Source organism: Globicephala melas, chromosome 1 (genome assembly GCF_963455315.2).
Source record: "Globicephala melas chromosome 1, mGloMel1.2, whole genome shotgun sequence".
Classification (NCBI taxonomy): Eukaryota; Metazoa; Chordata; class Mammalia; order Artiodactyla; family Delphinidae; genus Globicephala; species Globicephala melas.
In genome coordinates this window covers 73577712-73649083 of record NC_083314.1, presented here as the reverse complement: position 1 = coordinate 73649083, position 71372 = coordinate 73577712, and the positions used below count along the sequence as shown (strand labels likewise).

General features: G+C 41.9%; 3 protein-coding genes and 1 long non-coding RNA gene across 6 annotated transcripts; 2 read left to right on the top strand and 2 right to left on the bottom strand.

Annotated features, from left to right (window-relative positions):
• Positions 1-7049: 7049 nt before the first annotated feature.
• Positions 7050-7393, bottom strand: SMIM42 (small integral membrane protein 42). Its single transcript, XM_060292031.1, is given in 2 exon segments — positions 7050-7270; positions 7384-7393. Coding segments are annotated over 2 exon segments (231 nt in total).
• Positions 7394-22181: 14788 nt separating this feature from the next.
• On the top strand, positions 22182-62635 carry LOC115844741 (T-cell surface glycoprotein CD1b-2). Of its 3 annotated transcripts, none has more exons than XM_060286452.1 (6): positions 22182-22435; positions 58727-58993; positions 59673-59951; positions 60172-60450; positions 60928-61021; positions 61924-62635. In XM_060286452.1, exons 1-6 carry the CDS (start codon positions 22288-22290, stop codon positions 61943-61945), a joined length of 1089 nt encoding a protein of 362 aa, XP_060142435.1. In that variant the 5' UTR covers positions 22182-22287; the 3' UTR covers positions 61946-62635. The 3 variants fall into 3 exon arrangements, with proteins under 3 accessions (XP_060142435.1, XP_030698017.1, XP_069902528.1); XM_030842157.2 differs by lacking the exon at positions 22182-22435 and adding an exon at positions 58355-58472; XM_070046427.1 differs by lacking the exon at positions 22182-22435 and adding an exon at positions 58448-58472 and having other exon boundaries at positions 58828-58993.
• On the top strand, positions 22953-35399 carry LOC132593636 (uncharacterized). Its single transcript, XR_009559364.1, has 4 exons — positions 22953-23021; positions 26791-26838; positions 27883-28095; positions 35327-35399. It is a non-coding gene; the product is annotated as an uncharacterized lncRNA (long non-coding RNA).
• Positions 62636-67022: 4387 nt separating the features above from the next.
• On the bottom strand, positions 67023-68581 carry LOC115844690 (E3 ubiquitin-protein ligase MSL2-like). The gene has a single exon (XM_030842038.3). The coding sequence runs from the start codon at positions 68564-68566 to the stop codon at positions 67259-67261; it is 1308 nt and encodes a 435-aa protein (XP_030697898.3). The 5' UTR covers positions 68567-68581; the 3' UTR covers positions 67023-67258.
• Between the last annotated feature and the right edge of the window lie 2791 nt (positions 68582-71372).

Here is a 71372-nt window from a genome sequence, read left to right as displayed (position 1 = left end):
AGACCTTGAGCAAATTACTTGACTTCTTTGTGCCTGTTTTGTCAACTGTGAAAGAAGACTAATGAGAGCATCTTCCTCTCTGTTCTCAGGAGGAGGTGGGGCGGTGGGGGGAGAATGTAAGGCAAAACTGCTTTGTAATCTCTAAAGTGTTTTATCGGTGTTAATTGTTATTAACGGGAAAGCACTCTTCTTCCCAGGTCATATTTGTATGGTTGTCTTCTAGAGCCAACTTATTTGAGATTTTTTTTTCTTTTTTTTTCTTTTTTTTTGTGGTACGCGGGCCTCTCACTGTTGTGGCCTCTCGCGTTGCGGAGCACAGGCTCCGGACGTGCAGGCTCAGCAGCCATGGCTCACGGGCCCAGCCGCTCCGCGGCATGTGGGATCTTCCCGGACCGGGGCACGAACCCGTGTCGCCTGCATCGGCAGGCGGACTCTCACCCACTGCGCCACCAGGGAAGCCCCTGAGATACATTATTAAAGGGCTTATAGCACCTCTGACTTCACAAAGATTCTTTGCATCTTTCTCCTTAGAACCTCGTAATCCTATGAGATGGGTATATTTTTTTCAACTTTACTGATGAGGAAACTGAGGTTCACTTATACAAGGATTTAGTGGCTGAGTGCATCCAGGAATCCATCTTATGACTCCTTCCAGCATTTGCTTTCATTGTAATTGAGACGGGCTCATTGGAGGGTGGAGACAGCAGTGATAAAAAGGGAGGTAATACAACGTTGAAATCCTTACTCGAAGGAGAACCGGTAACTGGCACTCTTCACGGTTGTTTCTCATGTTCTTGGTTTATCATCCTTGTGGCCAGGTCGGCTGCCCTTACTTACTCTTTGATGGGGAATGTCACGGAGGCTTCAGGGAGACACTCTCTAAAGTGACTTTTTCTGTTCTTGAAGCGCCAAGGTAATTTTTTTCTTGAGCTGGCAGTGCTGCTCTACTTGTGGGGGCATGCTGCCCTCAGGTGGTGACAGTCGTAAACTACAAGTGCACAAACGTTTCTGGGCCCTCACAGTGGCCCAAGGCGATGTAGTAGAATTGTCACTCTGTTTGGTGACCTTGATGCGGGGATCTGCCTCAGGCACAGATGGAGACTTTGAGCATGCAGACATTGGCTTCCAGCAGCAAAGCATCTTCATACTACACAATGCTTCATCCCCCCAGACCCCAGACTTTTGGCTCTCTGAGCCCCTAGAGAAAGCCAAGAACAGCCCTGAGGTGAGGCTGGAGAGGCCATTGTTCAAGAAACACAATACCGTGAAATCTTGAGCAGGCATTTTGCATTTTATCTGAAGTACCTTTTTTTTAAGTCTCAAACTATCCTGTGAGATGTTATATGCCCATTTTGCAGATAAGGAAATGGAGACCTAGAGAGTTTAAATCACTGTTTCTCAAACTTTTTAGTTTGACTATCCTGTTACACTCTTAAGAAGTATGGAGGGGACTTCCCTTGTGGTGCAGTGGCTAGGGCTCTGCTCTCCCAATGCAGGGGGCCCGGGTTTGATCCCTGGTCAAGGAACTAGATCCCACGTGCATGCCGCAATTAAGAGTTTGCATGCCACAACTAAGGAGCCAGCTTGCTGCAACTAAGGAGCCCATGTGCTGCAACTAAGGAGCCCTGGAGCCACAACTAAGGAGTCCGCCTACTACAACTAAGACCTGGTGCAACTAAATAAATAAATATTAAAAAAAAAAAAGTTTGGAGAACTCCAAGGAGCTTTTCTTTATGTGGGTTATATTATCCATGTTCACCATATTAGAAATTAACACTGAACTTTAAAAAGAACCTATTAATTCATAAAAATAACAATAATAAACTTATTTTTGAAAGAAGGAAGAATAGCATTGTTTCATATGTTTGCAAATCTCTTTAACACTTGACTTATTAGGAGACGTCATGTAACCTCTCAAAAATTCATGAGGGAATGAGAGTGAAAAAGGAAAATAATAATTTACTGTTTTTATGAAAATAGTTTCAATCTCGCGGATGCCCAGAAAGGGTCTTGGGGGATCCCCAGGGATCCCAGGACCATACTTTAAGAGTCACTGGCTTAAATAATTTGCCTGCGGGTGCATAACTAGTGTGAAGTGGCGCAGCTAGGATTTCACACCAGGCTTGTCTGATCTCACAGTACATCCTCTGGCCACTCTTTCACATTCTCTGCCTCCCTCATTTACCTCTGGGCATCAGGGGCCTCCTCTGTAAAAGAGAGTGGGATTCTGGATGGCTTAAGGCCCTTCTGGGGCTGACGCTTCATGATTCTGTCTGGACCGTGGCAGCTCTGGGCAGATCTGATTCCAAGGCTGCTGCCAGCTTAGGGAATCCACAGTGTTTGAGATTCAGTGGACTGGAACAGTTAGAGCATCTAAAGGAACAGAGAAAGACCCGTGGGGGATCTCCTCACATCCTCCTGAGAAGACAGCTCTGTGAGTCTAAACTTTTCCGAGGATACAGATGTCTCACCCCACTCTCAGCTTGTCGCATCATCCGTTTCAGCCCCTGACACAGTCACTCAGCCCTCAGGGCTGGGAGAATGGGAATGGGCAGAGGTCCCCATCCCTTTGGCCTGCTTTTAGACAAAAGTTTTGAGGATTCACTCCTCTGAATTCCACTCACCCTCCTTCTTCATACCCCGCCTTAAAAAACGATTGAGCAGAGAAAGGTTTACGAATGGACATTTCAAGTGGAAGGAATAGAATGGGCAAAGTCACAGAAACAGTAAAGTACCAGGAACTTTGGGAAGTTTGTTATTCAACTGGCATTTTAACTGGTCTTCTTACTCAGTCTCTCCCTTTTCCCATTTGTCTTACACATTGACTATACCCGATTCATCTAGTTTAATGTTTATTTCACTTGTCACTCCCCTCGTCAAAAACCTTCCCTGGGTCCCTCTTAGTTGAAATCCAACACCCTCATCTGGCATTCAAGGCCCTTTCCCATGGGCTAGTACTCTTTTCTTTGACCTGATTTCCCATTGTTTCCCTACATGCATCGTGTGGCTGACTCACTGTCCCTTATATCTGTCACGGTCTCCCTCCCACTCCTAAATCCAAGCCATACATTTTCCTAATATTTCCCTTGTTTCAGGAAGCAACCCCCCCGCATCGAGCTAGCACACAGGGGCTCCCCAGGTGTCAGAATGCTTAGAGCATTCCATTAGTACCCACCCTTGGCCTTTCTCAGAAACCACCTGGCACTGAGATTGGGGAAGCCCTCAGCCACATCTGGCCCAGAAGCTCCCTGAAAAAGGGAGCAGCGTCTTATCCTTTTCCACTGCCTTTTCCCTTTGGTCCCCATTACCCACTGGATGTGTTATGGTGGTTGGTACTTGTTGGTTTCATCCCTCCAAGTGCAGGACATGGAGCTGCAGACGGACCTCTCTGAAGGTTCTGGGGCGAAAACAGAAGAGGAGGCAACACAGGAGAATGCAGGGCACAATACGAACTCGGGCTAATGGCATTTTAGAGCAAAGAGACTTCTGATAGGGGAAGAAGAGCTGCCTCAAAGCAGGAGATGTCTTACTCCTCCGTGAACACAGGAGGCAGCAAGGGAGAGGAAAAATAAGCTGGCTTTTCTGTGAGACTTGATCAGACAGTCAGCCTCTCTGAGTCTCTGAGCCTCACTCAACTTCCCACCTGCGTGCATAATGTCCTTTTCATAGGGTAGTTAAGCAGAACAGAAATAATGTTAAGAGCCAGCGTATGACTAATGATCAAAAATGATGAAATTTGCAGCTCAGGAGATCTTCTGGATAAGAGCTTCCCATTATCGTGGATAACCTGATTATCGTCTGTTGGGAACGAACTCCCCAACTCTCAGAGTGTAAAGGAGAGAAGATCCCGCTGTCTAGTGGTTGCTGCAGGGACCAGGTTTGCTGACCCTCTGCTGCCATCAGGTGGCCATAGCTTACAATGCAGTCTGGCTGATTTGTTAGTAAGTTCCCAGTAAGGATAAAACTGAGGAGATTTGGGTGCACGAGGAGTTGGAGGAACAAGGAGATCCTGGAGGACAGAAGAAAATGGGAGGAGGGTAACTTAGAGTCCCTGGGTAGCAGGGACTGGCCCAGGAGTCTGGTAATCATGCACAAGGCTGTTAAATTAAGGAGCCGTAGAGGACTGCCCCCACTCCACGATCCCCACCCACTCCACAATCATCCCAATTAGTACTGCCCACTGGGGTGTTGTGAGATCCAGTCCCACAGACGTCTCCAGCTCTATATGGTTCCATTCTAGCGCTCCAGAACCACCATCTTTCTAGCCCATTAATACAACAGACTCCTCCCCTTACAGGGCTTTGCACACGCTGCTCTCTAGAACACGGGTCCTCAACCCCCGGGCCGTGGACCGGTACCAGTCTGTGGCCTGTTAGGAACCAGCCACACAGCAGGAGGTGAGCGGCGGGTGAGCGAGTGACGCTTCATCTGTATTTACAGCCGCTCCCCATGGCTCCCATTACCGCCTGAGTTCCGCCTCCTGTCAGATCAGCCGCGGCATTAGATTCTCATAGGAGCGCGAACCCTCCTGTGAACTGTGCATGTGATGGATCTAGGGATCTAGGTTGTGTGCTCTTTATGAGAATCTAATGCCTGATGATCTGAGGTGGAGCTGAGGCGGTGTTGCTAGCACTGGGGAGCGGCTGCAAATACAGATTTTCATTAGCAGAGAGGTTTGACTGCACAGAGACCATAATAAATCAATTGCAGACTCATATCAAAACCCTATCAGGGCTTCCCTGGTGGCGCAGTGGTTGAGAGTCCGCCTGCCGATGCAGGGGACACGGGTTCGTGCCCCGGCCCGGGAAGATCCCACATGCCGCGGAGCAGCTGGGCCCGTGAGCCATGGCTGCTGAGACCACGTCCGGAGCAATGGGAGAGGCCACAACAGTGAGAGGCCCGCAAAAAAACCCAAAAAACAAAAATCCTATCAGTGAGTGACAAGTGAAAACAAGCTCAGGGCTCCCACTGATTCTGCATTATGGTGAGTTGTAGAATTACTTCATTATATATTACAATATAATAATAATAGAAATAAAGTGCACAATAAATGTAATGTGCTTGAATCATCCCGAAACCATCCCTCCCCCGCCACCCCCGCCCCTGGTCCGTGGAAAAATTGTCTTCTGTGGAACTGGTCTCTGGTGCCAAAAAGGTTGGGGACCAGTAGTCTAGAAGACTACACCCCTCCACCCCCACCATCCCCGTGTCTAACTCCCACTCGCTTCTCAGCTCTCAGCCCAGGCATGACTTCCTCAGGTAAGCCTTCCCCAGTCAGCTTCTTTTGGTACACGCTCTCATGAAGCCAAATTCTTTTCAGAGCACTGTTCTCAGTTGATAATGAAGCATTCATCCATGTGATTAGTTCATTAGCATCCATCTCTCACTGTGCTGTGTGGGCTGTAGGAGACGCGGCCCCTTTCTGTCGTATCCCTGGCACCCGGGACAGAGCCTGATACAAAGCAAAGCCTCAATAACCATCTGATGGATGAACAGAGGCATTTGCAGGATAGGAAAGAAAGATCTGGAGAGTGTTAGGAGTAGTGAGGATCTTTCTGCCAACTCTGAGGCTTGACAGATCTTTTCTGGGCTGCCCCCTCCTCAAAAGAAGATGCATGGGAACCCTGCACGCTCATTTCCCACTCCACTCCACTCCACCACACCCCACCCCTGCCTACTTCCCGAGCAGGCTTGCTGGACTGAGAAAAAGTGTGACAGTCAGCTTGAAGGGAAGGCTAGTCTCTCTGATAAAGGAGTCCACTCTACCAGAGGGGAGAGGGATACGTCTTCCTTGGCCACGAGGCTTTGGGTCCTATTGTAGGCCACTTGTAATCAGTCTCTGCTGAAGCTGGTCAACCACCAAAACAAACACCACCACCACCAGGCACTGGAGGGGCAGGTGGGCTCCCCTTGGGTCTGGTAGCAATACTAACCTTTCCTCAGCACCAAGTGACGAAGCTCCTTAATTTCTATGGGTTAAAGTGGCAGGAAATGAATGACCCATGGCTTGAGATCCAGAGTACACAGCCCAGAAAGTGGGGGTGTGGGGGACTTATCTTTAGAGAGGCATGGACAGACACAGTCCCATGATTCTAAGCAGTGAGAAAAGCTTCTGAAGGAGGGGCTCTTGGCTCAAGACTCCAGAGTCAAATGCCTGTGAGGGAAGAGACAAGGGGCCATCTGATAGGATGCTTCCAAGAGGAAGGGTTAACAGTAGGGTTGGACATAGAGGTTCTTCTCCTAGAAAGACACTAATTCCTTCTAGGCAGATGTCAACTGCTCCATAGGTTAACCCAAGCCTGATTGGATGAGGCCACGGATTTTCAAAACACTGTGGCTTTAATTTGGATTTCATTTGAAAAAGAAGTTAATGCGTTCCAAACTCAGAAACGATTTTAAAAATCAAACAAAAGTATGGTTTTAGAATATGCTATCTTTAAAATTTACCAACCCACAAAGTTGGAGGATGGGGAAGAAGAGAGAAAAGTACTCGCTGCTTCAAATCGTTTTGTAAGAGGAAATACTCTTTGTTCCCAGAATTAGGTGAGGAAGAGGGAGAATTTTACTTAGAATTCAGAGTAGGTGAGCTGTTTCCCTTTCAAGGATCTTCTGGAACTGAGCTTCCAGTATGGTTTTATTGTCGATTTGGAGATGCTGCTGTGAGCTCCCAATAATTTCAATATCCAGGAGTCAACACATACCTAATATAAAAAGGAAAATTTGGGCTTGGTAATCAATTTTCAATTCTCCGTGAGTTTGGTCCTTTCCTCTGTTAATGCAGAAATCAAGAGCCATTTATAATTTCGGTCTGGAAGATTCCACAGAGGGAAGACATTTAAACTCAGGAGGCTGGAGAAGCCCAAGAGCAGCAGATGAGTGTGAATTATAACGGAGGTGGTGGTGGAGGAGGGAAATGAGGCCTGGGGGGGAGCCTCTGGCATTGGGGGGTAGGGTGGCTCAAGCAGCTCTTCCTTCCCAGGCTCTACCTCCTACCTTTTGGGCCTCCAGGTCTTCACCTCAACGGAGTCTCCACCAAGAACAGCAGACCTTCATGCCAGCGGTGTTGCCTCCTTTCTTCGGTCTGGTTCTCTGTTCTTGTTGCCTTTGTCTTAGGTTACTTTCCAGACCAGGATGAGTAGAGTCATCAGGAGTGAAATGAAGGAGAGAACTTGTACTAGGTAAGCAGGATCAGATATGGCCATGGTGAGTGTGCCCTTGTCCCATAAGAAGGCTGGAAGTTGTGGGGAAGAAATACATTTCTCAAAGAGAGCTGAGATATATGGTAGAAGCAGACTGCCCACACAACCAAGAAAACCCCAAGAGAATTGGTCTTGCTCTTTGTTATAGCCTAGGAATGAGTGTCAAACTATTGACGTTGCTCACATAGGGTCATTTTCCTTCCTAATTAACTGAGCAGGCACAGCAGTTTGCTCAGCAAGGTTGAACAACTGCTTCCAATGCAAATACAGTCCTGAGATGATAGTTCACTTTGCAAAACCTTTGAGTGGTAGGTGGGGCTTCTGAGGCTTTGTGATGTCACTTGAGGATAAGGCTAGGGTCTGACCTGAAGGTTCGTGTCTAGAAACTTCCATCTTCTGGGCACCACCTCCCTTCATGTCTAGCCTCCAGATTGAAAAGAGAGTTCCCTAATTGCCTCATAAATTGTCCCTTCAATCCTCTTTTATTTATTAAAAAAAATTTCATTTTGAAGTTATTTTACATATATAGGAAGGTACAAAGATAATACAGAGAAGTTCCATGTATCCTTCACCTGGTGTCCCCCAGTGGCTTATCTTGTGCAACTATAGTACAAAATCAAAACCAGTAGATGGACACTGAAATAATGTGTGCATATAGTTATATGGCATTTTATCATATAAGTAAATTCTGGTAACCATGCTGAAATCAAGACACAGAATGATTCCATCATCATGAAGAACTATTGTTCACATTCTGTCAGTGGGAGACATGTGTAGAAACTCATCTCCCTTTAAGTCCCTTTACCTCCTCCATTTATAATATAATTTTATTAAATATTCCTTCTACATACATTGAAATTACCATTTAGACAATATTATGCTTTTTGCTTTAATTTTCAAACATAATTTAGAAAACAAGAGGAGAAGGAAAGTCTATTGTATTTACCCAAATTACTCTTTTTCAACTTGGGTCATTTATATTGTTTGATCTTCAAGTTCATTGATTCTTTTCCTCCGTCCCTTCTATTCTGCTGTTGAGCTTATCCGTTGAGTTTTTAATTTTGGTAATTATATTTTTCAGTTCTAAAATTTCCATTTAGTTCTTCTTTACATCTTCCATTATTTCACTGAGATTTTCTATTTTTTAATTTGTTTCAAGCGTGTTCATAATTGTTTGTTGAGGCATTTTTACGATTCTTCAAAATCCTTGTCAGATAGTTCCCGTATCTGTATCATCTTGGTATGGGCATCTGCCGATTGTCTTTTTAAATTTGAGATGAGGTTTTCCTGGTTCTTGGTATGATTTATGATCTTGATAGCCTGCTGGACATTTTGGTTGTTATGAGACTCTGGATCTTATCTAAATCTGTTTTAGCAGGATTCCTCTGACATCATGCCAGTTGTGGGTAAGGGGCATCACCTCACGAATGTCAGGCAGGCGTGAAGGTCCAGGTTCTCCACTCAGCCTCCTTTGTCCACCCAGAGTAGAGGGGAGAGGTAACGCCTCATTTCGGGGTGCATATAGGATTTCAGACTCCCTAGGTGGCCTCCTCTGACACTCTGGCAGGGAGGGGGAGGGGGAGGGGGAGGGGCGTCATTACCTCAGAATGGGGAACTTGCTACCTCTGGGCAGGAATGAAAGCCCGGCTCCCCACTCTGTCTTCTTGGATACTACCCTGGTGAGGGGAATGGGGAATGGGGAATGTAACCTCATTATAGCTGGACAAAGGTGGAAGTCTAGGGTCTCCACCTCCCTGTAGGGTTGGAGGTAGGACCATGATTTTTTTCCATGGTGTTTGGCTGGAGTCAGGCAGTTATCGTCCAAAGGTTCTCGGTCTTGCTGGATTGCCTTTTCCCTAGTCCTTTGGCTAGAGAAAGCAAGCAGGCTTTTCTTGGGACTTCATTTTGTCTGTGCCCATTGGCATTTCTGAGTTGCTTCTCCAGCACCCAGTCCATGATATATATGAGGCAAAATGAAAACCCAGGGAACTCACTGTTATGTCGAGCTTTGGGTTCCAAGAACCCTAGTCAGTCTGCCTTTTTCTTCCCACCTTTCAGATCTTCTTATGTTGGTTTTATATAAACTGTCCAGGGTTTTCAGCTGTGCTTAGTAGGAGGAATAGGGAGAACTGAATTTACTCCAGGTGCCTCTACCCCATCCTGGTTTGGAAACTCCTGATGCTATACCAAGATTCAGTCAGGTGATGGCAGAATGGGTACCAAAGGATTTGGAGGGCAAGGACTAAGACTAGAGTCTAGCACTGGTACTTTCCAGCATGTGTGAGCTTGGTTAGGTCACTTAATCTCTCTCAGCCTCCATTTTCTCATTAGAAATGTAATTATAGTGATAATAACAAATTTACAGGTTTTTATGTGACTGCAACGAGCTGATAAATGCATAATAACTATTCAAACCATAAAATTCCATACAATTGGAAGTTATTTTAAATGTGAACTAGGATGGAAGTGAAGTGAAGAAGGGGGTGTGTCTAGAGACTATAAGGCAGTTCAAATTTTCTCAAGTTGGTTCTCTCAACTCTTCTATAGACTTGCAAAGATCTGTATATGAATTACTCCCCTCCCCCCAAGATATCTATGTCAATTCCCTGGAACATGTGGATGCTACCTTATATGGCAAAAGATGTGATTTAATTAAGGATCTTGAGAGGAGGAGTTGATCTTAGATTATCCAAGTGGAAAGACAGAGCAGAGAGAGATGAAGCCATAAGCCTAGGAGCAAACCTGGAAAAGACAAGGAATGGATTCTCCCCTAGAGCCTCTGGAGGGAGTGTGGTATTGACAATACCTTGATTTCAGCCTTATGGCTTCCAGAACTGTGAGAGAATAACTTTCTGTTGTTTTATTTTTTTTAATTTATTTTTTAAATTTTATTTATTTATTTATTTATTGGCTCCATTGGGTCTTCCTTGCTGTGGGCGGTCTTTCTCTAGTTGCGGTGAGCGGGGGCTACTCTTCGTTGGGGTACACGGGCTTCTCATTGCAGTGGCTTCTCTTACTGCGGAGTACCAGCTCTAGGCACGTGGGCTTCAGTAGTTGTGGCGTGTGGGCTCAGTAGTTGTGGCTCATGGGCTCTAGAGCACAGGCTCAGTAGTTGTGGTGCACAGGCTTATTTGCTCTGCAGCATGTGGGATCTTCTTGGACCAGGGCTCGAACCCGTGTCTCCTGCACTGGCAGGCAGATTCTTAACCACTGCCCCACCAGGGAAGTCCCTTTTCTGTTGTTTTCAGTTTGTGGTAATTTGATACAACAGCTCCAGGAAACTAATACAGGAACCTCACAGGTCATCTAGTCCAACTCCTTCATCTAACAGGTGAGGAAGCTGAGGCTTGAAGAAGGAAAGTGACCAAGGTCGCATAGTTATTGGCACAATAAGTAAAGGACTGGGATTCTGGTTTCTCCTCTCCTAGTCCACTACAACTGTGTTTTTTTAAAAAAAAAAATTAAACATCTTTTATTGAGGTATAATTCACATGCTGTACAATTTACCCATTTAAAGTATATAGTTCAGGGGAGTTCCCTGGTGGCCTAGTGGTCAGGATTCTGGGCTTTCACTGCCATGGCCTGGGTTGAATCAGGGAACAGAGATCCCACAAGTTGTGTGACGTGGCTAAAAAAAAACCACCCCGTACAGTTCAGTGTGTTTTTTGTTTGTTTTTTGTAAATTCACAGGGTTCTTCAAACAACATCACAATATAATCTGAGAATATTTTCATCCCTCTCAAAAGAAATCCCATAACCATTAGGATTCTTTTCTGTGTCTTTTATAATTCCTTGTTTCAGGCATATTGGTCTTATCTCCTGAATCAGACTGGACTTCTCAATCTCTTATCTTTTCTACTCTTTTATCCTTCTCTAGTCTGATGCTTCACCTGGGGCTGTGGTTTGATTGGTAACACTAACTCACTTTATTTTATTTTATTTTTTTTTGCGGTACGCGGGCCTCTCACTGCTGCGGCCTTTCCCGTTGCGGAGCACAGGCTCCAGACGTGCAGGCTCAGCGGCCATGGATCATGGGCCCAGCCGCTCCGCGGCATGTGGGATCTTCCCGGACTGGGGCACGAACCCGTGTCCCCTGCATCGGCAAGCAGACTCTCAACCACTGTGCCACCAGGGAAGCCCTAACTCACTTTATTGATGAAACTCTGGACCTAGCGGTTTCCTTTATGCTCCCCAGACTTGCAGAAAATGGCCAAGCAACTCATCATTTTCTGAACCAACTGCCAAAGATATCAGATTGAATTGTCCTTCATTTGTTCCTTGAGAGGCAGGGCCCAGAAACAAGTCACAAAGGGCCAGGCAGTTTGAGCTCCCTCCAGTATCTCCAGGGGAAACTCCACTGTGTCACCCACCACAGTGTTGAGGAAGAGTTTACCACTGGCTGGGCCACCATCTGTTGACTTGGATGGTGATGTCTGGAAGCCTAAGGAAAAAAAACAAAGTAGAACATGGTATTGGGACTTCCCTGGTGGTCTGGTGGCTAAGACTTCCCAGTCCCAATGCAGCGGGCCCGGGTTTCATTCCTGGTCAGGGAACTAGATCCCACATGCCACAACTAAAAATTCCACGCGTGGCAACCAAGATCATGCCCATGGCAACGAAGATCCTGCATGCCACAGCTAAGACCTGATGCAGCCAAATAAATAAATAAATATTAAAAAAAAAAAAGAACATGGTATTGGGGGACCACTTTCTCCACATTCCTGATGTTTTCTTTCTTAGGACAGAAGCCCTATTACTAACACTCCCGGCCTCTCTTCACTCAGCTTTCACTCCCTCTCCCCCAGGTGCAGAGAGCACCCACTTGGACCTGCTCCTTTCTATATGTTTTACAGAGGTATACCTCCCACGAGTGAGAGGCCTATGGTTTGCCACTGATAATTATGATGGGGTAAAGTGAGTCAGTCTAATTCTGAAATTCCTGTTAGAAAAAAAAAAAAAAAGGGAGATCCCTGGTAGCCTAGTGGTTAGGACTCCACTCTTTCAGTGTCTTGGCCCAGGTTCAACCCCTGGTCAGGGAACTGAGATCCCACAAACTGTGTGGCATGGTCAAAAATACCCCCCACCATCCTGTTAGGAAGCCCATGGTGGCTGCATACCTAAGCCATACCTTCCAGTATGGTCTTTATCAGTTATAAAGGTGAGTGTTGCCGTCTGCCTCATTTATCTATCTCCACTGGTTCAGAACTTGGGTGGAGAAAAGAAACCTGTTATGTACACAGGTGGGGAAAAAAGAGGTGTGATGCATTGACCACTTAGATCCTAACACATGGGTCCTCCATGTACTCTGGAGGTCCTGAGTTGTGATGGTGAATTTTACATGTCAACTTGACTAGGCTGAGGGATAACTAGATATGGGTAAAACAATTTTCTGCATAAGTCTGTGAGGGCGTTTCCAGAAGAGATTAGCATTTAAATTGGTAGACTAAATAAAGAAGATTGCTTTCACCAACGCAGGTCGGCTTATCCAATCCACCGAGGGTCTGAATAGAACAAAGACGTAGAGGAAGAGAGAATTTATTCTCTAAGTTGGGACATCAATCTTCTCCTGCTCGTAGACATTAGTGCTCCTGGTTGTCAGGCTTTTGGACTTGGACTGGATTAAACCACCAGCTTCCCTGGACTGACAGCTTGCAGGTGGCAAATCATGAGACTTCGGGGCCTCCGTCATCAAGTGAGCCAATTCCTATAACACACACACACACACACACACACACACACACACACACACACACACACACACACACACACACACACACACACACACACACACACACAGAGTCCTGTTAGTTCTGTTTCTCTGGAGACCCCTGACTACTATATGAGTCTTCTCATCTAGATGATGGTAACAGAATCTCAAGAGCTTCCCTGCTTCCAGAGCCTCTCATTCCCTCTTTACAGAGAGCACTTAGTTTAAAATTTTTATGCAGAGCATTTAGTTTAAATTTCCAATATGGAAGAGAGGAAATTAAACTTCACTGAGCCTCTGTTAAGACACTATCCTTGGTGCTTTGACATGTTATTTTATTTAAAACATAACTCTGAGAGACAGTAATAGCAATAATTTATTGTACTATTTCTTTCTTTACACCAGTTTCTGGGCTTTTTAAACTGCATCAGCTGGCTTAATCCTTTCAGGCAACTGAGGCTCAAAGAGACTGTGTAATTTGGCCAAGGTCATGCAGAACTTAGTTCCAGAACCAGGCATTTAACTGAAAAAAAAAAAGTCCAACCTAGTGCTTTTTTTATTCCAAGGCTCTTCCTATTGTAGTGCTGTTATTAAATCTTTCAGAATCCTAGAGCAATTCTTAGTTTATCTTGTATCAGTACAAACTCATTCTTGGGTCTTGTAATACCCTCTACTGATTACCTGCTCAATCAGCTCAGCCAGTGTTTAAACTCAAGGGGGAAAACTTGACCCCCACATACCATCTTGCACTCCCATCTTCCCCTTTTCCACCTCTGAAGAATCCTTTCCACCTGCAAAACCTCCCTTTCTGTTCTTTTGTTTGTTTTTTTGCGGTATGCGGGCCTCTCACTGTTGTGGCCTCTCCCGTTGCGGAGCACAGGCTCCGGACGCGCAGGCTCAGCGGCCATGGCTCACAGGCCCAGCTGCTCCGAGGCATGTGGGATCTTCCCGGACCTGGGCATGAACCCGTGTCCCCCGCATCAGCAGGTGGACTCTCAACCACTGCGCCACCAGGGAAGCCCTCCCTTTCTGTTCTTTAAGCTCACTCCTTTCAGGCCTTTGTGCAGAAGTCTTCACTGTTGGAAGCTGCTACATTCTGATCACCCTAAATCAATATTCTCCCAGCCTTTGAAGTTTGTTCATTTGTTCTTTCATTAATTCATTTATTTGTTCATCCCCAAACATTTGAGCATCTATTTTGCAAAAGACACGAAGCCAGAATGTATGGAAGAAACAACGATAAATCAGAGGTGAAATTTGGGGGAGCTTACGTGATCGCATGCGGTGGGGTTGTCAGGCTGAAATAATGATAATACCATGGGCCTTCACTGGTGTAGGCACACTTGAAGGAATAGAGGAGGAAAACAAATATGTACTGAATGATATATTAAACATTTTGCCAGGTATGTATATATTATCTCACTTAATGTCCGGGACCCACAATGTTCCTGCCTCCAGCTGTGTTCTGGACACATCCCTTTTGGCCTAAGAGTTCTTGCTTTCTCTCTCTCTCTCTCTCTCTCTCTCTCCTCCCTATGTTTGTAATGTCTTTCTGATGGTTCTTTCTCTTCAGCATATAAATTTAAGTATTATTATCAGTAATAATATTTTGAGCACTTACTATGTGCCAGGCAAATACTACAAGTGATGGGCTGTGTAATGTCTCCCCAGAGATATCCCATCCTAATCCTCAGGAATATATGGATATGTTATCATACATGGTAAAAGGGACTTTGAAGATATGATTAAGTTAAGGATTCTGAAATGGGGAAATTATCCTGGATTATCTGGGTGGGCCAGATGTAGTCACAAGCATCCTTTTAGAAGTCAGACAGAAAGCAATCTGACAACACAAGCAGAGAGACAGAGAGAGAGATAGGGAGAGAGAGAGAGAGAGAGAGAGACAGAGATTGGAAGATGCTCTATTGCTGGCTTTGAATATGGAGGAAGGGGGCCACAAACCAAAGAATACAAGCAGCCTCTAGAAGCTAGAAAAGGCAAATAAACAGATTCTTTCCTAGATCCTTCAAAAGTAATGCAGCCTTGCCCATCCATTTTAAGACCTCTGATTTCCAGAACTTAAGATAATAAATTTATGTACTTTTAAGGCATGAAGTTTTTAGTAATTTGTTACAGCCACAATAGGAAACTAATACTCCAAGCTAAGTCTCTCTTATCTTTATTTTTTTTTAAATTTATTTACATATTTTTTTCTTTTTGGCCGCGTTGGGTCTTCATTGCTGCGCACAGGCTTTCTCTAGTTGCGGCAAGCGGCAGCTACTCTTCATTGCAGTGCGCAGGCTTCTCATTGTGGTGGCTTCTCTTGTTGCAGAGCACGGGCTTGTGGGCTTCAGTACTTGTGGCTCGTGGGCTCTAGAGCGCAGGCTCTGTAGTTGTGGCACACGGGCTTATTGCTCCTTGGCATGTGGGATCTTCCTGGACCAGGGCTCGAACCTGTGTCCCCTGCATTGGCAGGTGGATTCTTAACCACTGTGCCATCAGGGAAGCCCCATCTCTCTTATCTTTAAAAGGAAGGAAGGAGGAAGGAAGGAAGGAAGGAAGGAAGGAAGGAAGGAAGGAAGGAAAGAAGAAAGAAAGAAAAGAAGAAAGAAAGAAGGAAAGCAAGAAAGGGAGACAGGAAAAATCCCTTCCTCAATGTGTGTTGTCTCTTCCATCAAAGTCAAGTTTCTTGAGAAAGGCCCTTTCCACCTCCTTCATCCTGCACTTGCTTCTAACCCCACTTTGATCTGGTATTCATCTCTACCGATGAATCATTTTTCCCCAGAGCCAACAACAACCTCTTCATCCCAAATGTATGAACACTTTTCAAATTCTGTCCTGACATTTCAGAACTGACCAACTCCTCTTTCTTGAAACCCTTTGCTTCCCTTAGTTTTAGTAGACACCTGCACAATTTCCCTCCTACCTCGGCTTCTCCTTAGTCCCCTTGCATCCCGTTGCCTTTTTATTTGCTTGGTGTTTCCCTAGAGTCCACCCTCAGTCTCTTAGTCTCTTTATCTTCTGAAATCCTCTCTGAGTGATTTCGTCCATTCTCATGGTTTCAGTGACAACCTGTTGCCAATGGCTCTCCAATCTGTATCTTTGCCCAGATCTCATTCCTTACCCCACACTCCTAAATGTAATGGCCCATTGTCTTGCCTAGTTGACTATTCAACGTTACTACGAGCATCTCAAACCCTCACATCCAATTTCTTTCTAATTATCTTTCCTTTCAAGCCTGCTTCTCCTCTATACTGTCTCTGAAATAAGAAACCTGGGAGTCATGAGAAAACACTCTTTCTTCCTGAGTCCCTGCACTTAGTTTCAATACTGTCAACCCCACTTCTGAATCACATCCCCTCCTCTTTATAATCATTGCTTCTACCTTAGTTCAAACTTTTATTTCCTGGTACTTATTCGTTCTTGCCTGGATCACTGCAATAGTTTAACAATTGGTCTTCTTTTTTTTTAAATTGTAGTTGATTTACAATGTTCTTCTTACTTCTAGTAGTCCTACGCCTTTATAATCTATCCTACTTCATGTTAACAGAGTAATATATATAAATAAGTCAGACCATCTTACCCCTGAAAATCCATCATTTGGATCCCTGTTATCTTAAAGTCCAAATGTCACCATGTGGTATATAAACTCTTCATTCACTTTGTCCTTCCATGCCTACTTGCCTAGTTTCTTTTCCTTTCATGCTTTCCCATGCACATTATATTCCTTTATGAAAGACAACTTTCATCAAACCGAAGTAGCAGGTAGCAAAGTGGTGGAGGACAGCAGTTCTGGACTCAAACTTCCTGGTTTGAGTCTTGGCTTCATCACTTATTAAGTAAACTGTGATTGGGACTTACCTGGTGGTGCAGTGGTTAAGACTCTGAGCTCCTAATAGAGGGGGCCCGGGTTTGATCCCTGGTCAGGGTACTGGATCCCACGTGCATGCCACAACTAAGAGTTTGCATACCACAACTAAAGAGCCTGCGAGTCGCAACTAAGGAGCCCATGAGCTGCAACTAAGAACCAGCACAACCTTAAAAAAAAAGAAAGGATAAAACAAAAAATAGGGCTTCCCTGGTGGCGCAGTGGTTGAGAGTCCGCCTGCTGATGCGGGGGACACGGGTTCGTGCCCCGGTCCGGGAAGATCCCACATGCCGTGGAGCGGCTGGGCCCGTGAGCCATGGCCACTGAGCCTGCGCGTCTGGAGCCTGTGCTCCGCAACAGGAGAGGCCACAACAGTGAGAGGCCCGCGCACCGCAAAAAAAAAAAAAAAAAAAGAAAAAAAAGGAAAAATAAAAGTAATTGTTTAAAAGAAAATGTAAACTGTGATCTTGTTCAATACATTTACTTCACCTCTCCCTGCCTTATCTGTACCTTATACCTTAACCTCTTCATCTATCAAATAGGCATACTATGTATTTCAAACAGTTGTTCTGAGAATCAAATGATGTAACACTTGTCGAGCTCTTAGAGTGGCATCCGACAGTGCTCAGCAAGGGTTTGCTTCTGTTATTTCCTGGCCTCTGTACTTCGTGATTTTTCTGCTCACAATCCTGCACCTCTCCCCTCTCCCTTCCTGCTTGGTCAATTTCTACTTTAAGGCTAAGCCAGTGTTATTTCCCCTGGGAAGCTTTCCCTAACCTCCACCATCTCCAGGCCATAGATGCAAAGCTCTGTCATGGTTCCTGGTGCTGAAATTGTTTTTTTCCCTCACTAGATTGTACCTTGAGAGCAGGAATTGTGTCTTCACTCTAGTGTCCCCAGCAACTAGCATATAAATGCTGCTCCACAAATATTTGTTGGATAAATGGGTAAATGTGATATTCTGGATAAATTCATGTTTCAGCTAATCCAGGAATTTGACTCTTCAGACAAAATGCTGCCCCCATTTTAAAACAGAGAGCAGACAATTCAGGGCAGGAGACATTAGGAGGATCTTTTGTCTGGGACTGCTTCCTAAGAACGATATCTCATTTCATGCCAGGGCTCTGAGAGCCAAGGGGCATTTTTCCACAGGCCTGTGGCACAGCTCTTCCTTTCTGCTCCATTGGTGGGGGGGTGGACAGGAAGGAAAAGGGGAGAAGGAAGGAGTGGCTCCAGCTCCTGAGAACTCTACCTAGTGTCGGAGCACAGGAATATGCTTATTTTGGAAAGCTGTTCATCCTTCATCCTGTTGCCAGTAGCCTGAATGGCCCTGGTTAGACATACATTAAAGCTCCCTCCGCCCTTCTAGGTCAGTTAAAAATATTTTGTTGAACAAATGAATGAAGGAATGTTGCAGCCAGAGGCTGCAGTGCAGTCACAGGAGAAGCAATCCTTTCCATTCCATCACAGAGAAATAGTGGGAAGGGAGCTCCTACTGGATGAAGTCAAACTTCTAAACAACTGGGAAAGGGATTCTGGGCTTGTGAGGAACGGATCCGAAGTTTAGGGTAATCCCCCATCCTTGGCTGTCTCACAATTTCCTCTCTTGCAAACTTTGCAAATGCTTACAGGGCAGGTTGATCGAATAAAACTAATTTATAAAAGTGCAGCTTCTAATACAGCACTTCAGATGTTGCAGAGATGTTCTAACAACATAACCTGATATGTAAAGTAGGAGTAGAGCACAACAGTTCTCAGGCACGTAGAGGTAGCAGGGACAATGGCATGTCAGCGGGACCCCAGGCTCTTTCAAATCACACAGACTCTTCGCCAAAGCCTAGGAATCCTTCATTCATGTATCTAGTGCTATCTGTGTGTGAGGCATTATGAGACAAAGATGAGCAAAACTGACACTGTCCCAGCCCCTGTGGGGCTTGGTCTCATGGGGAAGATATACTATCAAGAGTCATTTAGAACACAACATACTAAGTGTTATAAGGGAGGCAAGGGGACCTTTGGAAGTGATAGATCAGTGTCCTGCCTAAGGCTTGGCAGTGTTAAGATTTCTTCCCGGCAGTGATGCTATCTACGTTGTTACATAAAACATGAGAAGGAACTAGTCACAGACAAAGGGAAGAAAAGAGAAGGTGTGAGGTGTTTGACAAGTGTTCTCGGCAAGGGAGATGGTGTTTTTTTTTTTGCGGTACGCAGGCCTCTCACTGTTGTGGCCTCTCCCGTTGCGGAGCACAGGCTCTGGACGCGCAGGCTCAGCGGCCATGGCTCACGGGCCCAGCCGCTCCGCAGCATGTGAGATCTTCCCGGACCGGGGCACGAACCCGTGTCCCCTGCATCGGCAGGCGGACTCTCAACCACTGCGCCACCAGGGAAGCCCGAGATGGCGTTTTTGTTGCAGGACGTTAAGTAGGACTCATTCAGTACCCTGGAATTGTCAGCTATTCTGCCAAACCAAGAGGTACCATGAAGAGGTGGCAAGTCAGTTCTGCTATCCCAAACCATAGCCCAGTACCCCATCCTCTACCTCCCCAGGAAATAAACAGAAGATGGTGTGGAGGTGGAAAGGGAAAAGGGAAAAGGTTTGGCAGCTATTCTGCCAAACCAAGAGGTACCATGAAGAGGTGGCAAGTCAGTTCTGCTATCCCAAACCATAGCCCAGTACCCCATCCTCTACCTCCCCAGGAAATAAACAGAAGATGGTGTGGAGGTGGAAAGGGAAAAGGGATTGATGGATTCATGTGTCTGTCACCAGCCAAGGGATTGAGTGCTGTGCGTTTTGTCCTCACCTCCCCCGAGTGAGGGGTCTCCGAGGGAACCACTCATAGAAATTGATGGGTTGGCAAGGAGAGACTGCATCTCAGTTGGTGGCTGGATATCTGCTGTTGAGCTTGCTGATCTGTTCTCTGTGATCGTTGGAATAAGGAGTGAGGGTTGACGGGGAAAAAGGGTTGTCACTCCTGCAATGTGGTTTAGCAGGGACATGTGAGTTTCCTGTAAGTCAAAGGAACAGTGTGAAAATCAACACAGCTGGAGCCATCTTGCTGGTCCTCCTCCCAAGAAAACCAGTAGCCAGGGGAGCTTAGTTATACAGCCAAAGGCAGGACCTGAGGCCTCGTGGGAAGCAGTTAGGCTGGAGCAGATGTCCCATCAGGGGACTGTGCGATGGAGAGAGCTCCCAGGAAACTAATCCATGTGCCCATAAGAGTTAGCATTTGGGCACCTTCCAAATGGAAGGTATCCACCATCAGTCAGCTTTAGCCTGAGAGGCAAACCACCAACTGATGATTGCCATGACATGCCCAGTTAGGTAAAAGGATGTTTTGCCCTTCGTCCCAGACCCTCTTCCAGGTCCCAACACAACAAGTAGCTTAAATTAGCAAAAAAGAGTTCTATTAAAGGACAGAATGCACCAGTTCCCCAAACTGAGTCCCACGCTGAAGACTAGCTGGTGCTGAGGGGAAGGAAGGAATGTAAACTTGATATGAGACTGAAGTTTTAAAGTGGACTAACTACACTAGGCTGGACTTCTAATAACTAAGCTAACAGTAAGCTACAGAATCTTTCAGAGCCGAAAAGGGAGAACTGACAGAGTATGGCGGACGGCATCGCTTAAAAGCAAGCCAGGACTGTGTTCAGCAGAGTTCAGAATGCTTATTACATTGTTTCCACAGGCAAAAAGGTCTTGAGGTAAGAAGCAGCCTCTTGTGTTAAAGTACAACCTTGAGGATATTATGCTAACTGAAATAAGCCAGTCACAAAAGGACAACTACTGTGTGATTCCACTTACACGAGGTACCTAGAGTAGTCAAGTTAATAGAGACAGAAAGTAGAATGGTGGTTGCCAGGGGCTGGAAGCAATGGAGGGATGGGGAGTTATTGTTCAAAGAGTTCAGAGTTTCAGTTTGGAAAGATGAAAAAGTTCTGGAGACAGACCGTGGTGACGGTTGCACAACAATGTGCATGTAATTAATGCCACTGAAGTGTACACTTAAAAGTGTTTAAAATCGTAAATTTTATGTTATGTGTATTTCATCACAATAAAAGAAAAACATTTTAAAGATTAAAAAAAAAAAACGTAGTATTTGAAAGTGATTGGAACACAGAGTGAGAGAAGGCTGGAGGAGCAGGAAGAGGCCAGGCAATGAAACCCTTGTTAAGGTGTTGGTACCTTATTTTAGGGGCACAGGGAAGTCATGACACACTTTAATGATCACATTTGCACTTTAGAATAATCCCACAAGTGGTGGGATTGGGAACTGGAGATGGAGAAATCATTTAAGCAAGAGATGATCTTGATCTGTGAATGACAGTTGGGATGGAGAAAAGGGGTCAGATGGGATGATATTCAGGTAGAGAATTATCAGGAATTGCTGGTAGCGGGGAAAACCCAACAAAACTTCTCTTTCCTCACTTCTCCTTCCAGCTGACCCCCCAAATGCTGTCCCATTTCCAGTTCCTTTCTTTCACTTCATTCGACGATGCTGGACCAGTGCTCAGCTGGATCATTTGGTTCTCTGGGGCACTACGCTTAGGAGGCAGCTTGGCTGTCCTACGGGGACCTGGAGGGCTGTGGGCACCAACAGTTTGCAAACAGCCCACCCAGCAGCGCGAAGAGACAGGCTGAGTCTCAAATGTCACCCAGTTTTCACAGACCAGTAGGTCCTAACGGAAGATTAACTGACTTGCCCAATACCCCACAGCTGATTTGTTACAAAGCGCAAATTTCAACTCCAGCTTTAGGGACTTTTTTTTTTTGGGGATCTTTTAGTAACACTTCATTGCTGCTTCCCGATGTTAAACAAGAGAGAGAAAATGAAAAAAAGGACAGCATTACCCAAACTACAATGCCCTGAGCACAGCAACGGAAACAACCAGATTGACTGTCGGGTGTTCCTCTAGGCGTGCACGTGCTGCAAGCCCGAGGCCCGCCGCGGCGGAGGTAAAGAAGTGAGTACGTGCTACCGGTACGAGGCCAGCCCCGGAATCGGTGGGACAGTGCGCATGTGCTGCAGGTCCTAGGCCAGCCCCGGAAGAGGTGGGGAAGGAACGTAAAAGGAGAGGGTTGGCACTATCCGTCAGCCTAAGCAGCCCACGTTCGGTTAGCAGTACCCATGCCATGGACGACCCCTTCCTTACACCTAGGACCGCTGCCTTACGGTCTGGCCGTAAACACTGCACCTTTGGATTCCCCGAGGGCCAAAGAGAACACGGGACCGGAAGCACCCTCTTCTCTCGCGGCTTTTCCGGGGGCAGAGGAAATTGGCGAAGCCCATTGGCTAGTGGGGATCAGAAAAGGGTGAGTCACTCGGCCTGCGCGTGGGGCACTATGGGTGTTGTAGTTCCGGGCACCAGGGTCCAGTCTTTTAAAGAGAAATCTTGGAGTCCAGTGGGTACAGGGAAGCTGCTTGCACAGGGGAATCGGGTGGCTTTGTTCTGCTATTTCTTTTGGGTGAGACCTGGCTCTTTCTGTCTGCCTTCAGGGACCTTCAATTTGTTCCATGCTTGAGGCTTCCCCCTTTATAAGCTCCCATCACATGCAGATCCCTTTTACAATTCCAAGCTGGCTCCAACTGGTCTTAAGTTCCTTGTCTCGGCTATCTTCCTCACACCCAGGCCCTGGAATCCTCCTTCATCCTTCTTTCTCCCGTGAGTACATTTTCTTGTCTCTGTCCTAGACAGAGCCCGTCTTAACACTGCCCTTAGCCCATGAGGCATGCCAACGGCCCCAAGAAAAGGCTGTCACAGCAAATGTTTGTAGGCACAAGAAGATCTGAGTTTTCCACTTCAGCAGCCTTGCAGCTCACTTCTTTTTTGTTTCTCTTCTGATATTGCAATTGCCTCTTTTCTGATTCCACCTCTGTGTAGTCTCTCTTCTTAAGTCTGTTGGGCAACCTTGGTCATAGATGGTCCCTCTTTGGTCCTGTCAGTTTGTCTCTGGCCTCACATTTTGGTTATAGAACAGAGGGTGCACACCTGAGCTGACTTATACAACAGAGAGGGGGAAATGAAAGAAACTGGGTAGAAAAAAAAGAATTCGCAGAACTAGGTTTTATAGAAGTCAGAAAAATATATGGTGCAAGTGAGGGAAGAGAGCAATCCTTTTCTTCTTGTACCTCCACAAACAGTTTAGTGTTGGCTGTGAGCGGGGCTCTGGGGGCTCCGTGCTGGGGATGCACTAGCCGGAAACCACCTAGATACTGGGGGTCCAGTCCAGGAGGACACAGACATGCAGGTAAGCAACAGTGCAGGATGGCATCAATCTCTGTCCTACCTTCCTGTGTGTTCCTCTGCTCATTCTCATCCTTCCCTCAGCTCATTCCAAAGTACTTTGCCTCTTCATATCTCCCTCTGTTCCATGTTCTTCTTTCCACTCCCAAGCTCCCTCTCCCCTTGTTCTGACCCAAGCCATTTCTTTTGTATCTTGCTGTTTTGTCACTTTGTGACACTAGAAGGTGTTGCAGGGAAAGCCATGCTCATAGGGGATTTAGTAACACAGACTGCTCCATGCTTGGCCTTCATCATTGTGTGAGAAATGTCTATTAATCGTCATCTCATTCCAGGGCAATCTCTTAGCATTTATACACACTGCTTGGACTAGAATCACTTGCAGATCTTTTATACCGAATGCTCCAGAATCATGGAATGTCATGCAACCCAAATTGACTTAATTCTGCTGCCTATTGAGCGATGCGAGGAATCTGAGGTTTGAAGAGTTAATCTCATGGAGACAGTGGTCAGGAGGGACCCATTGATGTGTGATAAGAAGTAGAACCCTGCATGACTGGGGAAGAAAAGCCTTAGCATTTTTTTTTAAAGCATGCCTTAATGGATTGACTGCGCTAGAACAGAAATATTACCTTTCAAAAGATATTTTTGAACTGTAAATTCAGAAATCGTTTTTTATTCCCCTAGCCTATTCTAAATTGTCTTATTGGAGGCAATGCAATAGGGGGTGGTGGTGGATAGATTTCCAAATAATAGATAATCTAATAACCAAGCTTATTTAAAGAATGCTCGCCACAGCTACTGAAGCCTGTGCACCCTAGAGCGTGTGTGCCACAACTACTGAGACCATGCTCCACAACTACTGAAGCCCATGTGCTCTAGGGCCCACGTGCTGCAACTACTGAAGCCCGTGTGCTCTAGGGCCTGTGTGCCGCAACTACAGGGCTCTCATGCCGCAACTACTGAGCTCGCGTGCAGCAACTATGAGCCTGCACGCGTAGAGCCCATGCTGTGCAACAGGAGAAGCCACAGCAATGAGAAGCCTGTGCACTGCAAAGAAGAGTAGCCCCTGCTCGTTGCAACTAAAGAAAGCCCGCCCACAGCAATGAAGACCCAATGCAGCCACAAAAAGAAAAAAAAAAAAAGAAGAATGCTTTGCAATGCCTTTGGACAGTAGATTTACCTCTAGGATTGTTTATGACTAATACTACTTCATTTGTATTCCTTGAGAATGGGACGCACCATAAAGAAGTGAAATTTCATCCTCTATTATGCTTAAAATAATTCCCCTCTAAGTCCCTGCATCACCTGATCCCCAGTTACCTCTCTAATCTCACCTCCTACCCTCTTCCTTATGGTCACTCTACTCTAGCTACCCTGGCTTTATTGCTATTTCATAAACATGCCATGCACACTCCCTCTGCCTGGAATGCTCTTTTTCAGGTAACTTGTTCAGGGCTTTACTCAAATATTCATTTCATCAGAGAGGCCTTCTCTGATTACCTTATCTATAATAAAATAGAGCCTTTATTACTCTATCCCTGTGTTAAGTAGTATCACTTCTTGAAAATATTATATATTTGTTTACTTGCTTATTGTCTGTTTCCCAGACTAGAAAATAAGCTCCATGAGAGTATGGTCCTAATCTGTTTCCTTAGTCCCTAGAACATGGTGTATAGAAAGCACTCAATTGTAGGATGAAAGGATTTAAAAAAAAAACATTTACAGAGCACTTATTATGTGTAAGCCACTGTGTGTATAGTGAATAGTGTGGGATCTACAGAGACGAATAAGATAATAGTCCTTAACTTTGAACTATCTGCAGTCTAGAAAAACTATAGAATAATCTTAGGATCTTTCCTTAAATTGTAGCTAAGCCAAAGGTCATAAGTCTGAGGAGTCAAGGTCACCTGTGGTGTATTTGGGGTGTAGTATCATTTGTCCCATTTGGCATACTTCTGAACTGGCCTCTGTGCTGCTCTGTTATTTCTGGGACCACTTCCCACCATGTCCTTGTGTAGAAGGATGAGCCCGCCTAGTCAAAGAGCACACAAAAGTTGTTATTGCTTTACTTCTGTCTGGCCTCCTGGCTGCCAATCTCACTCCCCTTCTAGGGCATCCAGTTCACCACCACCAGAGTGGCTGTCAACAACCACAGGTCTTACCACATCTCCCATTTTAAGCCCTTCAGTTGGCAACTCCTTACTTGGCATTCCAGGCACCGCCTTCTCCCCTCTCCTAATCTGACTCCTGTTTACCTCAACAGCTTTATCTTCCTCTGTGCTCTTCCTGACTTGATGATTCAGAAATATGAAATTTGCAGTTCCCTGACTATATTACTATTTTGTTTTTCTCTGTGTTGTTCTCTTTGCCTAGAATGCCCTTTCCCTTAATCCTTGCCTTACTACAGTGGTCTTTCACAACTCAGCTAGAGGAACACATCTTCCAAGAAGCTTTAACAGTTCTTCTCTCCTGCCCAGGATGGATGAGTTTCCTTTCCTATGTCCCACTCCTTTTCTCAGAACAAAACAACATGGCAGTACTCATTAATCTCTTTCTACTTACTAGATTGTAGGTCCTTTGAAGGTGGTCATGTGAAGGGCTTACTGCATGGTATTTAAGAGTACAGGCCTTGGAGTCAGTCAGACCCAGGTTTGAATTCCAGCTCTGCTTGTTGGCCGTATGTCTTTGGGTCAGTCACATGACTCTTTGAGTCTGTTTCCTCTTCAGTACAATGATCTAATTGTACTCACCTTTGTATCCCCAGCTTCTGGTACCATGCTCAATGAATTCAACTTGGTTGTCTCTTTGTAGATTTCTTTTTTTTTTATTTATCTTTTATCCAATAGTGATTTATTTATTCAAATTATTTATTTATTTATTTTATTTATTTTTGACTGTGTTGGGTCTTAGTTGCAGCATGCAGGATCTTTCTTCGCGGCATGCAAGCTTCTTGCTAGTTGTGGTGGTCGATTTTCTTTCTCTAGTTGTGGCACGCAGGCTCCAGGGCACCGGGCTCTGTAGTTGTAGCATGCAGGTTCCAGAGCACCTGGGCTCTGTAGTTTGCAGCATGCAATGAAATTGAGAAATGAAATTGAGTTATCTGTAGTGAGGTGGATGGACCTAGAGTCTGTCATACAGAGTAAAGTAAGTCAGAAAGAGAAAAATAAATACACATATATATGGAACCTCAACCAGGCTCCCTGGTTGAGGTGTGCGAGTTCAGTAGTTGTGGCATGTGGGCTTAGTTGCCCCATGGCATGTGGGATCTTAGTTCCCTGACCAGGGATTGAACCCTTGTCTCCTGCATTGTAAGGTGGATTCTTTACCACTGGACCACCAGGGAAATCCCTGTAGATTTCTTTCTTGTTTTTTAAAATGTAAATTTATTTATTTTATTTATTTTTAGTTTTGGCTGTGTTGGGTCTTCATTGCTGTGCGTGGGCTTTCTCTAGTTGTGGTAAGCGGGGGCTACTCTTCGTTGCAGTGCGTGGGCTTCTTATTGTGGTGGCTTCTCTTGTTGTGGAGCACAGGCTCTAGGTACAGGAGCTTCAGTAGTTGTAGCACGCAGGCTCAGTAGTTGTGGCTCGCGGGCTCTAGAGCGCAGGCTCAGTCGTTGTGACGCACAGGCTTAGTTGCTCCGCGGCATGTGGAATCTTCCCGGACCAGGGCTCAAACCCGTGTCCCCTGCATTGGCAGGTGTATTCTTAAACACTGCGCCACCAGGGAAGCCCCTCTGTAGATTTCTTTATGTTCTCCCTCTCTTGTTCATACAGGTTCAAGATGGCTGACTCCTGGTTATAAGAGCAGTAGGCCTGACCTGAGTGAGTGATGGGTGATTGTGTGTATCTGAGAGGGGGGGGGGGGAGGGAGGGAGGGAGGGAGGAAGAGGGAGAGAGAGAGGGAGAGAGAGAATATTAATGTGTCAGTAGGTTATATTGCACTCAATCTTGCTCCATTTGAGAGTTAAAAGTGGATAGTGTGTGTCTAATTAGGGTCAGATGGTGGCAGTAGGAATGATGAGTAGGTTTGGTCAAGCAAAATAAAAAATAAGACTGGGAAAGATTAAGCTTTCAAGCCTTTTACCTGCTTTTATACACTTCCAGTTTAAAACCCACAAAAACAACCAGATTTGAATATGGTTAATTAAATTGACATCTTAAACTTTAAGGTAGTTTTTATTTTGATTCATGGTATGGAAACTTTAACTTAGTCATTACTTTTGTTTCAAAAAACTATGAGAGAAGGAGATTTCAGGTCTACAAGTTGTCATTTGGTTGATGCTCTGGTAGATCCACTTTAGAGAATGGGTTAATATCGCACATTAAAGTCTCATTTCAGCCTAGCTTTTAAAAAAATTTTGGTTGTAGAACTTCCAGAATCTTCTTTTTATGTCCTTCAAAGCATGACTTACGCAATAAAGCAAGTATTGTGCTTCTCTTAAAAGAATGTGGTTAATAAGAGTTGACAATGAAGCGAGTTGGGTCTCACGGCCCCAACTACTCCTCCAAGATAATGCAAACACATTACATCACTGTTCTACTCCGTGATGATGCTTGAAAACTTACTGTACATATTCTTCTTAAAGATAATTCAGTGCAGTTTAAAATGGTGCCTAATTTCCTCAGAAGAAAACTGCTCACTTAAAACAATTAACCACTCTAAAGGCCCACCTCAGTTGATCTTTCTTCCTACCTGAATAAATTCTTTAAAAAAAAAAATAGAAAAACAGAGTTGGAACTTAACAGTTGAAAGTGGACCAAACATCATTTTGATTTTCTTCCTTTGTTTTGAATTCTTCAGAAGAAAAATGTTGGATTCTCCTAATAACTAATATAAGGCCTGTTATTCTTTATTTTTTTTCTCAGGTCTAGATGCAGAATATTTCCAGGGTATCTGAGCATACTGAAACATTACAAAAAGGTCAATAAGTGTTGCACAGCATCCAAACTGGAAAAAGTTCAGCAACAAGAAGGCAGTGAAAGATAAAGAAGGTGCCACCAAGAAAAATGTGCCAGTGATTTCCCCTAAGATGTTCTTGTCTCAAAGAAGCAGTCCCAGGGGAATGGATTTGTATACACGTGAGTTTGGGAAGAGCTTCAGTTGGCATGCCATCCTTAGAGAATATACTTGAGGAGAAATCCATATATATACATACATATATATATACATATATATATGTGTGTGTGTGTGTGTGTGTGTGTGTCCAGTGTGGCAAAGCTTCCTTTAGAGCTTTCATTTCATACAGCACTAGAGTTCTCCTTAGTGAAAAAGCCTATAAATATACTGAGTTTGACAAAAGTTCGGCCACATTCCACTCTCATTGAGCACTGGAGAAACCTCTACGTGTAATAACGGAGACTGTTTTCATTTGAGTCTCAGATCTCATTGTGTGTCAGAGAACACCTATTTTGTTTTTTAACATCTTTATTGGAGTATAATTGCTTTACATTGTTGTGTTAGTTGCTGTTGTATAACAAAGTGAATCAGCTATATGTATACATATATCCCCATATCCCCGCCCACATGCATCTCCCTCCCACCCTCCCTATCCCATCCCTCTAGGTGGACACAAAGCACTGAGCTGATCTCCCTGTGCTATGCGACTGCTTCTCACTAGCTAGCTATTTTACATTTGGTAGTGTATATATGTCCATGCCACTCTCTCACTTCATCCCAGCTTACCCTTCCCACTCCCCGTGTCCTCAAGTCCATTCTCTACGTCTGCGTCTTTATTCCTGTCCTGCCCCTAGGTTCTTCAGAACCATTTTTTTTTTTTAGATTCCATATATATGTGTATTTATTTTTCTCTTTCTGACTTACTTTACTCTGTATGACAGACTCTAGGTCCATCCACCTCACTACAAATAACTCAATTTCATTTCTTTCTATGGTTGGGTAATATTCCATTGTATATATGTGCCACATCTTTTTTATCCATTCATCTGTCGATGGACACTTAGGTTGCTTCCATGTCCTGGCTATTGTAAATAGTGCTGCAATGAACACTGTGGTACATGACTCTTTTTTATTTAAAATTAATTAATTTATTTTTATTTTTGGCTGCGTTGGGTCTTCGTTGCTGTGTGCGGGCTTTCTCTGGTTGTGGTGAACGGGGGCTACTCTTCACTGCCGTGTGCAGGCTTCTCATTGCAGTGGCTTCTCTTGTTGTGGAGCACAGGCTCCAGGTGGATCAAAAAAGATCTTGCTGTGATTTATGTCAAAGAGTGTTCTTCCTATGTTTTCCTCTGAGAGTTTTATAGTGTCCAGTCTTACACTTAGGTCTCTAATCCATGTTGAGTTTATTTTTGTGTATGGTGTTAGGAAGTGTTCTAATTTCATTCTTTTACATGTAGCTGTCCAGTTTTCCCAGCATCACTTATTGAAGAGACTGTCTTTTCTCCATTGTATATCCATGCCTCCTTTGTCATAGATTAGTTGACCGTAGGTGCGTGGGTTTATCTCTAGGCTTTCTATCCTGTTCCATTGATCTATATTTGGGTTTTTGTGCCAGTACTATATTGTCTTGATTACTGTAGGCTTGCAGTATAGTCTGAAGTCAGCAAGTCTGATTCCTCCATCTCTGTTTTTTTCCCTCAAGATTGCTTTGGCTATTCGGGGTCTTTTGTGTCTCTGTACAAATCTTAACATTTTTTGTTCTAGTTCTGTAAAAATGCCATTCTAATTTGATAGGGATTGCATTGAATCTGTAGATTGCTTTGGGTAGTATAGTCATTTTCACAATATTGATTCTTCTAAGCCAAGAACATGGTATATCTCTCCATCTGTTTGTGTCATCTTTGATTTCTTTCATCAGTGTCTTATAGTTTTCTGAGTACAGGTCTTTTACCACCTTAGGTAGGTTTATTCCTAGGTATTTTGTTCTTTTTGTTGCAGTGGTGATTGGGATTGTTTCCTTAATTTCTCTTTCTGATCTTTCATTGTTAGTGTATAGGAATGCAAGAGATTTCTGTGCATTAATTTTGTATCCTACAACTTTACCAAATTTATTGATTAGCTCTAGTAGTTTTCTGGTGGCATCCTTAGGATTCTCTATGTATAGTATCAGGTCATCTGCAAACAGTGACGGTTTTACTTCTTCTTTTCCAATTTATATTCCTTTCTTTCTTTTTCTTCTCTGATTGCCGTGGCTAGGACTTCCAAAACTATGTTGAATAATAGTGGTGAGAGTGGACATTCTTGTCTTGTTCCTGATCTTAGAGGAAATGGTTTCAGTTTTTCACCATTGAGAATGATGTTTGCTGTGGGTTTGTCATATATGGCCTTTATTATGTTTAGATAGGTTCCATCTATGCCCACTTTCTGGAGAGTTTTTACCATAATGGGTGTTGAATTTTGTCAAAAGCTTTTTCTGCATCTATTGAGATGATCATATGGTTTTTATTCTTCAATTTGTTAATATGGTGTATCAGATTGATTGATTTGCATATATTGAAGAATCCCTGCATCCCTGGGATAAATCCCACTTGATCATGGTGTAGGATCCTTTTAATGTGTTGTTGGATTCTGTTTGCTAGTATTTTGTTGAGGATTTTTGCATCTATATTCATCAGTGATATTGGTCTGTAATTTTCTTTTTTTGTAGTATCTTTATCTGGTTTTGGTATCAGGGTGATGGTGGCCTCATAGAACGAGCTTGGGAGTGTTCCTTCCTATGCAGTTTTTTGGAAGAGTTTGAGAAGGATGGGTGTTAGCTCTTCTCTAAATGTTTGATAGAATTCACCTGTGAAGCCATCTGGCCCTGGACTTTTGTTTATTGGAAGATTTTTAATCACAGTTTCAATTTCACTATTTGTGATTGGTCTGTTCATATTTTCTATTTCTTCCTTGTTCAGTCTTGGAAGGTTATACCTTTGTAAGAATTTGTCCATTTCTTTCAGATTGTCCATTTTATTACCATAGAGTTGCTTGTAGTAGTCTCTTTGGATGCTTTGTATTTCTGTGGTGTATGTTGTAACTTCTCCTTTTTCATTTCTAATTTTATTGATATGAGTCCTCTCCCTCTTTTCCTTGTTGAGTCTGGCTAAAGGTTTATCAATTTTGTTTATCTTCTCAAAGAACCAGCTTTTAGTTTTATTGATCTTTGCTATTGTTTTCTTTGGTTTTATTTCATTTATTTCTTCTCTGATCTTTATGATTTCTTTCCTTCTACTAACTTTGGGTATTATTTGTTCTTCTTTCTTTATTTCTTTTAGGTGTAAGGTTAGATTATTTATTTGAGATTTTTCTTGTTTGTTGAGGTAGGATTGTATTACTATAAACTTCCCTCTTAGCACTGATTTTGCTGCATCCCATAGGTTTTAGATCATTGTGATTTTGTTGTCATTTGTTTCTACGTATTTTTTTATTTCCTCTTTGATTTCTTCAGTGATCTCTTGGTTATTTAGTAACGTACTGTTTAGCCTCCATGTGTTTGTGTTTTTTACCTTTTTTTCCCTGTAATTGATTTCTAATCTCATAGCGTTGTGGTTGGAAAATATGCTTGATATGATTTCAATTTTCTTAAAATTACTGAGGCTTTATTTGTGACCCAAGATGTGATCTATCCTGGAGAATGTTCCATGTGCACTTGAGAAGAAAGTGTAATCTACTCTTTTTGGATGGAATGTCCTATAAATATCTATTAAATCTATCCCATCTATTGTGTCATTTAAAGCTTGTGTTTCCTTATTAATTTTCTGTCTGGATGATCTGTCCACTGGTGTAAGTGAGGTGTTAAATTCCCCCACTATTATTGTGTTACTGTTGATTTCCTCTTTTATAGCTGTTAGCACTTGCCTTATGTATTGAGGTGCTCCAGTGTTGGATGCATATATATTTATAATTGTTATATCGTTTTCTTGGATTGATCCCTTGATCATTATGTAGTGTCCTTCCTTGTCTCTTGTAACATTCTTTATTTTAAAGTCTACTTTACCTGATATGAGTATTGCTACTCCAGCTTTCTTCTGATTTCCATTTGCATGGAATATCTTTTTCCATCCCCTCACTTTTAGTCTGTATGTGTCCCTAGGTCTGAAATGGGTCTCTTGTAGGCAGCATATATATTGGTCTTGTTTTCATATCCATTCAGTGAGGCTTTGTCTTTTGGTTGGAGCTTTGGTTGGAGCATTCACATTTAAGGTAATTATCGATATGTATATTCATATTACCATTTTTTAATTGTTATGGGTTTGTTTTTGTAGGTCCTTTTCTTCTCTTGTGTTTCCCACTTAGAGAAGTTCCTTTAGTATTTGTTATAGAGCTGGTTTGGTGGTACTGAATTATCTTAGCTTTTGCTTGTCTGTAAAGGTTTTGATTTCTCTGTCGAATCTGAATGAGATCCTTGCTGGGTAGAGTAATCTTGGTTGTAGGTTCTCCTCTTTCATCACTTTAAATGTATCATGCCACTCCCTTCTTGCTTGTAAAGTGTCTGCTGAGAAATCAGCTGTTAACCTTATGGGAGTTCCCTTGTATGTTATTTGTTGTTTTTCCCTTGTTGCTTTCAATAATTTTTCTTTGCCTTCAATTTTTGTCAGTTTAATTACTATGTGCCTCAGCGTGTTTCTCCTTGGGTTTATCCTGCCTGGGACTCTGTTCTTCCTGGACTTGGGTGGCTATTTCCTTTCCCATGTTAGGGAAATTTTCGACTGTAATCTCTCTAAATATTTTCTTGGGTCCTTTCTCTCTCTCTTCTCCTTCTGGGACCCCTATAATGCAAATATTTTTGCGTTTAATACTGAGACCTATTAGGCTGTCTTCATTTCTTTTCATTCTTTTTTCTTAATGTGTTCTGTGGCAGTGAATTCCACCATTCTGTCTTCCAGATCACTTATCCGTTCTTCTGCCTCAGTTATTCTGCTATTGATTCCTTCTAGTGTAGTTTTCATTTCAGTTATTGTATTGTTCATCTCTGTTTGTTCTTTAATTCTTCTAAATGTTTGTTCTTTAATTCTTCTAGATCTTTGTTAAACATTTCTTGTATCTTCTGAATCTTTGTCTCCATTCTTTTTCTGAAGTCATGGATCATCTTTACTATCATTATTCTGTTTTTTTTTTGGAAGGTTTCCTATCTCCACTTCATTTAATTGTTTTTCTGGGATTTTCTCTTGTTCCTTCATCTGGTACATAGCCCTCTGCCTTTTCGTCTTGTCTGTCTTTCTGTGAATGTGGATTTTGTTCCACAGGCTGCAAAATTGTAGTACTTTGTGCTTCTCCTGTCTGCCCTCTGGTGGCTGAGGCTATCTAAGAGGCTTGTGTAAGCTTCCTGATGGGAGGGACTGGTGGTGGATAGAGCTGGGTGTTGCTCTGGTGGGCAGAGCTCAGTAAAACTTTAATCCGCTTGTCTGCTGATGGGTCAGGCTGGGTTCCCTCCCTGTTGGTTGTTTGGCCTGAGGCAACCCAGCACTGGAGCCTGCCTGGCTCTTTGGTTGGGCTAATGGGAGGGCTCGTGCCAAAGAGTACTTCCCAGAACTGCTGCTGCCGGTGTCCTTGTCCCCACAATGAGCCACAGCCACCCCCCACCCCCTCCACAGGAGACCCTCCAACACTAGCAGGTAGGTGTGGTTCAGTCTCCTATGGGGTCACTGCTCCTTCCCCCAGGTCCTAATGTGCACACTACTTTGCCTGTGCCCTCCAAGAGTCAAATCTCTGTTTCCTCGAGTCCTGTCAAAGTCCTGCATTCAAATCCCGCTAGCCTTCAACGTCTGATTCTCTGGGAATTCCTCCTCCTTTTGCCAGAACCCCAGGTTGGGAAGCCTGACATGGGGCTCAGAACCTTCACTCCAGTGGGTGGACTTCTGTGGTATAAGTGTTCTCCAGTTTATGAGTCACCCACCCAGCAGTTATGGGATTTGATTTTATTGTGATTGCACCCCTCCTACCATCTCATTGCAGATTCTCCTTTGTCTTTGGATGTGGGGTATCTTTTTTGGTGAGTTCCAGTGTCTTCCTGTCAATGATTTTTCAGCAGTTAGTTGTGAATCCAGTGCTCTCGCAAGAGGGAGTGAGTGCACATCCTTCTACTCCGTCATCTTGAACCTAGTGGAGTTAAATATATCTTAACTTTTGTGAATTGTAACCCCAGAGAATATGTCCCATATGTGTTCTATTTTTACAGTAGGAGCTCCTAGGCTCATGATAGAAAAATGCAGTCTTAGAGCCTACACTGACTTTTAACATAACTGCATCCTTTTCTTCTTTCTTTTCCTTTTACCCAGCAGGAGATAACTGTGGGAAAAACCAGATCAGTTATAGACAAAATAAAGAAACTCTAATTTTCTTTGCAATTTGGCTACAATTTAAACACCATAAGCAATTTTCTGGCTAGGATATGAAAGGATGTAGAAAATCTTTGTTCCCGTGGTAACACCAAAAATTTAGATACTATAAAACTTGTAGTTATGTATGAAACTATTGAAGAGAAGTGGATGTAAGAAAATCCCAGATGGACTGATATTCAGAGACAGGACCTCTTTATACATGACTATCAAAAATGGCAGTGTCTGGAGGCAACGTTGGAGAAGAAAGCCTGCCAAGATTGAGATAGATGAAAGATTAACAATGGCGGGAACAGGTTCGAGAGACTGGAGTCTAGAAGACTCTCAAATGCAGCAATATTTACTCGGACTAACAATTATCCCGGGCTTACCACTCCAGTTTTGCTGAGTAAAGGGCAGTGATTGTGGACCTAGTCTAAAGAATACCTGAGACTAGATGATATACTCTAGTCTCATGTATTCGCAAGGTGCCTAGTACAAAGGGCTCTTCTACCATGGGTTCAAAAGATGAAACTGAGTTCCAACTCCCATCAGATCCCAGGATTAAACATTGATAAGATCAAAGAAATTGGACTTAGGCAGGAACAGCTGTGGCACTGGGAGGAAGGCTAACCAGAGATGAAGTCAATATTAAAAATTGTTGCCTTAGGCCAAGATTAACTTGATACATGGTGATATCTGAATAAACACATTTTCACTTTAGTAGCCACATACTGGAATGAGATTGCACATTCTTGGAAATAAATATAAAGCAAAAGAGTTGTATAATTAAATCTCCACTGCTATCTATAAACAATGTCCAATATATCATAAAGCACTGTGAAATATGTGATGAAAATGGAACACATAAAAAGAAACCAAAGAAACATATCCACAGAAATGCAGATACTGGAATTAGCAGGAAAAAAAGCTTAAAACTAGTATTATAAATATATTTGGCTTGTGTCACTGGCTTGGGCTAGCTCTGTCCCTCAAGTAAAGATCACTGCTCCTCTCAAATGGACTGACTCTGTATGGCTCTTTCTCATTCCAGGTTCCAGTAACAACCCCCTCTCCTTGGTCATTAATGCATTTTGGTAGAAATAATGGCTACCAAAAAAAAAAAAAAAACCCTCACAAAAGCAAAGCCTTTACAGGTAAATTTTTTTATAATTTATTTTATTTTATTTATTTTTGGCTGCATTGGGTCTTCGTTGTGCACAGGCTTTCTCTAGTAGCGGCGAGTGGGGGCTACTCTTCATTGCGGTGTGCGGGCTTCTCTCTGCAGTGGCTTCTCTTGTTGTGGAGCACAGGCTCTAGGCACGCGGGCTTCAGTAGTTGTGGCACGCAGGCTCAGTAGTTGTGGCTCGCAGGCTCAGTAGTTGTGGCTCATGAGCTTAGTTGCTCCGCAGCATGTGGGATCTTCCTGAACAAGGGCTTGAACCCATGTCCCCTGCATTGGCAGGCGTATTCTTAACCACTGCACCACAAAGGAAACCCCCTTTACAGGTAAATTTTAACAACTGACTTCTCAATTAGTTTTTACCATATATAATTTTTTCATATGAAAAAGAATTGATCCCAATGAGTATACTTTTAATAAAAATATAAAGTTGGGAAACAATGATTTATTTAATTGTGGTTTTAGAATAATGAAATTAAATTGGCTTAATGGAATTTACTTGGTATACTTTCTCATAGATATTTTAATTTGAAGATTTAAGTAGAGCAACTCTCAAAAGCTGGAGGAAATAGAATTTTTAGACTACAAATGCAACATAGAGATCTCATTTAAGGCTGACTGTAACTATGGGAAAAAATATGGAGGAAGTAACTCAGAGTCAGATAAAATCCTATACTTAACAGCAGTCTTGTTACAAAGTTCCCCACATTAATGTAGTTTACTTACAAGGTACCAAATTGAGTTTGCCTGCTCTTCGTAAAGTGGTGGGTTAAGATGTGTCCCAACAGATGAACAGCTCTTACTGCAGGTGACTGTGCACATCAGGCACTGGGTTTTTGATTCAGAATGGAGGGAAGCTTAGCTACATAGAATTTTCAGAAGAATTTCATTTTAGACACCTTGAGAAGCTGTAACTTGATGCTTGTGAATGTCTATATTTCACCACTAGATGTCACCGGGAGATAAGCAGTTACTGACCAGACTGTAGCTTATTGGAAGTTTTCTTATGAAAAAAATTGATCGATTTTGTGAATATATTTTTTGTTTGTTTGCTCATAAAAACCTGGTCAGACACCTCTTATGACCTGCATCACATCTTCTAGCCCTCTAGTTTTTCCCCAGCCATTGCTAAGGCAACTGGTTAGAGAGCCTAACTTGATCTGCACTGGGTATCTTGCATTTTTGCGCTAAGGCTTTTCTCATGATGTGGTTGGAACACCTGTGAGCAGCTGCTTATCACGCTTGGATGCTCAAAACTGTAAGTGTGTGGGAATTAACACTCCTCGGGGCAATCCTTGACGCTTAGGGGACAGGGGTCATGGGTATGCGCTCCCCTCATCTACCTCAGGCTGAGAACACTGAGCCACAGGCTGCAGGATTCATCAGAGGGTTCCAGTGGGATCAGATCCTAGTTTTCCATAGTGGTGGCCAATCTGATAACACACCATTTTACTGGCTTTCTATCCTTTCCTGTTTTACTGAGTGTCCCACTCCTAATACCTGGCATCATGCCCCTAAATAAAGTCTTACCTAGAAAGCTCCCTTTGTCATTGCAGTGTACTTTGACTTTCTCTCCTTTCCTATTTTAGATCTGCTTTCCTGAAGGGACACAAGCACAATCCACTACCCTGATAAAGAATATTTTCAGCCCCCAGAAATCTCCCTCTTGGTTCCACTTCCCAGATAACATCTTTTAAGGACAACAAATACTCTGATCTCCATGTCCAGAGTTTAGTTTTGATTCTGTTTTTGAACTTCATGTTACTAGAATCATACAGTAAGACTTATTTTGTGTCTGCCTTCTCTCACTCAACATTATTTTTGTGATTTTATTCATGTTGCGACATGCAGCAGTAATTTATTATTTTTCATTGCTGTGTAGTATACCATTGTGTGAATATACCAAAATTTATTCATTCTACTCTGGATAGAAATTCAAATTATTTCCAGATTTTAGGTGTGTTGGGCAATGCAGTTTTGAACATTTTTGTACATGTTTTTTGTGAATATAAACACTCATTTCTCTTGGAATATACATGTAAATGAAATCCTGGGTCACAGGTTATATATAATTTTTACATTCAATAAATAATGACAAACAGGTTTTCATAGTGTTTATACCAATCTACCTTCTATCTTATCCACATCCTAATTCATATTTGATATATTAACCCTTTTAATTTTAACCCTTCTGGCGTGGGTGTAGAGCATCCAATTGTTATTTTGGCTCATGTTTCCCTGTTGACTAATTGTACTTAACATATTTTCATATGCCTTTGAGCTATTTATATACACTCTTTTGTGAAGTACCAGTTTAAGGTTTTAGCTATTTGTGTGTGTGTGTGTGTGTGTGTGTGTGTGTGTGTGTGTGTGTGTGTGTCTGTGGTGGGGAGGGGATTCAGTCTTTTAATTGTTGAATTGAAGTTCTTTATAATTTCTGTATACAAATCCTTTGTTGGATATGCATTGTGATATTTTCTACAAGTCTTGGTTTACTCTTCACTCTCTTAAAGTTGTATTTTGATGAAAAGGATTTCTTGTTAATGGGATACAGTTTATTGACATTTTTCTTTATGACTTTTGTTCTACTCTTGTCATTTATTTACCCCTACCCCAAGGTCATGAGATATTCTCCTTAATCTATGGTTCTCAAACTCGAGTGGACATCAGAATCATCTGGAAGGCTTTTTAAAGTGTATCTTGTTGGGACCCACCTCCAGAGTTTCTAATTCTTTAGGTCAGGGAAGAGGCCCAAGAATCTGCATTTCTTATGACTTCCAAATGATGCAGATTCTTGTGGTCTGAGGATCCCACTTTGCAAGCCTCTGTACAATTTTATCTTTGAGAAGCTTAACTACTTTACTTCTTACATTTGTATCTATAATATACCTGGATTTGATTTTTGTGTACAGTGTGAAATGGGGTAAAATTGTATTTTTTCAATGTTAGTTAATTGCTTAATAACACTGATACGCAGTACCAGTTGTGTTGTAATTTCAGTGTCCATATGTAAGTATATGGGTCTGTTTCTGGACTCATTCTAATCCTTTCTTCTATAAGTCTATCCTTGCACCAATGCAATGTAGTAAAGTAATCTTATTTACTCTAGGTTTATACTAAATCTTGATACTAGAGTGACTCTTCCTACTTTTCTCTTCTTTAAGCGCATCTTGTGAAAGGAGAGGAAAAATATAATGTTGATTTTTGGGCTTAATAAAGAAAAGTTAGACTTATTTCTACATGTTAAAAAACAGAGATGTCTATTTAAGTGTAAACACTGGGGCAACAATTATTAATAAGAAAACAATACAAAATTATAGACCTTTTGGAAGTTAGAGGTTACTTTCATAAGCCATAGCAACAGTCTCTGAAGTCTAGACATCTATAGGGCACCTCTGTTAGAAAAACAAATTTGAAAGTCAGTAAGACTTTGAAAAGTGAAAGAGGTAAAGTGAAGATTTTGAAAGTGACTATATCCTGTGTTATGGGCTGAATTGTGTCTCCCTAAAATTCATATGTTGGAGCCCTAATGCCCGGCATCTCAGAATGCAGCTGTATTTGGAGACAGGGCCTTTGGAAAGGTAATTAAGTTAAGATGAGGCTGCTAGGGTGGCCCCTAATCTAATGTGAGTGGTATCCTTAGAAGAAGAGGAAATTCATACACACAAAGAGTCAAGAGGATGTGCATGCACAGAGGAACTATGGTCTGAGGACATTGATGTGAGAAGATGGCCATCTACAAGCTGAAGAGAGAGACCTCAGGAGAAACCACATCTGCTGACACCTTGATCTTGGACTTCTGGCCTCTAGAACACTGAGAAATACATTTTTGTTGTTTGAGTCTCCCAGTCTGTGGTAGCTGTTATGGCAACACTAGCCAACTAATACATCCGGTGTTGGCAAAGTTTCTTTTAGGTGATTAGCCATTAAGCAAGGTAGACAAGTAAACAAGCATATAACGACCATAGCAGGATAATAATTAAACTTTTAGGCAGCATTTTCAGAACATATGAGGGAAAATCAAAGTCTTCTTAAAATAGTTTTCGTAGAGGATGCTCTTAAGGAGAATTCTTGAGTAAACACATAGCAAAGAATGGTTTCACCTACTTTCTATCTGATTATGTGTCCCTAAAAAATAAACTGGGAAAAAACGATATTAAATGTAATTGGCACGAGAAGAGGCACCTAATAGGTGTGTTGACTATTATCCTTCTTATGTAGTGATTCTGAAACAGGTGCGAACCATTAAGCAGCATGGCCAAGAAAATGTTCTCTGACTGTCCAAGATTCTCATCGGCTTCTTATGGAAGAGTTAAAGTTGATATCTAACACACAAGGTGTTATATGGGTACTCATTATGTAGGTTCAACCTTCTTGATATCTTCATCAATTTCTGAATTAAAAACCACTTGAAATATTCTCATGGGTATATAGTCTCACTGCCTCAGTCCTATATGATTATTGAAGCCAATATTTGGGGCTCTGAGTGAGCAAGGCCATGTAAGCAGTACAAATATGGATAAAGTGGATTTAATGAGGCTCATTCCACCCCTGTACTTTCTCTCACAGTAGAATCATCAACCTCTACATTTATGGTTGGTGCACAACACTCTAGATTTATGGTTGGTTTACATGTTTCTTTTTCTAGAGTGTGAGCTTCTGTCTTCTACACTTTCTCATCTTAGTGTTCAGCATGTCCCTTGGTATTTATTAAATATTGATTAAATTATTAAGAAAAAACTGAAATCTAAGAGAAAGGAACTTTGCTTTAAATTGATTTATATTCTAAGTTACCTACATCTTTGAGCTGCTTTCTTCACTATAAAAGATTAAGATTATTTTTCAAATCATTAATTTGTTTGGAGCTTTTGTTTTTAATGAATCTAAAGATTTATGCCTTTTATTAATTCTGGAAAATTCCCAGCCATTACTTCTTCAAATATTTCCTCTTCTCATTATGTGTTTTGTCTCCTAATGAAATTTCTATTGGGCTTATATTGGATTTCATGTTAGTTTTCATATCTCTTAACTTCTTTTTTTCATATTCAAGTCTTTAGTGCTGTATTGCACTGTAGGAAATTCTTCAGATATCCCTATATATATATATATATATATATATATATGTTTTTTTTTTTTTTTTTTTTTTTTTGCGGTACGCGGGCCCCTCACTGTTGTGGCCTCTCCCGTTGCGGAGCACAGGCTCCGGACGCTCAGGCTCAGCGGCCATGGCTCACGGGCCCAGCCGCTCCGCGGCATGTGGGATCTTCCCGGACCGGGGCACGAACCCATGTCTCCTGCATCGGCAGGCGGACTCCCAACCACTGCGCCACCAGGGAAGCCCCTAGATATATTTTAAAAGTGCTTTCTCTCTCTCTCTTTTTTTTTTTTTGGCTGTGTTGGGTCTTTGTTGCTGTGCGTGGGCTTTCTCTGGTTGCGGCAAGCGGGGTCTACTCTTCGTTGCGGTGCGCGGGCTTCTCATTGCAGTGGCTTCTCTTGTTGCGGAACCCGGGCTCTAGGCGTGCGGGCTTCAGTAGTTGTGGCTTTTACTGGAAAAGATTTGCTGTGAGGGGCGAGAAGCACACAGACCAGATTCCTGAAGCCAGAAAGGCAAGCAAAAAACTTGAAGCAGAGAGGGAGAGAAAATGAGGCCAGTAAAAGGCAAATGGTTATAAGAGGCAGTGGATTTCTCTAGCAGGGAAGTTCAAGTTTCTGTTGGTGGGGAGGGGAATGTAAGATGACTGTGTGAGACCATGTGGGGAGGGGAGCTCACATCTGTGTCCTGAGGAGGCAGGAATTCAAGAGCTGTGATGGTGTTTGGAGGAGCACCAAGTAAGAGCTGTTAGAAAGAACATGAGAATGCTGGTGGTCTAAGCACCAAAGAGTCAAGTCTTCACCAATGAGTCAAGAAGGATCCCCAGGCTGTCTGGTGACCCAGGGAAGAATGCTGGACTCCCCTAGGATAGCTAGGGTATCCTGCCATCTTGAATTCTTTTTTTTTATTAGTTTTTATTGGAGTATAGTTGCTTTACAATGTTGTGTTAGTTTCTGCTGTACAGCAAAGTGAATCAGCTGTATGTATACATATATCCCCTCTTTTTTGGATTTCCTTCCCATTTAGGTCACCACAGAGCACTAAGTAGAGTTCTCTGTGCCATACAGTATGTTCTCATTAGTTATCTATTTTATACAGAGTATTAATAGTGTATATATGTCAATCTCAATCTCCCAATCCATCCCACCTCCCCTCCCCCTTGGTATCTTATGTTTGTTCTCTACGTCCGTTTCTCTATTTCTGCTTTTCAAATAAGATCATTTGTACCATTTTTCTAGATTCTACACATATTCACTAATATATGACCCATCCAAGTTTTCTCCTCTGGGATTTCCTGATACAGGGAGCACATAATTATCAGTGACCTGTATAACCACTTCCTTCTCTCCCAATTCTTTTCTTTTATTTTCCTGGTCATGGTCACCTTCCCCCCACCCACATTTTATCCCTTGATGTTGGCATCCAGTTCTGCTCTTTCTCAGCTCCCCGTGTTCTCAGTATTCCTCAGCCAGCTCCTGAGAAGCCCCTGTCTTCCGCTCCTTCAGATCTGTCCTTTTCCGACATAGCTGAGTGTACATTCAGGAGTGGAGCTGCCTGGGATGCTGCAGATCCACAGTGGGGCCACGACTCAAGTACCAGCTGCTTCCTGCTCCCTGGTGAGGATCAACTCTGCCCACAGGAGCTGAGCTGAACACCTTGTGGCTCCGCTCCACTTCTCTTTCCGGTCCTCCTCCCCCACCCCTCCTAGCCTCTTCCTCTCCTGTACTTCCTCCTCTCCTCCTCCATCTGCTATGTCCCTTGGTGTCTCTGCCCAGTTCCCAAGCTCTTGGTCCCAGACTAACTTAGTTAGTTAACTCTCTTTTCTCTTCTTCCCGCTCAAACTCAAACTGCCTTCTCCTCAGTTTTCCCCAGTCATGGTGAAGGGTATAAGCACCGGTGGCTACATAATTTGGGGGTCCTGTACAAAATGTAAATGTGGGGCCTCATATTTAAAAAGCAAGAAAAAGTGCTTTCAATGGTTCTAAAATATAAACCTATTTCCTTTCTTTTGAAGTCAGCTCCCTTCTCTCTCTCTCTCTCTCTGTCTCTTTCAACCTATCTTTGTGTACTTTTTTTGGTTTGTTTGTTTTAATTGGCTAGTGTCACTGTCTCTTGGGCAAAAGAATTCATAGGGCAAGTGCAGACCCTCTTAGGCACCTGGGGGCTTCCCTCTCCTTGCTTTTTTTGTGTGTTTTTAATAACTTTTCATCCAAATGCAGACATCTTGTGTACAACAATAGACACTGAGGTCAAGAGTGTTTTTATCTTTATTTTCTTGGCTTCAAAGTGAACTTGTCTTTTTTTTTTTTTTTTTGCTAAGCATCAAGTGTGTCGGTTTCAGTCAGTGAGTTAGGAGTTAACTGGGTTTGTGTGTTTTGTTGTTGTTTCAACAGCCTTCAAATTCCTCTGGCATTACCTTGTTTGTACAGTAGGACTATTTGCTAAAGAGTTTTTCTTAATGTCTGCCTCACTCTCAGGCTTCGATACTTCCTTTGTGAGGTGCCTCAAGGTTTATGGTCATGCTGCTGCCTCTCTTGCAGCAGTAGAATGTTCCTATTACTCTATGCTTGCTCACCTGCTTGGGATGGAGAGTAGGGGCATTATCTTTATTCTGACTCAGTCTCATTATTAAGCATTGTCTTTCAGTTTTAGGGCTTGGGCCTCCTAAGTGTTCCTGCCTTCCTCTCAGCAGTATGGAACCTCTAATAGTTGAGGACAGGATGTTTTAGTGTCCCTTCCCCACTTTTTCCTCTTTCTCCAATTGCTGTGTGTCTTCACCTGTGCCCTGAAGACGGTAGAGCTTTTGCCCTCCCCCACTGTCCTCCCCTCCCCTCCCCTCCCCAGGTTAAGGTTTTTTTCTGTGTGGGAGATAGTGGAGAAGGATCTGGTTGGGACTTCCTGCCTTTCTCAGATCTCAGGCCTGTGCCGCGAGGAAGGATTTCTCTGGCCTATATCCTTGATTCCAATCTTTCAGGAGCCCCTGGTGAGGTCCATGGAAAAATCCATCTGTGACTCTTAGGGGTTCTATATACTCATGCTAGACTTTAGGAATTTATTAACAATTTTAGCTGAATTATTCTTCCTGGCTTATGTAGCATCTGGCATCTGTCCCAAGTAAGCAATGCATCTCCTATTTCCTTGGAGGAATCTTTCCTTAAATTCTGGGTTAATTGGTTGCCCTGATACTTCAGTGCTGTGATGGTTTCAAGAAAAGTTGTGATTTTGGTTATCCAGCTTCTAAAATTACAAGTATTCAAGTGAAGCTCTTTCCAGCTTTCTATGTTCTAATTTTAACTTTGCAAAAAATGTTTTTCCTTGAATTAGCCTGAGATAATTTTTGTTTACTTATACACCAATAAATAACAAAATAAATAGCCTAAATACATTTATCTGGGTGATAAATAGAATAAAAAAATATTTAAGAGACTTTAAACAGTTATAAACACCATGAAAGAGGAAGGTCAGCATGTCCAGCAGAGACCAGTGTATGATAAGGCAGGCATGGAACATTCAAGCAGGACCAATGAGAAGAGAATCTTGGATAAATAACCCCAGAATATTCTATTAACTTCACTTCCCACATATTCTCACTGCTTTCTTATTATAAATGTTGACCTAAAACAAATAGACGACCAGATATTTCTCCAGCAAAATTGGGTTTATTCAGGATGAGCAGAGAATTGCAGTTTGGCATCTGCAATCATGGCGAGCCACGTAAAAGCTTGAGAGCCCCCACGTGGGGCCTCTGACACTATTTAATTGAGGGTTTTATTTATTAACTTTTTACATTAGTAATAGTACATTTATAGCAGGACCCTTTGTAAACTTCATGCTTATTAGCATATATTTTAATTCTAAGTAAAACTCTAAAGTTTCTCATTTCATCAAGTAGGATCACAAGTAATGGTTTCTGATTTTTTTTAATCATCTTTATTGGAGTATGATTGCTTTACAATGGTGTGTTAGTTTCTGCTTTATAACAAAGTGAATCGGCTATACATATGCATATATCCCCATATCTCTTCCCTCTTGCGTCTCCCTCCCTCCCACCCTCCCTATCCCACCCCTCTAGGTGGTCACAAAGCACTGAGCTGATCTCCCTGTACTATGCAGCTGCTTCCCACTAGCTATCGGTTTTACAATTGGTAGTGTATATATGTCCATGCCACTCTCTCACTTTGTCCCAGCTTACCCTTCTCCCTCCCCGTAACCTCATGTCCATTCACTTTGTCCCAGCTTACCCTTCCCCCTCCCCGTAACCTCATGTCCTGTCTTGCCCCTAGGTTCTTCATGAACATTTTTTTTTTTAGATTCCGTATATATGTGTTAGCATACGGTATTTGTTTTTCTCTTTCTGACTTACTTCACTCTGTATGACAGACTCTAGGTCCATTCACCTCACTACAAATAACTCAATTTTGTTTCTTTTTATGGTTGAGTAATATTCCATTGTATATATGTGCCACATCTTCTTTATCCATTCATCTGTTGATGGACACTTAGGTTACTTCCATGTCCTGGCTACTGTAAATAAAGCTGCAATAACATTGTGGTACATGACTCTTTTTGGATTATTGCTTTCTCAGGGTATATGCCCAGTAGTGGGATTGCTGGGTCGGATGGTAGTCCTATTTTTAATTTTTTAAGGAACCTCCATACTGTTCTCCATATTGGCTGTATTAGTTTACATTCCCACCAACAGTGCAAGAGGGTACCCTTTTTTCCACATCCTCTCCAGCATTTATTGTTTGTAGATTTTTTGATGATGGCCATTCTGACTGGTGTTAGGTGATACCTCATTGTAGTTTTGATTTGCATTTCTCTAATGATTAGTGATGTTGAGCCTCCTTTCATGTGTTTGTTGGCAATCCCAACTAATTTTAGGAAGCACTATTTTCATTACACCAGACCAGCAAGAATTTTTCCAGGAAAAAAAAAACCCAAATATTAAAATAGTAACCATTAGCTAATCTCATTTATGTATATTTACTCAGAAATTATCTATAACTGACTCAAATAAAATACTTGCAAATATAAACAAACACCACATAAAGTGAGATTTATCCAGAGAATGCAAGGTTTGTCGACCAATAAAAATCACTTGAGGGCTTCCCTGGTGGCGCAGTGGGTGAGAGTCCGCCTGCCCATGCAGGGGACACGGGTTCGTGCCCCGGTCTGGGAGGATCCCACGTGCCGCGGAGGGGCTGGGCCCGTGAGCCGTGGCCGCTGAGCCTGTGCGTCCGGAGCCTGTGCTCCGCAACGGGACAGGCCACAACAGTGACAGGCCCGCGTACCGCAAAAAAAAAAAGCGCTGATCATCCAGAAGCCTGTGACTGTCCATTCCCAGGCTTGAAGCCGGAAAAATACCTCGGCCTGCCAGAAGGGCAGGCTTATGGACCTAGGTAAGTGAAAGTGTACTGCCAATGCTCGAATGCCCAAGAAGTTAACCTAGATGAGGAGAAGGATAAGAATTCCACGCCGGTTGCTCAGAAGATACCGTGAATCTAAGAAGATTGACCGCCACATGTATCACAGCCTGTACCTGAAAGTGAAGGGTAATGTGTTCAAAAACAAGCCCGGAACATATCCACAAGCTGAAGTTAGACAAAGCTTGCAAGAAGCTTCAGACCGACTAGGCTGAGGCCCGCAGGTCTAAGACCAGGGAAGCACGAGAGCAATGTAAAGACGGGTTCCAAGCCAAGAAGGGAGAAATCATCAAGGCTCTGTCCAAGGAGGAAGAGACCAAGAAATAGGTTCTCCCCCTCTTGTCTGTACATAGTGGCCTCAGCAATTACATAGATCACTCATTCAATAAAATGAGACTTTATCTGCCTAAAAATGTGTTGATAGCTTTGGTTTATTTATTTTTTGCTAAGGCTAAATCAAAATTTTCACAGTAACACCCATGTTATCTGTATCTAGTTTTATTTATTTATTTTTGCGGTACGCGGGCCTCGCACTGCTGTGGCCTCTCCCGTTGCGGAGCACAGGCTCAGGACGCGTAGGCTCAGCGGCCATGGCTCACGGGCCCAGCCACTCGGCGGCATGTGGGATCTTCGCGGACCGAGGCACGAACCCACGTCCCCTGCATCAGCAGGCGGACTCCCAACCACTGCGCCACCAGGGAAGCCCCTCTAGTTTTATTTTTATCTGTATATTTTCTAAGGCAAAGGAGAAAATGCAACCAGTCATTCCAAAATTTATACAAAAAGAAACATGTTAAAAATCAGAGTGAACTTCCGGGAAAATAGTAGAGGGAAATATTTCATAATTCATTTCACTGAAATAAACCCAAAATAGAAAAAGGAACTTCCTCTTTACTGAACCTAGAGAAGATCTGTAACTTAAAACAAAACCAAGGAAAGTCTATAACTTATAAACAAGGTTGGAATAAATTTTTAGCATACATTTTCACTCATTTTAAATAAAATGGAAGGTCGATGGATATCTGTAGTTTAGGATAATAGTTTAATTCATAAGAGAATTAATAAAGCCTGCTGGGGCCTTTGTTAGAAGACAAGTATGGAGGGGAAAATTGTTATGGAAATGGAGAACAAATTAATCTGTGGGAAACCTTTGGCTTTAGAAATTAGGGAATGCCCACATGAGTCTCTGGCCTCGTGAGTGTGTAGTGACCCATATGGTTCAACATGGAGCTTTTTAAAATTTTTTTTAATTAAAAAAACCTTTTTATTGGAGTATAGTTGATTTACAATGTTGTGTTAGTTTCAGGTATACAGCAAGGTGACTCCATTATACATATATATATATATATATATGTATATATCCACTCTTTTTTAGATTCTTTTGCCATATAGGTCATTAAAGAGTACTGAATATAGTTCCCTATGCTATACAGTAGGTCCTTATTAGTTATCTATTTTATATATAGTAGTGTGTCTATGTCAATCTCAATCTCCCAATTTATCCCCCCTCACCCTTACTGCCTGGTGACCATAAGTTTGTTTTCTACATTTGTGACTCTATTTCCATCCTGTAAATAAGTTCATTTGTACCATTTTTTTAGGTTCCACATATAAGCGATATCATATGATATTTGTCTTTCTCTGTCTGACTTACTTCACTCAGTATGACAGTCTCTAAGTCCATCCTCGTTGCTGCAAATGGCATTATTCCGTTCCTTTTTATGGCTGACTAATATTTCATTGTATATATGTACCGCATCTTCTTTATCCATTCTCTACATGGAGCTTTTTGTATGCCATGTAGTTGCCTTTTTATTGTTGTGGCCTGAGCAGGTTGTTGTAGGACTTTGCTTCTCGTGTCCATTTGAGGGTTTACTGTGGCAAGTTGCTGCTACTTAGGATGGCTTTGTCCAAGTCAAGTGACTATTTTTATACAGATGAGTGTCATAGGTCAGTTTCTAAGGAAACATACTCAGGTGGATGTCTGCATGCAGAAGGCTTGCTGGGGGTGCTTTCAGGAACAGCAGGACTGAGGAGAGGGGGAAGTTGAACTGTGATGCAGTTTCAGTAGAGGATTTAGTCAAACTCACAGAGAGTTCTGGAGCTAGGATGGCCCTTCAGAGACTTCCTAAAACTAGGTAATGGGACTTAACTTTTTACTCACATATTTGGTATGTGCTCTCAGGGAAGGGATGTCCCCTTGGACAGAGCAACTCTCCCACTGAAGGCAATGCCTGGAGAGGGACATGTCTGTGAGCTGTCAGCAGCCAACACTCCCTCAGGCTGAGGGAAACACTTATGTTTGTCCTGAAGGGGGTACACTGGTGGCTCCACAGCATCCACTAGAGCAAGAGTGCATTTCTATGGAAGTAGAGATTTACTTGCCAAGGCTTAAGTAAACACACAGGCCTCAAAAACAAAGTTAGTGTTGAAAACACAGGCCACAAAGCAAATCGTAGGAAATGTGCATGAGATTCTATGAGCAATGACCTTCAATTAGGCTGCCTCAGGAGGAATGGCTGAGGCAAATTATCTGTTAAAGGAATCAGAGACTGTTAGATATAGAGTATTTTAAAGCATTAGGCAACAAAACAATTAGTGCCCGTTTTTGCCTTGGTTTTCAGTCTGGACTAGGTGTGCAGCTTAGATAAGGTGCCCCAAATTTGGTTCCTTTCCTATATTATTTTGAACTAGCTTCATGGTCAAGGAGACCTGTGAAGAAATTCACCTTGAATTCATGTGTTTTATACACATGCTCAGGGGTCACTTCCCACTATAGAGTCTCAACTTGCCTGTACCAGTGTTGTTGTTGCCTAGATTTCTGAGACATAAATTGAGGCTCCACACATGAAAGGATGGTAGGTTTTATTAATGAACAATTTTTTAAAAAGTAGAGGCCTTCTGCTTCTAGAAATGATGGACTATCTAATTTGAACCAACTCTCTTGTCAAGGACAAGTAGAAAACACGAGAAAATATAAAATAAAATCTGCCTGAAGACATTGAAGAACCAACAAAGGAGAAATAAATTACTGGGTCAATATCCAGGAGAAGACAGAAATTCACAGAATGAGCCCTGTAGTTGGGGCTGCTTTTCCAGTAAAAGCATCTGCTGATTCCATGAGAGGCAGATAAAAACACTGAGAAGTTCAGCAAAGCTTTCACCAGACTTGCAAATCGTCAAAGATATCACTGGTGCCTGAACTTTAGGTTACCATCTTAAAGGGCTGCATCTGAAGTAAGTGTGAAGCAGAAGGACAGTAACTTCGCATTCTATATACTTTGATCTGTGCACATTCTTTTTAAAATTTTGGTATTAAAAGATATAGTAAAAGCCTATCTATAAATAGTTTTAAAATACCATACAAAAATGGTACTATTACTTTTCAGTCTCCAACAAAACATTGGAGTGTATTGAAAATATAAATACGAAATTAAAACCATTGTTAAATATAAGAGAAGAAGTGCTTATGCCATCATGGGATTAGGAATTCAATTTGTGGTAATCTTCAATACTTCTTTGGAAAATTTGAAGATATTAATAAAATTATGGGTTCCAGAAAACAAGCCAAATGTATACTTCCAAAAATATCCTTTAAGTTGATGGACTTGGTACTAGTTTGCCATGGTATTTTAGTAAAATTAATACCATAAGCAGAATGATATTAGAATCCCAATCCAATGTACTTAATTCCTTCCAAGCTTCAAAGGATTAAGGCATTCTTTAAAGAAAAATGAAGTGATATGTCAATAAGAAGATATTATGGATGTTAACAAATTATAATTTTTAAATTTTGACTCCAAATCTTACAATATAAAGTCAGTCTTTACTTTGCATAATAGTGTGGGACGCTAAAAAATGATCATGCAAAGTGAAACCAAGCAAAAGACCTAAATAATCAATGGGAAAATTATGATCATTCCATCACCTTTAAAAATTTTTGTCGAAACATTAAAAAACCCTCTTACTGTTGGTTATAAACACACAGTTGACTCTTGAGCAATGTGAGGGTCGCAGTCATAAAATCTGTGTATAACTGTACAGCTGGCCCTCTGTGTCTGTGTTTGCATATCTGTGGATTCAACCAACTGTGGATTGTGTAGTACTGTATTTATTGAAAAAAATCTATGTAAAAGTGGACTCACGTAGTTTAAACCTATGTTGTTTTGGGGTCAACTGTATAGGGATATTGAAAAAAATAGTAACACTAGTATTAATTTAGGATGTTGTCACTGAAAATGATAAAAATGTCCAGAATTTAAATGTTTTATTTTCTTGTAAATATTTACCAAGAGCGGTTTGAACTGTGCTTGCCTTATTTTCATTCTATAACTTATAGATATGGAGTATCTTTTCTATGCCTTGGTGAATTTTCATAATTCTTTCTAAGATTGGGCCAGCTTCCAATTTACACTTTGAGTTTTTGATACATTGAGAGTTCTTTAAATGTGAAGTTTTCTGTAGGCGTCACTTCGTCTGGGACACCTTCATCCTTCTCATTTATATTGATAAGTTTGCCTTCACTAAGTTCCTCTAGGTTCATATCTATAATTTCTCAGCCAGTGGCAGTGTCAACATTCCCCATGTCTGCTATTTCTTCTATGACTTTATTTACATTCAATTCAAATCTCACTTCCAGCATTTTCATTTTCATCTTTCTTGGCCGATTCCCTCTTTCTATTATTCTTCATTTAAATGTCACACGGATTTATTATTGGGATACAAGGAGATAACGCAAGTACAGTTGACCCTGGAACAATGTGGGGTTAGGGGGACCAACTCTTTGCGCAATTGAAAATCCACATGTAACTTTACAGTTGGCCCTCCGAACCCACAGTTCTGCATGTGCAGATTCACCCAACCTCTGATCGTGTAGTACTGTGACTGTATTTACTGAAAAAAAAAATTTCACATATAAGTGGACTCATGCAGTTCAAACCATATTGTTCAAGGGTCAACTGTACACATTTTGCTGTCCATGCATGGAACAGAATTAACAGCCACTGACAGACTGTGAAAGAAGTGTTGTGATTGGTCACTGATGTCATTGGTTACTGATTGCACTTTTATTATTTCCATAGTCGTTCATAGAATGAAGAGTTACTAGTAAAGTTTGTGCTTTGTTCAATTACTAATCTTTAGTGTACTGTGGCAACTGAAATTGAGCCATGTTGTTGGGGGATTGGCATTATTTAAATAAACCATGGTAACTGAAATTTGTGTATACTGAAATTGTGCAAAGCAAGGACTGCCTATATTAGAAAAAAGAAGATTGTATTGGTCATGGATCCCTAGAATTCAGGTTTGTGTCTTCTTCTGCCAAGCGACCAGCTTGAAACCAATATTTTTTTCAGTTGTAAGATACTTAATATTTATTTATTTTGTACATCTTTACTGGAGTATAATTGCTTTACAATGGTGTGTTAGTTTCTGCTTTATAACAAAGTGAATCAGTTATACGTATACATATGTTCCCATATCTCTTCCCTCTTGTGTCTCCCTCCCTCCCACCCTCCCTATCCCACCCCTCCAGGCGGTCACAAAGCACTGAGCTGATCTCCCTGTGCTATGCGGCTGCTTCCCACTAGCTATCTACCTTACGTTTGGTAGTGTATATATGTCCATGCCACTCTCTCGCTTTGTCACAGCTTACCCTTCCCCCTCCCCATATGCTCAAGTCCATTCTCTAGTAGGTCTGTGTCTTTATTCCTGTCTTACCCCTAGGTTCTTCATGACTTTTTTTTTTCTTAAATTCCATATATATGTGTTAGCATATGGTATTTGTCTCTCTTTCTGACTTACTTCACTCTGTATGACAGACTCTAGGTCTATCCACCTCATTACAAATAGCTCAATTTCATTTCTTTTTATGGCTGAGTAATATTCCGTTGTATATATGTGCCACATCTTCTTTATCCTTTCATCCAATGATGGACACTTAGGTTGTTTCCATCTCTGGGCTATTGTAAATAGAGCTGCAATGAACATCTTGGTACATGACTCTTTTTTTTTTTTTTTTTTCGTATTTTTTTTTAACATCTTTATTGGGGTATAATTGCTTTACAATGGTGTGTTAGTTTCTGCTTTGTAACAAAGTGAATCAGTCATACATAAACATATGTTCCCATATGTCTTCCCTCTTGCGTCTCCCTCCCTATCCTACCCCTCCAGGCTGTCACAAAGCACCGAGCCAATATCCCTGTGCCATGCTGCTGCTTCCCACTAGCTATCTACCTTACTACGTTTGTTAGTGTGTATATGTCCATGACTCTCTCGCCCTGTCACAGCTCACCCTTCCCCCTCCCCATAACCTCAAGTCCGTTCTCTAGGAGGTCTGCGTCTTTATTCCTGCCTTACCCCTAGGTTCTTCATGACATTTTTTTTTAAATTCCATATATATGTGTTAGCATACGGTATTTGTCTTTTTCTTTCTGACTTACTTCACTCTGTATGACAGACTCTAGGTCTATCCACCTCATTACAAGTAGCTCAATTTCGTTTCTGAGTAATATTCCATTGTATATATGTGCCACATCTTCTTTTTTTTTTTTTTTTTTTTTTGGTAGGAAAGGAAAGGTTGTTTTATTCAGGAGGCTGGGAACCTGGGGAGAAGGCAGACTCATGTCCAAAAGCCAACTCCCCACTGCCAGCCAGCGGACCAGAGCTTTTAGGGACATATAGGCAGATGGAGGGGGCTACATGTAGAATGGCACAGTCAGCTCTGACAGTCATCTTGAAATTGTTCATGCAGTGGTCTGATCAGTGTCATCTTGATTTTTTTTAGTACAATTAATCTTCATTTCCAGGCTTGGTGTGTTCCTATGTCTTTGAGGACAGTTCTTGGAATTGTGTAAGATGGAGCAGCTTAGGTCATAGCTACAATCTGGTCATCATGTAGTTAAACTCTTCCACCTTGTGAGGGTTTCAGTATCTGCAAAACTGCTCAACAGATATGCCTCAGAATACCCTTGAGGAGGAACTAAATGTCCTTGATTTTGTTTAATGGCTAAACTATTATTATTTTGTCTTGTTTGACTGCTTTTCTTTGCTTTTGCATTTTCTCACTTCTCTGATTAAATTTATTCTTTAGCTCAAGTTTTTCTACAGACAGGAGGCAGGCAGAGGACGTGGGAGGGTGTTTCTGCCCTGGGAAGGCCCCGTAGGGTCCTGCTCTGTTACAAAAGTAATAGAACCCCAATTCTAATTAGTTCATGTAAAAGAAAAAAAAGGAGACGTTAAGTGCTTATATAACTATACCACAAGAGGAGAGGCACTAAAGCTGGCCTTCAGAATACCTAGAATCAGGTGAGTCAGTCTGTCTGCCCAGCTGTTTCTCATATGCATTCTCTCTCTTGATCTTACCCCTTACTCTTTGCCTCTTGTTCTCTTTCTCTCTTCCATGTTGGCTTTGTTCTCTCCCATTGCAGGCAGTTTCTGTGTAGGATAGGGGGCATGGCTGCCAGCAGCCTAAGGTCACATCTTCAAATCTTCACAGAGAGGAGAGAAATATTATCCAATATCTCCCATTATAAAACATACAAGGGATGGCTTTCTGGGGTCCTGCTTGGGTATTTTTCCCTGAATCAATCATGATGTCTGGGAAGGAGGATTACATAATACAGGTAATGGTCTCCCTCTCTGGAGTCTGTTATTGTTATTTGCTTGTTTATTTGGACTGGCTGGATTATTTTAGTAAACTTTATATTCCCTGACAGTGTGAAGCCTCTGATGCTACTCCTTAGGGAGTGTATCTCAGGGTATGCCCACAGTTACTCTTTCCATGACTAGACCCAGCTATTAAAATCCACTAATGTCTAGGAGTGGAAGAGAACTGGTCCCCCCAAAGCAGGTGGACAGGTAGCCCAGACAGACTGCTGTAGCAATGCCAAATATTAGGCAACTATACCAATTGTGTCTACCATGTGAAAACACTTAAGGGACTTAAGAGACTATTAAATTACAGAATGCACCACTAAGGTAGGACATAGACACTTAACAAAATATTCCAAAGCAGGAATACTCTCAGCTCTCAGTGAGGATTAGATGAAGGATTAATATGATCATCTAACTTCTCTCACTTCTTTAGGTTCAATGATTACAGTTACAGTACTCTCTTGGAAAACAGTTAAAGCCTAACAGTGTTTCCAAGATCACTAACTGTCCCTAATTTTCTTTTTTTTTTTTTAACATCTTTATTGGGGTATAATTGCTTTACAATGGTGTGTTAGTTTCTGCTTTGTAACAAAGTGAATCACTTATACATATACATATGTTCCCATATCTCTTCCCTCTTGCGTCTCCCTCCCTCCCACCCTCCCTATCCCACCCCTCCAGGCTGTCACAAAGCACCGAGCCAATATCCCTGTGCCATGCAGCTGCTTCTCACTAGCTATCTACCTTACTACGTTTGTTAGTGTGTATATGTCCATGACTCTCTCTCGCCCTGTCACAGCTCACCCTTCCCCCTCCCCATAACCTCAAGTCCGTTCTCTAGGAGGTCTGCGTCTTTATTCCTGCCTTACCCCTAGGTTCTTCATGACATTTTTTTTTCTTAAATTCCATATATATGTGTTAGCATACGGTATTTGTCTTTTTCTTTCTGACTTACTTCACTCTGACAGACTCTAGGTCTATCCACCTCATTACAAATAGCTCAATTTCGTTTCTTTTTATGGCTGAGTAATATTCCATTGTATATATGTGCCACATCTTCTTTATCCATTCATCCGATGATGGGCACTTAGGTTGTTTCCATCTCTGGGCTATTGTAAATAGAGTTGCAATGAACATTTTGGTACATGACTCTTTTTGAATTTTGGTTTTCTCAGGGTATATGCCCAGTAGTGGGATTGCTGGGTCATATGGTAGTTCTATTTGTAGTTTTTTAAGGAACCTCCATACTGTTCTCCATAGTGGCTGAACCAATTCACATTCCCACCAGCAGTGCAAGAGTGTTCCCTTTTCTCCACACCCTCTCCAGCATTTATTGTTTCTAGATTTTTTGATGATGGCCATTCTGACTGGTGTGAGATGATATCTCATTGTAGTTTTGATTTGCATTTCTCTAATGATTAATGATGTTGAGCATTCTTTCATGTGTTTGTTGGCAGTCTGTATATGTTCTTTGGAGAAATGTCTATTTAGGTCTTCTGCCCAGTTTTGGATTGGGTTGTTTGTTTTTTGTTATTGAGCTGCATGAGCTGCTTATAAATTTTGGAGATTAATCCTTTGTCAGTTGCTTCAGTTGCAAATATTTTCTCCAATTCTGAGGGTTGTCTTTTGGTCTTGTTTATGGTTTCCTTTGCTGTGCAAAAGCTTTGAAGTTTCATTAGGTCCCATTTGTTTATTTTTATTTTTATTTCCATTTCTCTAGGAGGTGGGTCAAAAGGATCTTGCTGTGATTTATGTCAGATACTTAATATTTAAAAGACACAACAGAAGTGACAGTAAATTTCAATTTTTAAAAAGCTGACAAACAAGGATATATTGTACAACACAGAGAATATAGCCAATATTTTATAATAACTATAAATGGAGTGTAACCTATAAAAATTGTGAATCAGTATGCTGTATGCCTGTAATTTATATAAAATTGTACATCAACTATACTTCAATTTAAAAAAAGCTAGATAAAAGCTAGATAAAAAGCTAGATAAAAAATTCTAGAAATAATACATCATCCAGAGAAATAATTTAAAAATGATCATTTTATTTAGAGAACATGGAAAGATAATCCAGTCTGTTGTCCAGCATAAGTTGATCAGAATTGTTTTTCTTTTTTACTGATTGCTGAGAAAAAAAACTTTATGTATTCTATGGGTTTGGGCAAATATAGAGTGGCATATATCCATCATTATAATGTCATATAGAGTATTTTCACCATCCTAAAAATCCTCTGTGCCCTACCTATTCATGCCTCCTCTCCTGGAACCACTTTTTTGATATTAATTTCTTGGATTGGGCATTCCAAATTAATTAGAATATTTTCAATGCCAAACTCATGTGAGGCAAACCTGTGATTAAGAAATTTCATAAGAATAATTTAAGAAATTCCTAGGCAGAGCATAAGGTAACCATAACATTCCTTGTTATTTCCCTGTTCAGTTGGATGGATTTTTTTTTCTGGTCCAGTTTCACTGAGGGTGTAGTAGAAAGTCTCATGACAACCTGCATTTTTTTTTTGGTGGGGGGGGGTGATCTCAAGACATTACCTCTTCACCCATGTGGCTACTGTAGACAAAAGCCTTGGGAACCAACCCTCGACAATGCCCTGGGAAGCTTCTATTTCCCTCTCTTGTTTTCAATGTCTTATTTGATTTGCTTCTTGAAGACTTTCTTATCATCTTGTAAGGTCAGCATATACATGTATAAATAATTTATAAAACTATAGCTTACCTGGCATATCGCTGTCTTGTGGTAGTTTTTTTCTTGTTCATTTCTTGGCTTCTATTTTGCAAAAAAAAAAAAAAAAGCATCTTGCCTGTTGTTCATATATTTACACAAAGAAATCTAACGGTCTAATGATAAGGCAATGCTTTATGTTTCAAAATTTAGCCAAGGTGGTGAGCAGCACTTAGAATGAATGGATAAATTAGGGAGGAGTGGTGACAAAATAGAGATGAGACCTTGGGGACTCAGATTAAGGGTAAATAGAGAACATTATGGAGCCATAGAAAAGTAAGAAATGAGGCCCAGGAGGCACAGAAAGAAAAGACTATGTAAATAAAAACGAATGTGAACACAGACCGAGTCAAAGAATGTTAAAGTTGAAGCAGAATTGGAGAATGTCAAGTTCTTTTAGTCCAATCATTTTGCAGTGGGAGAAATTGAGACCTAGGGCAGTGATCAATGCATTCTAGTAAGTGATTTACCCTAGATCTCAGGGTGGGACCCTTCCTACTGCTGTAGGTGTGAGATGAGGGAGGACACAGGACAGAGGCAGGGACTGCTGCTGGGAGCCAGAAAGTGGAGAGAATAGCTTGAAGACGAGCTAATGGGGAAATGAAAGGCCAAGTAAAAGGCATGTTGTGGAAGGCAGTGGGGTTTCTAGAATAGGGAAGTGTGCAGAGGGTGAGGTTTCTGCTGACAGAGAGGGGATGAGGGGTAGAGTGTGACACTGGGGCAAGGACAGGACACTGGAGTGCTGAGGACAGTGCTCTCTAGCAGGAAAACCACCCACTGAGGTGAGCTTGGGGGAGGGCCAGGTAAGAGCCCAGGGAAAGGCAAGCATGAGGATGCCTGTGGCCTGCGCACCAATGGGGTGAGAAGAGGGAGCTTGGGGAAGGCTGGTGACAGAGGAAGAGCACTGGGCTCCCCCAGGACAGCCAGGACCCTCAGCCAGGCTGGATTCTAATCAGAGGATGTCCCACCCATCTCAGATTATTCTTTGGGGGTCCTGTGTGTCTAGAGGGCCTATATAACCATCTCCTTCTCTCTCTATTGCATGTCATACAGATTTCAGACTCTTGCATTTATGTTCATAAGTGTTCACTGGTACAAATTGTCTTGTCAATTTCCCTTTTTCACAGATCCCACTGCTTTCACCTCCCCCACCCTTTTTCTTGTAGAATGATATATCTATATGAGCCTTTTTATATAAAATTGACATACATAGTAGGAGTTTGGATTATTTTTCATGAAAGTAATTGAAATATTTTAAGCATCAGCTTGACATGATCAGGTGTACATTTTTATAGCAATTCTGAACCAGAGTGCTGAACAGATGGGGAGAGGGTTTGGATTGCGCTGCACGAATAAGGGCTTGTGGCAGTGACCTGGGTCACATAGGATGAAAGCATTTGGCATTTGGGTCCCAGAATCAAATACGATAAAGCAGTGATTTAAATGCTTTGCATGCATGTAAATGATTGTCAACACACACCCACACTCAGAAACCATAATGTGGGTTAGAGAGACTAGGTAAGAGGGATGAGATAAGAAAGAGGGGCCATTGAGAACGTTGGGAAGAGGTAATGGCAAAGTGCCAGAGGAAAGGGGCAGTGAGGAGGGAGGTCCAGTTGGGTGTATAAACCAAAGGAATTCTTCTGGATTAAAAGAGACTGGAAGCAGAGCAATTGTTTAATATTACCCTCTTATTTAACAGATGTGGAAATAAAGGATTGGGGAGGTGAGATAACCTTTTAACATCACACGGGAGCTTTTCCGAAGTAATAAATATGAAGAAAGCTGAGGTCAAGGAGAACAGCTGGAAGCCAGAGACTTTAAAAAAAATCTGCAAGTCAAGGGCTGGAGCGGAAATGAGAGGCAGAGTGGGAGGACAGAGCTGTAGAAGACACAGTATTTCTGTGACGTGCAGTGTGGGTGAGGAAGAGATTTGTCAGTTGGCAGAGAGAGGAAGTCACTATAGAGTACTGAGAAAAAGGTTTGCTGAAATTAGAGATCAAACAGCACCTCTGAGGGTCAGAAGTTCCCAATGAAATGCTGCTTCTGCCACTTCTATTGCTAGCAGTTATCGTCCCAGGTGGTGAAAATGAGGATGGTAAGAGGAACTCTGGAAGCTCCCAGAACAGGTGCAGGGGGTCTGGATGAAAGCATGCTGCACCGATCACTAAGGGTCAGGGCCCTCGTGTCTCCAGCCCTCTCCCCCCATTCTGGAGGTTGGGGATGGAGCTAGAAGCCTTGGGGCAGGAAAATGTCTTAGGCTCTGTGTTGTTGTTCAGACTCTGGGTTCTTTATCATTTCATCCTGATTCTTTCTTTCTCCTCACTCTTCTTATCCTTCCACCACCCACAGCCTTCCAGGGGCCAACCTCTTACCGTATTATCCAGACTTTGACCTTTGCCAACGGCACCTGGGCACAATATAAAGTCTCAGGCTGGTTGGATGATTTTCAGATTCATGGCTGGGACAATGACTCGGGCAAAGCCGTTTTCCTGAAGCCCTGGTCAAAGGGCAACTTCAGTAATGAGGAGTTGATTGAGCTGGAGGACCTATTCCAAGCCTACTTCATTGGATTCACCAAGGAACTGCAGGACTATGTCAGTAAAGTCCAGATTGAATGTGAGTACAGTCCTCTGCTCCGGGGAGATTCCCAGTGGTTTTTCTCTCTCCTGGTTAAGGCTATTACTCTCTTGGATCTTGGTTCCATCCTCCCACTTTACCCAACTGCATGCACACACTTCTCCAGAGTAGTCTCCAACTCTGACTCCACACCTCCAACAAGTATCCCAGATTCTTCCTGTTTCTTGCACCCCTGTGTGATAAATGAAGATCCCCCTTTGTAACCATCTCCTGGTTTGTTTGTGCATAACTGGCTTCTCTCTAACCCCAAGGACAAAGCCCTCAATTCTCTACTCTGTGCCTGAGTGAACTGAAGTGTGACTTCCTCCTCCTCCAATCCGTCTCCTCAAGCATCTCCTGCCTGATCCCTTCTCTCAGTGTAACTCTCCCCTTCACCCTGGGATGCTGTACTCCTGAGTCCATCACAAGCTGCTCCCCTTCTCCCCTCATGCCCACCCTACAGCCTTACAGCAGACCGTCCCCACCATTTATGACATGCATACTTTTCCCCAATGCTCTTCTTTCTGGAAAGGCTCTGAATACTGCAATTAGTTTTTGAGTCATCTCACATCTCAGACCTTTCTCCCACCCCCCAAATCCAAAGCCCCACGTCCTTTCCCCATAACTTTCTTTCTTGTTTGCTTTTTAGTAACTTTGTCCCTGTTTTCCTTGTATCCAGACCCCTTTGTGATCCAGTGCATAGGAGGCTGTGAGTTGCATTCTGGGAAGTCCATAGGAAGCTTTTTGAGGGGAGCTTTAGGAGGACTGGATTTCGCGAGCATTAAGAATCATTCATGTGCACCTGCCCCAGAGGGCGGCAGCAGGGCGCAGCAGTTCTGTGCATTCACCTCTCAGTACAAAGGCATCCAGGGTATCATAGAGACGCTCCTCTCAGACACCTGCCCTCGGTTTCTCCTTGGTGTCCTCGATGCAGGGAAGGCCGAACTACAGAGGCAAGGTTAGTTCTTTTCTCTTCATAAGACTTTTCTATTTCATGTCCTGCCACCTTCTTTGAATTCAAGAGTAGGAGGTACCTAAGGAGAGAGGGGCTTAATCAATAAATGATTTGATTCCCCTAAGAGTAGAAGAGGTCACTGTCCAAACCTGTGGGTTTCTGAATGCCTATGCTCTAGATTAGAGTCATAATCTGACAGTCTCCCTGCCTCTTCCTGCCCCAGTGAAGCCCGAGGCCTGGCTGTCCAGTGACCCCAGTCCTGGGCCTGGCCGTCTGCTGCTGGTGTGCCATGTCTCAGGATTCTACCCGAAACCTGTGTGGGTGATGTGGATGAGGGGCGAGCAGAAGCAGTCTGGCACTCGGCAAGGTGATACTGTGCCCAATGCTGATGGGACATGGTATCTCCGAGTAACCCTGGATGTGACGGCTGGGGAGGAGACTGGCCTGAGTTGCCGAGTGAAGCACAGCAGTCTAGGAGACCAGGACATCATCGTCTACTGGGGTGAGGAAGGACTGGGGCCCAGCTGGGAATGGGAGGAGATGGTCCTCAAGCACAGAGGAGGGGACTGGGAAAATGGAGGGATTTGATGGATGAGATAGGGAGGGACGGGGGGGAGAAAGGAATGGAGAGAGGGAAGGAGAGAGAGAGAGACAGAGAGTCAGAGAGAGAAAAAGAGACAGAGAGACAGAGGTTGAGATTTATTCCTGGGACTACAGTTCCAAGAGGAATGAAAATAGATGATCTAAGGTATAGAAGAGATAAGAATGAAGGACTTATAGACTGGGTGGGATGGGGTAAGAGGGAGAGGCAAAGGGTGGCTGTGAATATATGATATCCAGGAATATGAGAGAGAGAATCACAGATGCCTATGCATCAGAAGCTGATAGTGGTGGTGCTGACACTCGGGTGGGTAACAAAGCCAGGAGAACTAGAGAATGGGTTTGAAGTGACATCCCTGTGTCCTCTCCCAATTGCCAGGTCACCCCACCTCCGTCAGCTTGATATTTTTGGCAATATTAGTGCCCTCCTTGGTCCTTTTGATATGTCTTGCATTACGGTTTTTGAGGCGCAGGTGAGTTTTCCTTTTTAATCTTTCTTTTTTGTCCATCCTCTCACTCTTTCCCTCCATTTTATCTATTACATATTTTAGCCTCAGTATTTCCAGCAGACCCTTTCCCCTTTCTTCCCCACTCCCATCTTTAGGTAAATCTATTTTTAAAAAATATTTATTTTTTTATTTGATTTTGCCGGGTCTTAGTTGCAGCAGGCGGACCCCTTAGTTGCAGCACGTGGATTCCTTAATTGAGGCAGGTGGGCTCCCCAGTTACGGCTCATGGGCTCCTTAGTTGTGACATACAAACTCTTAGTTGTGGCATGCGTGTGGGATCCAGTTCCCTGACCAGGGATTGACCCAGGCCTGCTGCATTGGGAACACAGAGTCTTATCCACTGCGCCACCAGGGAAGTCCTGATAAATCTATTTTTAAAAAATTGTGGTAAAATATACATGAGTTAAAAACTTACTGCATTAGCCATTTTTAAACATACAGTTTAGTAGTATTAAGTACATTCACATTTTGTGCAACCTATCTCTAGACCTTTTTTTATCTTGTAAACTAAAACTCGGCCCATTAAACCACATTCCCCATTCCTTGCTCCCCTAGTCCCTGGCAACCACCATGCTACTTTCTGTCTATATGAATCTGATTACTCTAGGTACCTCATATAAATGGAATCATCACTATTTGTCTTTTTGTGACTGGTTATTCCATTTAGCATAATGTCCTTATAATTCATTCATGTGGTGGTATATATTAGAATTTCTTTTCTTTTTAAGGCTGTTTTGTTTATCCGTTCATCTGTCAATGGACATTTGGGTTGATTCTACCTTTTGGCTATTGTGAATAATGCTGCTATGAACATGGTGTACAAATATCTCTTATGTAGAACAATTTTTTGCTTGTGATCTTAACAGGTCCTTTCAGAGTATCTCATGAGCCCTCACCATGTCTCCATTTCCATTTGGGATCAGTAACCAGGAGTCCAGAAACTCTGTCAGCCCAGGAGTCAATCTCATCATATTTCATCAAATAATCATCAGATTTGGACAAATCAGAGTGCCCATAGTTTGTAAGATTAAATCACAATTTATACGCAGAAAAATAATTAAAAATTGTTATTATGAGACAATATCAATAGTAGGAGCCACTCAGATTTCATAGATGTGAGGTGAGAAAGAATATACCTCGGAATAAGTGACATGATGTCCATGACTTAACAGTGACATCCCTTTGGCTTCTTATTTGAACTCTTTTGTTGTGATTCTGCTGAAATATCATTTGTTAAAGTGAGCTAACTATAATTATGCTGAGATAATTGTATTTGCAGAGATGCTGAACTATTTTAACATAATATCTCTGTCTCTGCTTGGATGATTTTCTAACCACGAGGGCCAGCTGAGCAGCTTCTTTCTCCAGGAGGCCTTCTTTAGTGCTACAGTGGAAGTAACCCTCCCTTGTGTGGTGTCATGCTGAGATCCACATTACTCTGTACCCACAACATTGCAGTTCTTTTTGTTTTTCTTTTCTTTCTACTTATAAGTTCCTTGAGAGAAAGGTTTGCTCTAGATGGATCCCAGGCAAGATCTCTCACTTGCATATGTGTTTGTTTAATAAAATAATCTAAGTTGCTATAACTGCCACGTTAATGGTCTTTTTTTTTTTTTCAAAATTATCTCCTTCCTTTTTTTCCTCTTTAGTTGATATTCTAGATTTTCCTCCTATTGAGATATTCTCACATAGCAAAAAATATCACGCTCTCCTTGTTTCTGCCCTGAGCTCCTCTGGAGAAAACCACTTCTGCCCATATTATAACTATAGTTTACATATAAAGATTAATCAGAAAAGGATCCTGTTTCTCATTTTCCAGTGAGAATGCATGAGAGGCAGGATGGGTGAGGAGTAATAGTGCAGATGGGTTGTTAAATATTCAAGCAAAGAGTCAAGAGGGCTTTTCTTGCTCTCAGGGACTTTGATATCTGTGGTTTATCAAGTCAGTTACATTGTTGACTTTATGTTTATTGATTCTTTTGCTTATTCCACAGTTTCCTAGAAACCTCATTTAAAAAATCCAAACTCATTTAATTAAAAGAATAGGAAGGGAGAAGAGGGGAGAATTTGGGTATATATATATATAAATTTTATTTTACTGTTTGTGTTTAATGCAAATCAATTCCATAACATGAGAAGTTACTATGAACCAAAGCATAAATACACAAACACAATATACAATCCAAAATAGATGTACAGCATTCAGGTATGAAACAAAAGAGAAGGTTCGTTCACACACATAGTAGCTTGAGATCTGTTGGATATGGTTGTTCCAGTGTAGATTTCTAAAGATGGAAAAAAATGACTTTGGTTATCAAGACTATTGTGGCCATATTAGATTTTGGAACATCTAAGCATCAGTGTGTGATCATGCGAACAAAAGACTTAGGGAGTGTCTATTTTTAAAAAGGTTTCCGTGCATCAAGGCAGTTGTGAAAAGATTTACTTTCCAAAATCAAGCCCACTTTAGGCTTAGGACCAGGTTCTAACTATCTAAAAATATTGATTGATAACAGAAAGTGTTCCAAAGGTGGCTATTCAGTTTTAAAAAAAGTATTTACAGAAAAGAGTATAAAAGTTTTTCTGAATTTAATGTAAGCAAGCTTCCAGTCTTCCCTTGCCAAATATATTTGATGTATAGTTTAGCTCCTTCACATATTTGCTTTTTTAATTTCAAGATTTGTCAATCTTACCTTCAAAACAGATCATTTTTTAAACTGTAAAAAGTATTCGACATTATGCAGAAATAAAAAGCATTTTGAAATTAGTTGAGATCAATATAATTCTACTCTTTGTTATCTGTTTAGCTAAATGAATCTAGTGCTCTTTTTGAATAAGAATAGTTGATAAGTATAGAAGCAAAATGTACTCATTATGCCTGGATTTGGGGTAGATTCCGATCCATCATTGCCCTGGTGCATATCAATGACTATATAAAAATTCAAATGCAATGTCAAACCCAATCCCCAAGGGAAAGATTTCAGTTCCCAAGAGAACAGCGATAGCTTAACATAAAGCTTTCTCTAGGGTACATCAGCATTAAATTAGTACTGCTGAAACAACACATTGAGGATTTACAGTAGCACCTGGAAGTTCCTTCTAATGTACATATAAATAGAATCACAGCTTTCTGTTTTACCTCATTGTTTTATGGCCTTATAAATTTAATGAGCCAAATGAAAACTGAATCTCTGTTCTACATCTCATTCTTTATCTCTACGTAAGATAAAATCTATTCTTTCAAGGTAGAGTTTTATGTGTCCATACTTCTTAAGCCACATTTGAGGAAATCATCTCTTAACTAATTTTGGATGTTGTCTCTCTTCATCTTGTACAGGAAACTCCAGCAGGTTTAATATTAGCATTCATCATCTAGTCAAACCCTTCACATGCTCTTCAAACCAATCAAATTTGGGATCCCCAGCAGTTTCTGTCAATAAAATAAGGTGTGGAACTAGCAGATTAATTCAATGAAGACCTGTTTTCTTTTTTCCTTTGTCACACTGGATGTCTGGATGCCATCTGAATTGGGTTTAGAGGATGGAGAAGTATAGATGTTTCTTGGCCTGAATCTCTTAACAATAGAGATGTAGAAGGGAGAGCGAGATCACCAAGAGACTGGCTGTTGACTGCAGAGCACAGTCATTTGCCTTGGTGGTGGCATTCGCTGGATTGGGGGCAGCTGAGGTATGCTGGGAGGAGTTTCTTGAAGGTGTTACAACAGTTGTTTGATTTGAATAAATCTGCGTAGGTAAGAGCAGTGTCAGAAGCAGCAGCCCCAGTCCGAGCCTGGCCACCATCGCTCTGCCCATGTCCGCTCCGCCGGTGTGCAGCGCGTCTCCCTGGATGCGGGGTGCGTGGAGGACCGCTGGCTCCGGGCAGGCGCAGGCAAGGTCTGGGTATATTTTTTGAAGGACTTAGGAAGGGAGGTCAGAGCAAGCGGAATTTTTCGGAAGCCAGGGGTACTGGAAGCAGTTCTCCCACCTGGACATTTTAGAACAACATGGACTTTAGGATTTGGGCAGGGTAGGAAATGACTGAAGACATAGTTTTTTCTCTCTGCATTAGCACGGCTGTTTATTTCTCCAGGATGCATTAAACTCCAACTCATCTTACAGAGCCAACATGCTGTCCTATGCTTCACTGCACCTTCAGCTACAGGCCAGGGCCCTGATTAGAGTGTTTCTTGGAGTGTTGACTATGGACCACCAGCAGGAGTAGTACCTGTGAGCTTGTTAGATGAAGACATTTTCAGGCCCCACTCTAGACTTACTGAGTCAGAAAATCCTGGAATGGGAACTAGAATGCTGTGTTTTAATTAGTCTTTTAGGTTATTCAGATGAACATTTAATTTTAAGAAACTCTTGTCTAAAGATTTCTCAGGCTTTGGACTGTTGACACTTTGGGCTGCATAATTCTTTTTTTTTTTTTTTTTTCATTTTCCACCATTTACTCTTGTTATCAAAAATAGTTCAACTCTTCTCGCAAAACAAAAACAAAATAGTACATACTGGACACATACATCACATTTTTCTTCCTATGGCTTTAGCCCACCCCCACCCACCAAAAGAGACAAAAAAAAAAAAAAAAACCCAACAACAACAACAAAAACAACTCTACCTGACCACATTCACAGAAAATGACACCAGGATACACTACAAAACAGAAGGTGTCATCTGCTCTGTGTCCAAAGGTTTCTTCTCCATGTCTTATACTAGGTGAGTAACCATCATTGAACATGCTGTGTGCCAAATCAAAACATAACTTCAACATATGTCAGATCTCAGGAGAGATGGTAGTAGAAACGTAGTAGAAACTGAAAATTTTCCAGCAGTATTTTTCTTTAAATAAGCACTGTCAAAGCAGCAACTCTTCTTTTAAATCATAAGGTCATTTCTTTACAACCTAGTCAGTCTTTGTTTTATTTGGGCTGTGCTCTTTCAAGCAACTGACTAGATTTCCCTTCAACAGAATATTGTGACTCACTTATCTCCCCCATAAAAATTACAGGGAAGAAGTGCATTTAAACTGAAACATAGTTTGTGCTTTACATGCAAAAGAGTATTCTAAAGAATATCCTCCTAGCTTCAAACCCAACTAAACGCACAGGCTTCATAAAAAGGCATTTTTATTAGGCCTCTATAAAGAAGTCTCCACAATGAATAGCACCCTAAAAAAAAAAAAAAAAGGAAAGAAAGAAAAAAGCATATTCAAAATAAAGTCTGTGGCAAACAGAGGAAACGAAAATCACTTTGAAGTGGCCAATGGCGATAGGTATAATGCATAAATCTGAGTAACTTTTGGAGCATTATTCTAAAATTATTTTAAATAAATCCCAATTTCTAAATAAAACATTTAAATAATTTTTTAAAAAATTCTGTCACATACCATAGTCTAAATTCAATTACCTTCAGAATAGAACTGTTCTCCACTTCATTTATCTTATTAGAACATTGCTCAAAGTGAAGGATTTGTTTTTTTCCCTAGAAATGAGTCAGACTTAACTAAAAATGGGGATCAACTCAGAAGAGTTTTGTGGCATAAACAGCTAAAAACATCTGCAGTCTGACAGAATTTGTTTGTTCACTTTTAAAAGACAGATTTCTTCAACATTCTAATGAGGGGCAATTTTTCTTTCATAATACTGCTGATTTAAGAACTGCTACATACACCAGTAGCCAATTTTCATGATTAGAAATGGTATTATGTCAGCACAAAGGTTGAGCTGGACACATCAGCTTTTCAACAGGAGAAACATCAATGGCATCTGAAGGTAGCACTGAGTCTCCTGAACAAATTAATGGCTACTTTTTCACAAAATATGAGCACAATCTTTATGGACTGACTAGATACCACTTCCTTACATTTAATCATAAACTTTGATTATGCACAAAGCATGACCATAAACAGTGAGGTTAATGTTATTTTCCTTGTCAAAGTTCGTTTTGTATAAATCAGTTGCATCAGCATTTGTTCTCAAACTATGAGGTTCTGTAAGAACTAAGGACATATAGTTGTAGGGTTACTCCTCCATTATCTGCAAACTATTTCCCCGACACTAACACATATAACTTAGCAATGAAAACACTTGATACAAGTGATCTATATGCAGGAGCTCCGGCAAGTTAAACCAACAAAACCATAGCTGCTGTAAAACTGTAGCTATTTCCCTACCAGAGGTAGGTTTAAAGACCCACTGATTTAACAGTCGAATCTCATGTCTATAGCTTCATCCAAACTTTTATCATCATGTGTACTGGCAGCTAAAAACGTTGTTACTGGGGACCCTGTGACATTAATTACACTGGTGCTGGTACTAGCATTGCGCACAGCAATGCTAGTCACGTTAATGCCCAAAGTGAGCCTGGTCTGCTCCAAGGCCTTTTCTGGCACAGCAAATGCCTCCAGCTTCTTCTCCCCATTGGCCATATAGGAGTTTTGGCAGCCACGACATATACAATCTAAGCAGGCTTTGCGGTTAGAGTAGCAAGGGCAGCGTTGGCCGCGGCATGTAAGAACACTTGGATTTTGAGTAGCACGCCCACATTTACACCCTTTCTTTTCCTGGGGCTTTTTATACACAGTCTTGGTAGGACTTCCTGGCATAAAATGATGACTAGGAATCTTTTCCTTTACTGTTTTGTCTTTTTTAAGAATACCTGGCTTGGTTTTAGAGTGAGATTTCTTGGATCCATGTTCATGACTCTTTTTCATGCTTTTAGCAGATAAAAGTACAGTTTTGCTGATTTTGGGTGTTGTGCCTCCATTGGGAACAGTTGCTATAGGTTGAAGAGAAATTTTGCTCTCCCGTTTCACTGTCACAGGAGCAGATGCCCCCAATGTTGGGCCTCGGATAATGGTAGAAATTGGAAGTGGCTGAACTTTCTCACTGTCGCTTTCTGATCTGGATCGTTTTCTATTCAATTTTGCTACCTTCGGAGTTGCTGCTGTACATGATAACCCATGAAGTGCAGGACTGGTGGACATAAAAACATTATGGCTGAGAGACTGGGAAGAAAGCTGCAGAAAAGGTCCATTGGATACAGTGGCTTCCAAGTTGGGCTGCAAATTAGGGCAACAGACTTCTGCGTTTGAAACAGTTTCTAAGCTGCGGAGTACTTCCTCAACACTCAGTAACAAAGAGTCACCAGGTTTTATATCTTCACTGAAACTGCAAATATCAATGCCTGTGGAGCATAAGTCAGTGGCTACCGTGTCACAGACAGGTGGCAAACTGTCAGACAGATCCTCAGTTTTTATGTCAACAGTGTTACATACATTAATTGTATTTGAATGTTCAGGTGAAGGAAGATTTATACCAAATCTATCTATTGAAAGCCCATTATAAGTAGGCAAACCATTGATAACAGAACTGCCAATAGCAATGCTGAGGGTGCTTTCAGATACTGGAGATAAACTAGCTTGAGGATCAGTTGTGGGTTCTGAGGTCGAAGGTAAAGGGGAATGTGTCAAACACAAAGTAAAGGATGAATCTGAGGGTTTTTCCATCTCCTCACAAAACAATGATCCATCATTAAGCAAAGCCAAAATATCAGAAGAACAGTCGACTGCTTCTATTATATCCCATGTTGGGCTGCATAATTCTTTGTTATGGAGGGTTGTTCAGTGCACTGCAGGATTTTTAGCAGCATCCATGGCCACTACTCACTGGGTGCCAGTAGTACCTCCCCAGTTACAATAACCAAATATATCTTCAGACATTTCCAAATGTCCCTCAGGGGCAAAATTGACCCCAGATGAGAACCAAGGTCTAAGATAATGAACAGAATTTCACCTCCTCCCTCAGCACTTAGTTGGAATAATTGGTGATCCCACTTAAATAAAGCAATAGTTTATATTTGGTGGTTGAGGAAGGAGGGACTCTGTCTTGGGGGTATGATGCCTTCAAAGCTCCAAGTTGCTATAGAATTTTGTTCCATAGGTAAAGCTGGCCCAGGAATGAAGTTCACAAATAGAACAGAATGATGACAGAGCCAAAGACCACATGTGGAGACTGACCTACCTCTGGATATTTTAGTTATATGAGCACAACAGATTTCATTTTTGCCGTACGTGGGCCTCTCACTGTTGTGTCCTCTCCCGTTGCGGAGCACAGGCTCCGGACGCGCAGGCTCAGCGGCCACGGCTCACGGGCCCAGCCGCTCCGCGGCATGTGGGATCTTCCCAGACCGGGGCACGAACCCGTGTCCCCTGCATCGGCAGGCGGACCCTCAACCACTGTGCCACCAGGGAAGCCCTCATTTTTCCTTTTAAAAGAACTGAGTTAGAATATTTACTTGCTAAAAAATTCTGATATTACTATGCTTTCTGATGTCTTGTAACAGTTTTTCCACATTCTTATTATGCCTTTCCTTGTTTTCTTTACTCTTCTTATTCTCCTCCCTCCCCCAAGTCATCATCCCTCAAAGGCGGTTTCTTGGACTTGTGATTTTCCTCTGTGTCCTTACCTTGGAAAACCTTAATTTACCCATGACTTTAACTATGACCTCTGGATGATTGACTTTCAAAAACACATCTTCAGTCTCAGAATATAAGGGCTTTTCAACTCTTTTTATATGAGAGTTTATGTGCATGTGTATGTGTTTGTGTGGTTTTTGCTAATCTATAGAAATATGTTAAAAGATATTTTGTCCTTGTTTCCAGTATCCGTGTTAAATTAACTTATTAAGTTTAATATTTTATCTGTAGGTCCTTTTGGATTTTCTATGCATACTCTCATGACAGCTCTAAATATGAAAATTCCAGTTGTTTCTTTTCAATCCTCATGATCTCTTTTATTGCATTTTCTTGCTCAATGGCACTTATTGTGAACAGCAGTACACTGTTGAATAGAATTGACATCTGACATTCTCATCTTTTTACTTGTATTGGATAAGAATTATTCAAGAGAATATTAGTTATGATAATTGCTGCAAGTGTTTCATGTATACTTTTTATTAGATTAAGAACACTTTCAAAGTTGCTAAATGTTTTTTATTATCATTATTATTATGGATGGCTACTGAATTTCATTAGGGCTTATCATGAAATGACAAAATCTTTTACATATTTTGTTTTCCTTTTAATGTTGTGAGTCACACTTATTGAATCTCAAATGGTAAAACAAAATTGTGTTTCTGCAACTTATCTGTCTTGTTCATAAAGTATTATGTGGATTCAGTTTGCCAATATTTTGTTTATAATGTTTTTTAGTTCTTATAATTTCTTTTGTATTTTGAGGGTTTTTAACCTCCTAAAACAAGTCAAGAAATCTTTCTTCTGTTTTTGTTCTCTGGGAGAATTTCTGTTATGTATTTATTTTTAAAATAAATATGTGGTAAAATTCAGTAGTGAAGACATGTGTTGGGAAGTTTTTTGGGGGGTGGGAGTTTTAAATTTCACAGATAATTTTTAAAAATAAAAATAATGGGGCTTCCCTGGTGGTGCAGTGGTTATGAATCTGCCTGCCAATGCAGGAGATACAGGTACGAGCCCTGGTCCAGGAAGATCCCACATGCTGCGGAGCAACTAATCTCGTGCGCCGCAACTACTGAGCCTGTTCTCTAGAGCCCACGAGCCACAACTACTGAGCCCGTGTGCCACAACTACTGAAGCCCACGTGCCTAGAGCCCATGCTCCCAAGAAGAGAAGCCACCACAATGAGAAGCCTGTGCACCACAATGAAGAGTAGCCCCCGCGTGGCAACCAGAGAAAAGCCCACATGCAGCAACAAAGACCCAATGCAGCCAAAAAAATAAAAGTAAATAAAATAAAATAAATAAATTTATAAAAAATAAATAAATAAAGATAACTCTTTTCAAATTGTCTATTTCTTTGTGTCCTCTTTGGTAAGTTGTGTTTTTAAAGGATTTGTCCAAGTTGTTCAGAGTTCTAATTTACTGTTGGCTTGTGCATAATATCTTCTTTTTATCGTGTTAATGTCTATAGGGTTCATAATTATGTACCCGGCCTTTTTTAACCAGATCTTAGAAATCGGTTCTCTCTCTTTTCTTTGTTTTCTCTCTCTGATCTTGACAGGAGATTATCAATTTTATAAATTTTTTCAAAAACTATGTTTTGAGTTGTTGGTTATTTCTATGATTGTATCATTTTCTTTATTATCTCCTTCCTTCTACTCTCTTTGCATTTATTCTGTTGTGATATAAGGACTCTGATCACCCAGTTCCAATGTGTGAGGGAGGGGGTTTCTTCACACATCCAAGAAGCAACACTTTGGACCAGCTTGGGTGTCCTATAATTCAATTCAATTCTGACACTATCTACCTGGATATAGCATCAGATTCCACAGTTTAAG

Bases quoted from the DNA above. Each gene is read 5' to 3' on its own strand.
- LOC115844741 (XM_060286452.1), top strand. From the start codon at position 22,288: ATGCTTGAGGCTTCCCCCTTTATAAGCTCCCATCACATGCAGATCCCT. The intron at 59,952-60,171 runs GTTAGTTCTTTT...TTCCTGCCCCAG, and splicing joins GGCCGAACTACAGAGGCAAG to TGAAGCCCGAGGCCTGGCTG. The intron at 61,022-61,923 runs GTGAGTTTTCCT...TGATCTTAACAG, and splicing joins TTACGGTTTTTGAGGCGCAG to GTCCTTTCAGAGTATCTCAT.
- LOC115844690 (XM_030842038.3), bottom strand. From the start codon at position 68,566: ATGGAAAAACCCTCAGATTCATCCTTTACTTTGTGTTTGACACATTCC.